The 72,089-nt window shown below is 47.3% G+C and overlaps 1 protein-coding gene across 1 annotated transcript; it reads left to right on the top strand.

The window, feature by feature from the left end:
* Nucleotides 1-11,709: 11,709 nt before the first annotated feature.
* LOC140735294 (interferon-induced protein 44-like) lies at nucleotides 11,710-38,518 on the top strand. Its single transcript, XM_073060217.1, has 7 exons — nucleotides 11,710-11,800; nucleotides 11,885-11,930; nucleotides 12,039-12,240; nucleotides 21,964-22,113; nucleotides 29,807-29,969; nucleotides 30,053-30,150; nucleotides 38,056-38,518. The coding sequence occupies exons 1-7, from the start codon at nucleotides 11,791-11,793 to the stop codon at nucleotides 38,215-38,217; spliced, it is 831 nt and encodes a 276-aa protein (XP_072916318.1). The 5' UTR covers nucleotides 11,710-11,790; the 3' UTR covers nucleotides 38,218-38,518.
* Nucleotides 38,519-72,089: the final 33,571 nt, after the last annotated feature.

The raw sequence follows: 72,089 nt of genomic DNA, 5'->3' as shown, positions 1-72,089 counted from the left end.
CCGCGCCCGGGGAGGGCGGGATCAGGGAGGCTTTAAAGCAAGGCTGTGAAGTTCGAATAAAATCTTCTTTAACTGCAGTTTACCGACTCCGTGTTGTTATTTTAGCGCTGCGTGTAGCACACCGCTACAAGTACATATTTATATCCACATGGATATCTGTCTATCTGTAAGTGTACAAAGGGCTATGTAAAAGCGAGGTCTGAGCCTCTGTTACTTGTACCAGTTCTCCTGGGTTCTGTAAGAGAATTGCCTGGAGATTTGTTCTGCCACTTGACTCACTCAAGGGGCATGGCAAATTTGGTTTGTTTGATCAGTCATTGCCCTCTTGTCTGCATGTGTGTAAAGCTTTCACACATTTAACAAACAAACAAGGAGGGGCAGAACTTGTGGTGAACTACATATACCAGTGTGGTTTGCTCCCAACAGACCCCTGCTGACTGCTCCTGTGGCTCCTCCCACAAACCCCTGTATAAAGGCGAAAGAGGCCTGAGGCCGGCCCTCATTCTCCAGGTTGACTGGAGTTCTTCATTCTTCCAGTCAATAAAAGCCGATATCTCACTTCTTACGTCTCAGAGTGAGTTATTGATGGTGCATCAGAACTGCTGCAAGGAGGCCCCGGCTGATTAACACATTTTAAAACTCAAAAGTGAATACCTCCAGAGTAAAGTTTTTCCCTTATCACCTTTTCATGTTCTGAACACAAGAACAATTCTCTCAATATCAGCAAAGTAAACACAACCTTTGCTCTCTTTCTCTCTCTCTCTCTTTCTCAAGTGAATTCATATGTGGCCACACTTCACAGAATTAAAACATGCAAACCATTCACACTTTACTGCAGCCTTCCTATCTGGTTTAAAAACTTGGTGTGATGTCCAGTGTTGCTTTTCTTTTCATGTGCTGAGGTCGGTATCACTTTCATAGCCATCTTTAAATTACTGCATTGTGTCTTCAATCAGCTTTTCACAATGAAACTGGAACAGCTGCATTCACTGTGTCTATAATCAGTACATTATACAGTACAGTCTATAATCAGTACGGTATAAACAGGTCGGTCTGCACCTGGGCTGGACTGGAACCAATGTCCTAGGCGGAGCGTTTGCTACTGCTGTTCAGGAGGCTTTAAACTAATGTGGCAGGGGGATGGGAACAAGTGCAGAGAGACAGAGGGGTGTAAAATGAGGGTAGAAGCAAAAAGTAGTAAGGTGAAAATTAAAAGTGGCAGGCAGGCAAATCCAGGGCAAAAAGCAAAAAGGGCTACTTTTCAACATAATTGTATAAGGGCTAAGAGTGTTGTAAAAACAAGCCTGAAGGCTTTGTGTGTCAATGCGAGGAGCATTCATAACAAGGTGGATGAATTGAATGTGCAGATAGTTATTAACGAATATGATATAGTTGGGATCACAGAGACATGGCTCCAGGGTGACCAAGGATGGGAGCTCAACATCCAGGGATATTCAATATTCAGGAGGGATAGACAGGAAAGAAAAGGAGGTGGGGTAGCATTGCTGGTTAGAGAGGAGATTAACGCAATAGAAAGGAAGGACATTAGCCTGGAGGATGTGGAATCGATATGGGTAGAGCTGCATAACACTAAGGGGTAGAAAATGCTGGTGTGTACAGGCCACCTAGCAGTAGTAGTGAGGTTGGGGATGGCATTAAACAGGAAATTAGAAATGTGTGCAATAAAGGAACAGTAGTTATAATGGGTGACTTCAATCTACATATAGATTGGGTGAACCAAATTGCTAAGGGTGCTGAGGAAGAGGATTTCTTGGAATGTATGCGGGATGGTTTTCTGAACCAACATGTCGAGGAACCAACTAGAGAGCAGGCCATTCTAGATTGGGTATTGAGCAATGAGGAAGGGTTAGTTAGCAATCTTGTCTTGGGTAAGAGTGACCATAATATGGTGGAATTCTTCATTAAGATAGAGAGTGACATAGTTAGTTCAGAAACAAAGGTTCTGAACTTAAAGAAGGGTAACTGAAGGTATGAGACATTAATTAGCTAAGATAGACTGGCAAATGATATTTAAAGGTTGACGGTGGATATGCAATGGCAAGCATTTAAAGATCGCATGGATGAACTACAACAATTGTTCATCCCAGTTTGGCAAAAGAATAAATCAGGGAAGGTAGTGCACCCGTGGCTGACAAGGGAAATTAGGGATAGTATCAAGTCCAAAGAAGAAACATATAAATTAGCAAAAAAAAAGTGGCACACCTGAGGACTGGGAGAAATTCAGAGACCAGCAGAGGGGACAAAGGGCTTAATTAGGAAAGGGAAAAAAGATTATGAGAGAAAGCTGGCAGGGAACATAAAAACTGACTGTAAAAGCTTTTATAGATATGTGAAAAGAAAAAGATTGGTTAAGACAAATGTAGGTCACTTACAGTCAGAAAAAGGTGAATTGATCATGGGCAACAAGGACATGACAGACCAATTGAATAACTACTTTGGTTCTATCTTCACTAAGGAAGACATAAATAATCTTCCAGAAATAATAAGGGACTGAGGGTCCAGTGAGATGGAGGAACTGAGAGAAATACATATTAGTAGGGAAGTGGTGTTAGGTAAATTGAAGGGATTAAAGGCAGATAAATCCCCAGGGCCAGATGGTCTGCATCCCAGAGTGCTTAAGGAAGTAGCCCAAGAAATAGTGGATGCATTAGTGATTATTTTTCAAAACTCCTTAGATTCTGGATTAGTTCCTGAGGATTGGAGGGTGGCTAGTGTAACCCCACTTTTTAAAAAATGAGGGAGAGGGAAACCGGGGAATTATAGACCGGTTAGTCCAACATTGGTGGTGGGGAAAATGCTAGAGTCGGTTATCAAAGATGTGATAACAGCACATTTGGAAAGAGGTGAAATCATCGGACAAAGTCAGCATGGATTTGTGAAAGGAAAATCATGTCTGATGAATCTTATAGAATTTTTGAAGATGTAACTAGTAGAGTGGATAGGGGAGGACCAGTGGATGTGGTATATTTAGATTTTCAAAAGGCTTTTGACAAGATCCCACACAGGAGATTAGTGTGCAATCTTAAAGCACACAGTTTTGGGGGGTATGGTATTGATGTGGATAGAGAATTGGTTGGCAGACAGGAAGCAAAGAGTGAGAGTAAACGGGACCTTTTCAGAATAGCAGGCAGTGACTAGTGGGGTACCGCAAGGCTCACTGCTGGGACCCCAGTTGTTTACAATATATATTAATGATTTAGACAAGGGAATTAAATGCAGCATCTCCAAGTTTGCGGATGACATGAAGCTCGGCGGCAGTGTTAGCTGTGAGGAGGATGCTAAGAGGATGCAGGGTGACTTGGATAGGTTAGGTGAGTGGGCAAATTCATGGCAGATGCAATTTAATGTGGATAAATGTGAGGTTATCCACTTTGGTTGTAAGAACAGGAAAACAGATTATTATCTGAACGGTGGCCGATTAGGAAAAGGGAAGATGCAACGAGATCTGGGTGTCATTGTACACCAGTCATTGAAGGTGGGCATGCAGGAACAGCAGGTGGTGAAAAAGGCAAATGGTATGTTGGCATTCATAGCAAAAGGATTTGAGTACAGGAGCAGGGAGGTTTTACTGCAGTTGTACAAGGCCTTGGTGAGACCGCACCTAGAATATTGTGTGCAGTTTTGGTCCCCTAATCTGAGGAAAGACATTCTTGCCATAGAGGGAGTACAGAGAAGGTTCACCAGATTGATTCCTGGGATGGCAGAACTTTCATATGAAGAAAGACTGGATCGACTAGGCTTATACTCACTGGAATTTAGAAGATTGAGGGGGGATCTTATTGAAACGTATAAAATTCTAATGGGATTGGACAGGCTAAATGCAGGAAGATTGTTCCCAATGTTGGGGAAGTCCAGAACAAGGGGTCACAGTTTAAGGAAAAAGGGGAAACCTTTTAGGACCGAGATGAGGAAAAACTTCTTCACACAGAGAGAGGTGAATCTGTGGAATTCTCTGCCACGGGAAACAGCTGAGGCCGGTTCATTGGCTATATTTAAGAGGAAGTTAGACATGGCCCTTGTGGCTAAAGGGATCAGGGGGTACGGAGAGAAGGCAGGTACAGGGTTCTGAGTTGGATGATCAGCCATGATCAGACTGAATGGCGGTGCAGGCTTGAAGGGCCGAATGGCCTACTCCTGCACCTATTTTCTATGTTTCTATGTTTCTATTTCTCTCTCTGGATAAGGGAAAGACAAACACTGTCTGATCTCTCACTTTCTCACTTATCCTTTAATTCACTTACATTGAGTCCTCTAATTTGCAGTCTATTGCTTCTGCACTATAGCGTTCTATAGGTTTCAAGCCTCATGTAATATTTCTCAGCCATTATTGTAACTTTGTGTGCAGTGCTGCTGATTTAGGGGCTATCAATTGCTGCCACTTTTCTTAGACTAACAATGACTTAGTGCATCCCAGACACTGGATCCATGTGCCCCTGACACTGTCCTTAAACTTTTACTGACTTGAGCTGTGCATCCCAGATCCCCCTAAATGTCCCTGACACACTGAACCATCCAATTCGTTCACTCACCTCTTTCACATGAACCTTTCGACTCTTGTTTTAGCATTTCGGTCACCGTGCCGAATCCATTGAGATGACAGGGAAAGAAACTGATCCTCCAAACCATCGCATAGACTGCATCATATAGGGCAGTCGTGAAATAGAAACCAGAGGCCTGACTCCGAGAGGGAAAATCACCGGAAGCAAAAAGCAACTTACTCTTTGGCAATCTCTACTCTCAGGGAACTTCACTCAGGCAACTCAGTCACTGGGATTCTCCCAGACAGCTACTATCACATTACAAGATCAACTACCTAAAAAACCTCAAAATTATGAATCTATTTCCACATCTCCCAGGTAACAGTTTGGTATATTTGCAGCGATAGCAATCAATTCGGCCACATCAAAAGGGGTCAAATACCATGACACATCTGGACCCTCTAGCACTGGTGTCTCCTGAACTTTCTCTGTGAGTGCAGGTCACATAGGGGCAGTGGGTGCTGAAGGTTCCTCTTCCTCCTGAGCAGATCCAGAGGGAGACAGGCCGTTTCCCCAATCATTCTCACTATTATAGTGCATTGTCTCATACACTGTCACCCCAGTCGATATCACCATCATCAGCAGTCCTCCCCTCAAATGCTCGTATCACTTCTCTCTGAGCTGAGAGTGACTCTGCGGCTTTTCGATCTGTTTTGTTGTGATCGGCGCTGCCTTTCTTCTCCGCTGCCAATTTCTGAATGACATTCACAGCAATCGTAAATCCTGACACTGACTTTTCCATTCCTCTGCTTCCATATTTCCTTTTACACTCTTCTTTTCTCTCATCACACATTCACTCAGTCTGAATCTGACTCGTGTATCAGATTCACCCGACCCTGATCGCTCAGCATTCCATTCTCTATCCTCTCTCTCTTTTTTCTCTCTCTTGCACAATTCCTCAGCCAGTTTCTGGTTTTCTATTTTCATTTCAACTATATCTTCCAGCATACATCCTAATGTAACATCTTTTAATCCATTGTAATTTATTTTCAATAACTTCAGATCACAGACACAGACTGCCCTCTTCATAAATGTTCTATCTTACCAGAGAACATCTCACAAACAGCTTCTTGTTTAGAAATAAGACCATAAGATTGAAAGACTGAAAGAACAATTATTATTGAAGTGTGTATGTATACAACTCTGAGATTCACCCTCTCCAGACGGCCATGAAACACAGAAAAACATGAATCCATTCAAAGAAAAACATCAAACCTTCAATGCACAGAAACCAGAATAAATCACACAAATGGCAAAGAGAAAATGTGTGATAAACAGAGAATGTAACACATGAAACCACATTCATCGAAGCAGTCTAGGAATGTTCACTTTCAGCTCATATCAGTAATCTAGCACTGTTCCTTCAAGAGCAGCAATCAAGAGTGAGATAGAGACGATCGAATGCAGGTACCCTCCTCTGGCAGCAGTTAAAGAGAATGGCCAAATGCAGGCAGACAGTGCTGAATACCCACTCACTTTCCCCTCTTACCCTCTTTGATTTCAATCTTCCTCGACACCTTAATCAGTGAGATCAGTGAGAAGTGGGGTCAATCATGGGCTCACATCCCATCTCCAGGGTTCTTGGCCTCCAGGCTTCACTCTTTGCTCAAAACATCTCTGAACTCCCCTGAAGACAGCAAAGCACCAGATTGCTCAATTGGCCTGAAAACACATCATGGGTCCAACAGCAGCAGAACCCTATTTAGGGCCATTAGACACAGGATTAGAATAAAACAATTCAGCCCATCGAGTCTGCTGTGCCATTTTTATCATGGCTGATCCATGTTTTATCTCAATCCCATTTTCCTGTCTTCTCCCTATAATCTTTAATGCCCCAACTAATCAAGAACCTATCAATCTCCACCTTAAATGCAGCTAATGACTTTGTCTCCACAGCCACCTGTGGTAGTCAGTTCTACTGATTCACCACACTCAAGTCAAAGAAATTCCTCCTCATCTCCGTACTAAATGGATGTCCCTCTATTCTGAGGCTGTGCCCTCTGGTCCTCCACTATATTCAATCCATATCCACTCTCTCTTGGCCTTTTAGCATTTGATAGGTTTCAATGAGAGATGGCTAGGATCTTTATGTCCTCGTTGTCCATGGGAATGGAACCGGAGGATTGGAGGGAGGCGAATGTTGTCCCCTCGTTCAAAAAAGGTAGTAGGGATAGTCCAGGTAATTATAGACCAGTGAGCCTTACGTCTGTGGTGGGAAAGCTGTTGGAAAAGATTCTTAGAGAAAGGATCTATGGGCATTTAGAGAATCATGGTCTGATCAGGGACAGTCAGCATGGCTTTGTGAAGGGCAGATCGTGTCTAACAAGCCTGATACAGTTCTTTGAGGAGGTGACCAGGCATATAGATGAGGGTAGTGCAGTGGATGTGATCTACATGGATTTTAGTAAGGCATTTGACAAGGTTCCACATGGTAGGCTTATTCAGAAAGTCAGAAGGCATGGGATCAGGGAAGTTTGGCCAGGTGGATTCAGAATTGGCTTGCCTGCAGAAGGCAGAGGGTTGTGGTGGAGGGAGTACTTTCAGATTGGAGGGTTGTGACTAGTGGTGTCCCACAGGATTGGTTCTGGGACCTCTACTTTTCGTGATTTTTATTAACGACCTGGATGTGAGGGTAGAAAGGTGGGTTGGCAAGTTTGCAGATGACACAAAGGTTGGTGGTGTTGTGGATAGTGTAGAGGATTGTCGAAGATTGCAGAGAGACATTGATAGGATGCAGAAGTGGGCTGAGAAGTGGCGGATGGAGTTCAACCTGGAGAAGTGTGAGGTGGTACACTTTGGAAGGACAAACTCCAAGGCAGAGTACAAAGTAAATAGCAGGATACTTGGTAGTGTGGAGGAGCAGAGGGATCTGGGGGTACATGTCCACAGATCCCTGAAAGTTGCCTCACAGGGAGATAGGGTAGTTAAGAAAGCTTATGGGGTGTTAGCTTTCATAAGTCGAGGTATAGAGTTTTAGAGTCGCGATGTAATGATGCAGCTCTATAAAACTCTGGTTAGGCCACACTTGGAGTACTGTGTCCAATTCTGGTTGCCTCACTATAGGAAGGATATGGAAGCACTGGAAAGGGTACAGAGGAGATTTACCAGGATGTTGCCTGGTTTAGAGAGTATGGATTATGACCAGAGATTAAGGGAGCTAGGGCTTTACTCTTTGGAGAGGAGGATAAGAGGAGACATGATAGAGGTATACAAGATATTAAGAGGAATAGATAGAGTGGACAGCCAGCATCTCTTCTCCAGGGCACCACTGCTCAGTACAAGAGGACATGGCTTTAAGGTAAGGGGAGGGAAGTTCAAGGGGGATATTAGAGGAAGGTTTTTCACTCAGAGCGTGGTTGGTGCGTGGAATGCACTGCCTGAGTCAGTGGTGGAGGCAGATACACAAGTGAAGTTTAAGAGACTACTAGACAGGTGTGTGGAGGAATTCAAGGTGCGGGGGGGGGGTTATATGGGAGGCAGAGTTTAAGGGTTGGCACAACATTGTGGGCCGAAGGGCCTGTACTGTGCTGTGCTATTCTATGTTCTATGTTCTATATCCCTTGATTCTTCTAAATTTCAGTGAGTACAAATGCAGAGCTATCAAACTCTCCTCATACAATAACTCTTTCACTCCTGGAATCACTCTTGTGAACCTCTTCTGAACCTTCTCTAACATCAGCACATCCTTTCCTAGATAAAAGGACCAAAACTCTCAAAATGAATCCTAACATCGCATTTGCCATCCTCACCACCAGCTCAACCTGCAGGATAACCTTCACAGAATCCTGCACCAGGACTCCCAGTCCCTTTGCACCTCAGATGTTTGAATTTGTTCCCTGGTTAGAAAACAGTCTATGCTTTTATTTTTCTGCCAAAGTGCATGATCATAGACTTCCCAACACTGTATTCCACCTGCCAGATCTTTGCCCATTCTCCTAATCTGTCTAACTCCATCTGTGGCTTCACTAATTCCTCAGCACTACCTGCCCCCACTGCACCCATCTTTGCAAGGCCTGCAAACTCGGCCACAAACACAGGAATTCCATCATCCAAATCAATGACATTCAGTAAAAGGAAGCGGTTCTAACACTAACCACTAGTCACCAGAACAGGCTCCCTTTATTCTCACCCTTTGCCTCCTGACAATGAGCCAATCCTGCATCTTTCCTGTATTACCATGGGCTCTGAGCTTGCTAAGCAGTCTCATGTGTGGCAACTTGTCAAAATCCTTCCGAAAATCCATGGGCACAACATCCACCGACATTGTCTATCCTGATTGTTATTTCTTCAAAGAATTCCAACAGACTTGTCAGGCACAATTTTCCCTTAAGGAGACCATGCTTATTTGGCTTATTTTAACCTGTGCCTCCAAGTACCCTGAGATCTCATTCTTAACAAGGGACTGTAATACCTTCCCAACCCCTTAGGTTGAGCTAACTGGCACACATTTTCCTTTCTTCTGCCTCCCTCCCTTCTTGAAGAGTGGATTGGCATTTATCAACCTTCGACCTTTCAGCTTCTGAAGCACCTTCTCCTGAGTAATAGCAACTGCACTCACTTCTGTCCACTCACACTCTCAAACTTCCACCATATTGTTAGTGAGTGTCTTCCACAGTGAAGACTGATGCAGTTCTGACCACCCAACTCTCAGAAGGATGTAGAGTCTTTGGAGAGGGTCCAGAAGAGGTTTACCAGGATGCTTCCTGGTTTACAGTCCATGTGCTACCACGAGAGGCTGGATAAACCTGTATTCTTTTCTCTGGAGCACCAAAGGGGACATCTGATGGAGGTTTACAAGATTATGAGAAGGACAGATAGAGTGGACAGAGAGTATCTGTTTGCCAGGGTAAAATGTCTAATTCCAGAAGGCATTCATTGAAGGTGAGAGGGGGTAGGTTCAAAGGGGACATGCAGGGTAAGTTTACAACTCAGAGTCATGGATGTCTGGAATGCACTGCCTGGTTTGGTGGCAGAGGCAGATACGCTAGAGGATTTTGAGATGCTTGGATAGGTACATGGATATGAGGAAGATGGAGAGTCATGGATACAGTGTTGGTTGTAGTGATCAGTGTTTGGGTGTTCTTGATTTGCTTTTAAGCTGGTTTGCCACAACATTGTGGGCTGAATGGCCCATTCCTGTGCTTTACTGTTCTATGTTCAAAAAAATTCTTCAGTTTGTCTGTCATTTCTTTGTCCGCAATTACTTCATCCCCAGCATAATTTTACAGAGGTCCAGTATCTACTCTCAGCTTCCTTTTAGTCTTTATATATCTGAAAAATATTTTGCTATCCTCTTTGATATTAATGGCTAGTTTACCTTCATATTTCATCTTTTTCCTCATGGCTTTTTTAGTTGCCTTCTTTTGGTTTTTAAAAACATCCTAATCCTCTATCTTCCCACTAATAATTTTACATTATATGTCCTCTTTATGCTTTTATGTTGTCTTTGACTTCCTTTGACAGCTACGGTTGTGTCATCCTGACTTTAGAAATCTTCATCTTTGGGATGTGTCTATCCTGTGCCTCCCGAAATGCTCTGAGAAACTCCAGCCATCACAGTTCTGCCACAATACCTGGAAGTGTCCCATTCCAATCAGCTTTGACCAGCCACTCTCTCATGCCTCTATAATTCCCTTTACTCCCCTGTGATACTAATATATCAGACTTTAGTTTCACCCTTGCATATTGCAGGATGAATTCTACCACCCTATGATCACTGCCTCCTAAGGGTTCCTTTACCTTGTGCTCCCCAATCAAATCTGGTTCATTACACAACACCCAATCCAGAATAACCTTTCCTCTAGAGGGTCCAACACAAGCTGCTTTGCAAAGCCATCTCGTAGGCATTCCACAGATTCTCTCTATTGGGATCCAGCACCAATTTGACTTTCCTAATCCACTTACAGATTGAAAACCCCCATGACTATATCATAACATTGCCCTTTTGACTTGCCCTTTCTACCGTCCATTGTAAGTTGTATCACACATCTTGGCTATGTTCAGAGGCCTTTATATAACCCCCATCAGGGTATTTTTACCCTTTCAGTTTCATAACTCTACCTAGAAAAATTCTACATCACAGAAACATAGAAAACCTACAGCACAATACAGGCCCTTCAGCTCACATCCTCTGATCCCATGTTACCTCTCTCTAAGGATTTGATTTCATTTTTTACCAACAGTACCACACTTCTCCCTCTGTCTGCCCTTTCAATATCAGTGTATCATTGAGTTATAAGCTCTCAACTATGAACTTTTATTAGTAACAAAATGCCCACAGTCATACCTGCCAATCTCTACCTGAACTGCAGGATCATCTCCCTTAAGGTCGATGATCTGATCTTGATCATCAATTTAGCACATTAACAGAAGGGGCCTCACTGTGTCCACTTTTCAGTGCTTTGATCCATGGATTCCTGTTCACAAGATGCTTCACAAAATGGAGATTGGAGAACAATCTCACTAATTAGCCGCCTCCATTCCTTCCACTACAAGACAAGAACAAATCAATTTGAGTTATTTATTTCCACAATCCTCTCCTACTTCTCATCTGAAGTGACTCCTACATCTCCTGATGCCTTTCCCAGGCTGAGTACACGACCCTGGAAAACCACTGCTCCCATGGGAAGGCCACTTCTCCATCTGGGATTGAGTGATATGGGGAACTGTGACAACGTTGGTTGATCAAGGAGCAAAGATGAAACTGATGTGTTGGGCAGGGGAGGAGGCAAAGAGACTGATCACAGTGTCCCCAGACTCACAGGGAAGGTGAAGGAATGGGAATTCACCCGGTGGTATGTAGGGTCTGGAGGTCAGCAATATTTACTGGTGGAACAACGGGACAGAATTTTCCCGGTGGAAAGTCCCATCAGGTTTCCTGGCCGGGGGTGGCGAGGACATAGTGTTATCTTCTTCTTCTGACTTTAATGGTAGATTTCAATTTAACGTAAAGGTAAGGTCATAGTCTTATAAACGCAAAGGGCTGTTCACGGATAAGGTGTTCGCCCTGGGAGGAGTCTCTGGATCCGGACGAACAGGAAGAGCGGAATGAACATCACGTGATGTCACTGTAAAATTATTTACTAGTTTCTGCCTTACATTGAGCATCCTGCCCAAGTTCGCACATTGACCAGTCGCAAAGTGAAACTGCAAGATAGAAACTTACTTGGATTTGCGCAGTCTAAATCGCAATCAACTCTCCGCAGATTACTGTGTACACACGGCGCCAAACATGGGAAGCGGTAAGTTTCTATGTTCTGTCTGTTACTGAGACCACCCTTGCGTGAGTAAAACAAAGAAATTAATGCTTTCATATTGCATTTCAGATTTTTCAAAGGAGGGCTGTTTTCACTCCCCAACCATGGACAAGCGGTAGGTTCCCTTAATCACGGTGTGTCATCCCAACCGACACAGGTAACTGTGATGTTTTCGTTAACCCGTTTCACCCAGACAGCTGATGCTTGCCTCTGTCTTTGTCAGGAATCTGGACACTCTGAGGGACTACGTGCGTAACTACAACCCTCCTGAGGGCTGTGGAGGCTGTATAAACATCCTACTCTTCGGCCTGGTTGGGGCTGGGAAATCATCGACCATCAACACATTCCTCTCGGCTCTGGATCCACGAGGAGAGACCATAAGCTGTGTCCCGATAGGAGACAATCCCCATTCTGTCACTCCAGAGGTACACTCACTGCCGTCACTTTAATATAAACACACGAACTGTATAAGATGATGTATTCACCATGAATTCATTGCCCATTTTCTATCTCCCTGATGTAGCCCAGTGTCCACATCAGAGGCAATGAATGGTCCAACAAGCCTCACTCCAAACTATTGGGTGGGAAGCACCCCTGAAGCTCTAGTGGCTGAGAAAGTTGCCATTTAAATACATGTCCCGATAACCAGTGAACAATTTGCTGGGAAATTAAGGGAGGTCGGGGGCAAAAGACAAGAAATTATAGGCTAATTAGCATGAGTTTAGTGGCTGGGAAAATGCTAGACTCCATATTATGGAAAAGGTTTTGATACACTTGCAGGCACAGGACAAAATAGGCCAAAGTCAGGGGATAGTTTACCTGACAATTCTGATGTAATTCTTTGAAGAAATAACAGGTAGGATACACAAAGGAGAGTCAGTGTATGCTGTTTAATTAGATTTTCAGAAGGCCTTTGACAAGGAATCACACATGAAACTGCTAAACAAGTTAATAGCCCATGGTGTTACAGGAGAGGTACTAGCATGGACAGAAGATGGGCTGACTGGCAGGAGGCAAAGTATTGGAATAGATGGGGCTTTTCCCGGTTGGCTGCCAGTGACTAGTCATGTTCCAGAAGGGTCGATATTGGGATTGCTTCTTCTCATGTAGTTTGCCAATGATTTGGATGACGGAATTAATGACTTAGTAGCCAGATCTGTGGACAATATGAACATAGTTGGAAGGTAGGCCATTTTGGGAAAACAGGGATCCTGCAGAAGAAATTAGACAGATTGATACAGTGGTGTCCAGGTCCCAGACCGTACTGAGGCAAATTGAACCTGATGCCTGGATGGAGATTTAAGTGGAGGGTGGAATTGCGAAGTTCAGGTACAGGCCAAATCAAGCCACTGGGGCCCTGCCCCAAGAGCATTTCTAGATGATTGAACTTGATGTTTGGACGTTGATTTAGGCACCAGGTCAGATTGAAAATGTTTGGGTGTCAGGGCCTGAGGTGAGGGATGGGCCAGTTCAGATCACTGTTCCACGACTCGGCTCTGTGCTGAACTATGGATCTCTCTTTGCAGGTTTTGGTTCGGAGTGCAATTTGCTTGTGGTTATCGTTTGCATGATGTGTTTTTTCTCTGCACATTGGGTGTCAATGGTCTTCTTTATATATGGGTTCTTTTTGGTGTCTTTGTGTTGTGGCTGCCTGTTAGAAGACAAATCTGAAGGTTGTATAAAGTATGTATACTTTGATAATAAATGTACTTTGAACTTTGAAGTTTAAGATTTGAAGAGTGGGTGTATGGAGTGACATTTGCAAATTTTCACTCCTCCAGAATCATGCTAGAATTGAGTGTTTCTTCAAATCACTACCAGTGACTGCCTCCACAATCTCTTCAGGTCCCCATTTCAGAACTCTGGGCTGCAATTCCTCTGGTCTACATTACGTCTACCTTCAGACCTTTCCACCTCCCGAGCACCTTCTTACTCTCACTCCTGTCCCTGACACTTTAGCATTTCTGGCATATTGCTGGTGTCTTCCACATGTCATGTACCCCGTGACTGGGTTACCGAACCAGCAGAAATGGAATACACTTTGGAGACTGGTATTACTGTAACTAATAGTGTTTATTAGTAAACTAAGTAATACAGTACTATAAAATGCAAATATATGAAACAGGTTAGCAATGTTATATACAGACGTGTGGAAATAGGAATCAAAATCAAGCTCTTTCACAGTCTAGGGGTAAATGAATAGTCTTATGATGGTTCAGTTCAGTTCAGTTTAGTTTAGATTAGGTCGAGGTAGTTGCTGGTGTACCATTGGGGGGGTGTGTGGGGGAGAGAGAGAGAGAGAGAGAGAGAGAGAGAGAGAGAGAGAGAGAGAGAGAGAGGTGATGCAGTTGCAGTCAAACTTTCTGTTGTCTTCTTTCCTGTTGTGGTCACTGACTGTGACCGCTCCGTACCTGGCACGACGATTCTTCAGTGGTAGGCTTGTCACCCAGGCGAGGATGGACACTCACACAAGCCCCCACCAGTCTGCCTTCACACACTGTGAGCCTCTGATCGATTCCCCCAAATCGATCCTGCAAACCCCCCACCTTCTCGTGGGTGCAGAACGCTCTTTCAGTGTCCCGTGGTGTGTCTGCTTGTGTCTTCGCAGACTTGCTTTTTATCTCCCCTAACGGGGTACCGGCCATCCATCAGCTGTCCATCACCTGGTCCCGCCTTGCCGTCTCAGCAGGAATCCACATGAGCAGGCAAAGTGAGTGTCCTTGGAGCAAAGTAAACAATTAGTGAAGAAGCCATAATACTACATCATCCCTCTCTCTCTCTCTCCAATGTTACACTAGAACTACCTCGATCTAAACTAAACTGAACTGAACTGAACCATCATAAGACTATTCATTTACCCCTAGACTTCGATAGAGCTTGGTTTTGATTCCTATTTCCACACTTCTGTATATATCATTGCTAACCTGTTTCATATATTTGCTGGAGCAATATTTGGCAAGCATATTTGCTGGAGCCCCCAGCTGGAACAATCATAATCATAATCATAATCTGGCACATCCTTGTAAGCGGAACAAGTGCTACACCTGCCCTTACACTTCCTCCCTCACCACCATTCAGGGCCCCAGACAGTCCTTCCAGGTGAGGCGACACTTCACCTGTGAGTCGGCTGGTGTGGTATACTGCGTCCGGTGCTCCCGGTGTGGCCTTTTATATATCGGTGAGACCCGACCCAGACTGGGAAACTGTTTCGCTGAACACCTACGCTCAGTCAGCCAGAACAAGCAGGATCTCCCAGTGGCCACACATTTTAATTCCACGTCCTATTCCCATTCTGATGTCTATCCATGGCCTCCTCTACTGTCAAAATGAATCCAAACTCAGGTTGGAGGAACAAGACCTTGAACATTGACTTCTCTCACTTCCGTTAATGCCCCTCCTCCCCCTCTTACCCCATCCCTGACATATTTAGTTGTTTGCCTGTTCTCCATCTCCCTCTGGTGCTCCCCCCCCCACCTTTCTTTCTCCTGAGGCCTCCCGTCCCATGATCCTTTCCCTTCTCCAGCTCTGTATCACTTTCACCAATCACCTTTCCAGCTCTTAGCTTCATCCCACTCCCTCCGGTCTTCTCCTATCATTTCGCATTTCTCCCGCTCCCCACTACTTTTAAATCTCTTACTATCTTTCCTTTCAGTTAGTCCTGATGAAGGGTCTCAGCCCGAAACGTCGACAGTGCTTCTCCCTATAGATGCTGCCTGGCCTGATGTGTTCCACCAGCATTTTCTGTGTGTTGTTGTTTGAATTTCCAGTATCTGCAGATTTCTTCGTGATTAACAGACGTTGTTATCTTCACCATTTTGTAAATGTCCATTGTAATTTCCATCCATGTATTTAAAGTTAGGCTCTCCTGTGATAACCATTTCCTAGTAAGAGTCTTTTTACCTGCCACCAACAGTATATTCATTAAATATTTATCTCTTTTCAACCATTCTTGAGGTATATATCCAAAATATATGGTCTTACTCTCTAAGGGTATTTCACATTTAAAAATGTCTTGTAGGGCATTGTGTATCCCCCTCCAATAGTCTTTGATAACAGGGCAGTCCCAAAAAATATGATAATGATTTGCATTTTGATTTCCACAATTTCTCCAGCAAACAGGGAGGTTACTATCATAATGGGATTTCTGAGAGGGTGTAATAAAATATCTTATTTTTCCATCCAAACTCCCTCCATTTCTGTGAACTGGTACACTTCTATTGATACCTCCATATTATTGTCCATTCTTCCTCAGATATAATTATCCCTCCTTCCTTCTCCCATTTTGTTTTAATGTATGAAGTCGAATGTGTTTTAAGATTTGACAACCCCTTATACATGCTTGAAATGATGCTACTACCATTATCCGAATTATATGCTTTTCTAAATAGCTCTATTGAGCATGTACTTGCATTGGTTACATTTTTAAGCATCTTATTAACATATTGTCGCATCTGTAAATACCGATAAAAATCTTGTTTTTCTAATTAGTCTTTCTCTTTAAGCATTTCAAAACTGAACAGTGTTCCTTCTTTCATTATGTTGCAAAGAACTGTTAGATTCTGTCAGCCTTTAGCTGTCCAGTCCTTAAATCTAGCATCCAATTTATTTGGTGTAAAATCCGAGTCATATGCACACCATTTAAGAATTGCAATATCTCCCTCTAGATTATATTCTGTTATAGTAGTTTTCCATATTTTAAGAGTCAATTTCACCCATGGGTTATCAATAGTATTTATGTACCTTTGCAGGTTGTTATCAGCCAAAATTGCTTGTATGGGGATGGGAAGTACCCGCTCCTCAATGTTATTCCATTGAGCGTCATATGTTGGGTTGCACCACCATATCACAGCTCTCAACTGTGCTGCAAAATAATCATCTCTAAGAGAAGGTAGGCCCCATCCCCTCTTTTCCTTTGCTATTTGCAAAGTTTTGAGATGAACTCGAGGCCTTTTACCCTGCCAAATATACCTTGATAACATCTTGTTCCATTCATTGAATTGATTTTGATTAATCTCTATTGGTAGGGTCTGAAAGAGATATAACAGTCTGGGCAGTATATTCATTTTAATAGACTCAATCCTTGAACTGAGATTGAAAAAAGGAATCAGGCTCCACCTTGCCATATCTTCCTTAATTTTTTTATATGGAGGCTGATAATTACATTTTGATAATTTTGCCAAATCTTTTGGCATAATAATGCCCAAATAATTGAAAGACTCTGTGTGCCATGCCCAGGGGTATCAACTTTCAAGTTCTCTTGGTGGGCTATAGTAATATGAAAGTAATTGGGTTTTATCTATGCTGATCTTGTATCCTGATAATTGACCATATTGTTCAAAGGATTGCATCAATTTAGGTAAAGAGTATGTTCGTTACCCTAGATAGATCAAAATGTCATCTGCATAACAAGCCACTTTATGCTCTGTCCCTTTAATAGTAATTCCCCTGATATCTTCATTTTGTCTCATATATTGAGCTAATGGTTCCAGATATAGTGCAGAGTAGTGGTGACATTGCACAACCCTGTCTTGTGCCCCTTTCTGGGGTAAGACTATTTGATAAATATCCATTGATTTTAATCCTAGCAATAGGATTGTCATATAGTGTCTGTACAGTTTTAATAATTGTGTCTTGGAAAGCAAGTCTATGTAAAACTCTGTAAAGAAAATTCCAATGAACTGAATCAAGTGCTTTTTCAGTGTCCACGCTTATCACTATTGCTTCGATTTTATTTTTTTGTATATGATCCATAATGTGAAGTGTCCTTCATATATTGTCTTGTGTTTGGGGTTGTTGTATAAAACCTGTCTGATCGTTACGCATCAGTTTGGGTAGAAACTCCTCTAATCGTTTGGCCACGATGGAGGTAAATAACCTATAATCTACATTAAGAATAATGTAACCTATAATCTACATATTGAACAATAACCTATAATCTACATATTGTTCTAAATAACCCACATTCCATTTTATCCTTGCCTTCTTTCGGTATAGCTGAGATTATCGCTTCCTTCCAACTGGGTGGCATTTGTGCTTTTTTTAGAGCCCAGTTCAGTGTGGGGAGTAAAACAGGAATTAACTCATTTTTAAATTCTTTGTGCCACTCTGCCGTATACCCATCTGATCCTGGTGACTTGCTTAATTTAAGCCTACTAATTGCAGTTTTTAATTCAACTTCAGTTATGTCAGCAGTCATCGTTCTGTTTTGTTCTTCGCTTAAAGTGGGTAACTCTAGAAAATTCAATAAGGTGTCAATTTGGGTTATGCTTCCCCCTGGAACTTTGGAATATAGAGTTTTGTAAAACACTTCAAAAGCTTCTTGAATTTCACTTTGCTTATTTTTTTTATCATTTTCATTCTTGGGCCCTTAATTCTATGAAATGTATTTTCTACTATCTTTTTTTTCAGTTTCTATGCCAGTATTTTCATACATTTTGATCCACTTTCATAATGGCTCTGTTTCAGAAACATTAAGTTTCTCCTGATTTCTTGCATAGCCAAACTATTTATTTCATTCCTAATTCCTTTAATTTCCCCTAATGTATCCTGTACCAAATTCAATGTGTTTTTTCTCTATTTCCTTCAGCCTATTTTGTAATTCCTCTAATGTTTTATTCCTTTTTTTTCTTATATGAAGATAATAATTGCTATAATTTTCCCTCTTAAGACCACATTCAGAGTATCCCATAAAATGGGAGGTGAAACCTCTCCATTATCATTAAGTTCTAAGTAGAGACAAATTTCTTTTTTAATTTGTTCCTTAAAGTACAGATCATTGAGTAGACTTGAATTTAGTTTCCAAATAGTATTCTTTGCTTGTAGGTCAAAATCAACATATAGTTGCATGGTCATTTATATCTATTGTCCCAATTCCACCGGTGTTTATTTTGTCTTTTCCAAATGTTATGAAATAGTCTATTCTTGTAGATACAGAATGGGGAGCAGAATAATGAGTGTAATCCCTTCTCTCAGGGAAAAGGTCCCTCCATATATCAATTAAACCAACATCCTCAAAAAGTGTATTAACTTTCTTATGTAAAGATTTTGTTTCATAGGTTTTTCTATTGGAAGAATCTAAATTTGGTTGTAATTGTAAATTTAAGTCTCCCCCACATATCAGGAGACCTTCTGTTTCCACTACCATAATATCAGTAATTTTCTGAAAGAAACCAATATCACTTCCTGGGGTGTGTATATATTCAATAGAGTAACTGAATTTCTGTCTTTATTTCCCCTTACCAGAATATATCTGCCCTCTTTATCTCCCATTTCAAATACTTTTTCAAAATTTAGCTTACTTGAGATAAGAATAGCAACTCCTCTCCTATGTCCTAATTTATATGAGGAGAAAAACAGATTAGTGAAGCCCATTCTCTTTAGTTTTTTTATGCTCATTATCACTTAAATGAGTTTCCTATAAATATACTGCATGGGCTTGTTCTTTTTTCATTTTGGATAAAATTCTCTTAAGTTTGATTGGATTTAATAGCGCATTGACATTAAATAAATGAATTTTACCTGGTCCTTAGCCATCTGTATCTATCTGTCAATGTATCATTGAAATTAGAATAAAACTTAATCGATCTACTCTCTGAACAAATAAGAACCAAGAAATGAAAATAATAACAAAAATGGCAACAAACGTGTGATTCCAAGGCTGAGGTCTCTGGTAGATGACCCTGCGTTGAGCTAGAGGAAATGTCTAGCTGTGGGGGATAACCCCTCCTACTTGTGAGTTGAGGGCCCCAATTGCAGTATTCATAAAAGTCAGTGAATAAATCCATTACACAGAAAAGATTTCCGTGTATATATATATATATATATATACACACACACAAATATATTACATACATACACATATATGCACACATATATACTCATTGTGGTGGGGGAAAAAGGAGTAAGTGAGCGAATAAAGAATAACTAAGTAATATAAAATCCACATTATAATAAGTATTTCTCGAGATAGGTATATCACCGTATACTTTTGCTTCCGTTTAGCTTCTCAACATTTTTAAAGTTAGCCAAACCTTATGGCTCTTCTGAAGGGGCTGAGGACTGTCTTTGGGAAACTCCCGGTCTCTTCCTGATATATTTCTCTTGGCCTCCTCCCGTCTCCTGCCTTCTCGATTCTCACACTATTTCCCAAGTGGAGTGGGATAATTCCTCAGCCAGGCTTTCTCTCGTTTTGGTCATGCTGACGGGGAACACTCTGGCCTTCATGTCTGTAATCGCCTCTTCCACTGTCTGGTACAACCGCGTCCCGTTGTCATAAAACACTCGAAGTTTAGCAGGGTATGGAGTTTGAAATCTAATTTTTTTTGCTTTAGTTCTTGCCTTACTTCAGAGTATTCTTTGCGTTTCTGCAGTACCACGGGGGGGGGTAATATTGGTCAAAATATATTAATGTATCATCTAAAAACTGTCTTCTTACCCCAGGCCCTTCGTAGGATCTCCGCCTTGGTGCTGTAACGAAGGAATTTAATTATTATTAAGCGTGGCTTTCTATCCCAGGTAGTTTTCGGGATGAGCGCGCGATGGGCTCTTTCGACTTCCAGCTCCATAGCTGAGGGAAGATCCAGCGCGTCCTGCAGTAACTTTCCGACAAACTCCGTCATAGACAAGCCCTCCGCTCCTTCGGGAACGTTGTAGATTCTGATATTATTCCGCCATGATCTTCCCTCCAGGTCAAGTAGTTTACCTTCTTGGTGATGTAATATTTTTATTGTCTTACTCAGTATCCGTTCCACATTTTGAACGCGATCTTCCACGTTCTCAATTCAAGTCCCTGCCACCGCTATTTTTTGATTGACGCTGGCGAGCTCTGACCTAATATCATGGACCTGCTGCTTTATTTCTTTCTGAAACTCCCTTATCTCTTTCAGGATTTCGATCATATTCGTCGCTTCGCCTGAACGAGGCCCAGTGTCCACCTCGCTAGCACACGGTCGGGTAGGAGAGCCGCTCGCTGCACTCCTCTCGGCCGCAGTCTCCCCAGTGTCGCTTTTTTTATTTCCATTCTTTTTCTCCATTCTTGCCCCTCTTTTCAGTTCAAATATTTTTTGAAAAATATTATATTTGAAGGGTTAACAGGGCTTAATACACGTTTTTCCAGAGGAGCTAGTGACTTAAGCTGCCATTCTCGACGATAACGTCACCGGAAACCTGCTTTATTTTCAATCATTATCGTGATTATTTTCATGAACAGAAACACTGCAGATTCAGATCTCTGCTGCTGGGTCCTAATTTCCACCGCACTGAGTCCCGTTAAATATAGTCTGGGGTTCCGCTGGGTCCTAAGATCCACGTCATTGAGACAGGTTGAATAAGGGACGAGCATCCGCGAATTTTGGTATCCACGAGGAGTCCCGGAACCAATCCCTCTCAGATAAGGAGGGCTGACTGTAATTCCCTTTGCTCCACTGTAATACTAATACATCTTATTTTAATTTCTCTCTCTCAAACATCAGGGTGAATTCAATCATCTTATGAACACTGCCTCTTAAGGGTTCTTTTACCATAAAGTTCTTAATAAAATCTGATTAATTTCAGAATACCTAATCCAGAACCACTTTTCTCAAGTGATGTCAACCACATTTCTCTAAAAAGCCGTCTTGCAGGCATTCTCCAATTTCATTCTCTTGAGAACATTCCCGGTTCCTTTCTCCGGGGATGCTACTGATCTGTCGAGTATCCTCCACATTCTCGGTTTCTTTCACCCCAGACTGTCCATATTAATCTGGTTTCCTCAGTGAACTGGAAGTTTGCAGATTGAAAGAGGAATCCAGAGATTTAAACACAGTAATCCTGGATATATCTGCAGCAGTCAGAGTGTCTCAGGGTCCATACACCAACGATTCATCTGCCCTCTGACAGGGATGTAAACAGTCCCATGGCAGTGAGGGAAATGGAATTCCTGTGTCCTGGGATATCCCATCATTGAGGGAAAAGAAGGCCGTGCTCCGTGTCCCGATCTGTATTTTGTGCTGTCATCCAACAAAGCAAAAGCAGATACTCTGTTGCTCACTATTCTGCTGTTTATGGGATCTTGCTGTGTGAACATTGGCTGCCGTGTGTCCTACAACACACAAAACTTCACTCACCATCAAAGAAGCCATAAACATGTACATCTTTTTGAAAATTCACAGCTCAGGTGCTACAGAGAAGGGAAGATAAAATTTTGGGATTCTACTGGATGGAATGTGATGAACTTTTATCAGACAAAGAGAGTGAATTGGGAAAAGAAAAACGGAGTGTTACAGATGATCCTGGAAGGAAGAGTTCCCAATGGAACAAACGTGAGTTTCCTCAGTTACTTCATATTTCTGATACACACGACTGGAGTTTCATAAAACACTGAGCAAACACGGAAAGGGAAAGGAGAAATGGGCCCAAAAAAGTTTCCCACAAAACTGAAGGACAGAAGACTGTGGCCTGATTCCAAAGGGATGCAGCGATAACCTGGGCTCAGAAAGTGTTGCACTCTGTAAATGAAGTTACACAGAAATACGTGGAGAAAAGCAATCAAAGAGTAACACACAGGGACACGGTGACAGAGATTAGTCCTGGAGTAACACACGGGAACACAGTGACAGAGATTAGTCCTGGAGTAACACACGGGGACACAGTGACAGAGATTAGTCCTGGAGTAACACACGGGGACACAGTGACAGAGATTAGTACTGGAGTAACACACGGGGACACAGTGACAGAGATTAGTCCTGGAATAACACACAGGGACAGTGACAGAGATTAGTCCTGGAGTAACACACAGGAACACAGTGACAGAGATTAGTCCTGGAGTAACACACAGGGACACGGTGACAGAGATTAGTCCTGGCGTAACACACAGGGACAGTGACAGAGATTAGTCCTGGAGTAACACACAGGGACACAGTGACAGAGATTAGTCCTGGAGTAACACACAGGGACACAATGACAGAGAATAGTCCTGGAGTAACACACAGGGACAGTGACAGAGATTAGTCCTGGAGTAACACACAGGGACACAGTGACAGAGATTAGTCCTGGAGTAACACACAGGGACACAATGACAGAGAATAGTCCTGGAGTAACACACAGGGACACAGTGACAGAGATTGGTCCTGGAGTAACACACGGGGACACAGTGACAGAGATTAGTCCTGGAGTAACACACGGGGACACAGTGACAGAGATTAGTCCTGGAGTAACACACGGGGACACAGTGACAGAGATTAGTCCTGGAGTAACACACGGGGACACAGTGACAGAGATTAGTCCTGGAGTAACACACGGGGACACAGTGACAGAGATTAGTCCTGGAGTAACACACGGGGACACAGTGACAGAGATTAGTCCTGGAGTAACACACGGGGACACAGTGACAGAGATTAGTCCTGGAGTAACACACGGGGACACAGTGACAGAGATTAGTCCTGGAGTAACACACGGGGACACAGTGACAGAGATTAGTCCTGGAGTAACACACAGGGACACAGTGACAGAGATTAGTCCTGGAGTAACACATGGGGACACGGTGACAGAGATTAGTCCTGGAGTAACACACATGGTGTTACAGGGATGTGGCAGGAATAACGAACCCAAATGCAGGACTCTGACACAGAGGCAAGATCAGGAGGCAGAATCTCCGTAGTGAGCGCAGAATCGAGACCAGGCTGAGTCAGGACTAGGGAGGCTTGATTCACGAAGAGATATGGGGTGGAAGACTTGGAACAAAGTTCCTCTCTCTCTGAGAGTCGACCAACAATCTGGCAAGGGCTGACCGGAGCTGGCGGGGTCTTATCCTCTGGTGGCTAACGGAAACCAGGTGCTGGTGATTGACAGGAATTGGGATAGATTGGGAATCAAGTGTGGGGATTAAGGACCAATTAGGGAGGAAAGGGAAAAGGTGGGAAATGCCAGCCAGGACCATGACACAGGGACACGGTGACGGAGGTTAGTCATGGATTAACACACAGGGACATGGTGGAAGTGAGCTGTAAGAAAGGCATGACCATGTGAAAGGGGTTATATTACAGACCATCCAACAGGCCGAGGGATTTGGAGGGACAAATTAGTGAAGGAATCACAGGCTGTTGTATGAAACATTAGTTTGTTAATATAGGTGATTTTAATTTCCACATTCTGACTGGGAATATCATACTGTATGAAGGCTTGATGGGATTAAACTTGTCCAATGTGTTCAGGGAAGTTTCCTTAATCAGTACATAGCAGTCCCAGTGAGACAGTGTGTGAAACTGTATCTGCTATTAGGGAATGAACCAGGGCAGGTGACAGAAGTTTGTGTAGGGGAACACTTTGCATTGTGACCAAATTGCCATGGTGTTGTGTATCTGTCATTTCCGACGATGTTTTAGAACTGTGTGGAAGAAGTTTTGTAGTGAAAAAACTGTTGCACTGGGGCTGTTCCACTCTCTCAGTCTCAAAAATCTTGGACAATGGTATGAAAAATTGCCACGAATGGAGACTTCCTCAGCTGCAGTGGATATCCGTGTGTCTTCTGTGTCTTGTCGTGTCCTTTGCTTTCCAGGAAGCATTGCAGCACCGCCTTCTTGGCTGATGGATCTCGTAGTGAATCTTATCCACCCAGTCCGCAGGAACTGGCTTTGCATGCGAGGGTAGGCATATCCCTACCTCCCCAGGATTGGAGATTCCCGGTTAATCTCAACTGGTTGAGCCCACCTGTCAAACGGTGTACCGGGGTGTGGCCACTGTCACGTGCAAACAGTTACTTGGAGACACCTGGGTGGCGGGTGGGGAATTAAGGTTGACGAGCAGGCCCTGGGTGGAGCTTGACAAGTCCACCACCAGAGGTGCTACCCACCCTGCACACCCCATACACCCCTACACAATACCATTAGAATTAAGGTAAATATACAAAAAGCTAGGTCTGGTCTGCGGGTTGAGATTTTAAATTGGGGAAAGGCCAATTTTGAACAGAAATTATAAGGAAAATGTCAATTGGAACAGTTTGTTTTCTGGGAAAGGTGTACTTAGTAATTGGCAGGCGTTTAGAAGAGACATTTTGAGAGAACTAAGCTTTTATATGCCTGTGAGAAAAAGGGCAGAGATAATTCATGTGGGGAACCTTGGTTTTCAAGAGATATTGAGAACTGGCTAAGAGAAAAAAGGTGGATGGCAAGTATAGGCAGGGATGAAGAAATGGGGTGCTTATGGAGTAAGAAATGCAAGAGAACATTTAGTAAATAAATGAGGCGAGCTAAAAGAAGGCATGAATTTGCTCTTGCAGACAACGTAAGGAGAATCCGAAGGGATTCTACAGATATATTAAGAACAAAAGGATTGCAAGGGGCAAAATTGGTCCTCTGGAAGATCAGAATGGTGATCCATGTGTGGATCCAAAACAAACGGAGGAATCTTAAACAGTTTTTGCATCTGTATTCACTCAGGAGACACACACAGAGTCTATAGAATTGAGGCAAAGCAGCATCGATCTCATAGACCTTGTACAGATTACAGAGGAGGAGATGTTTGCTATCTTTAGGCAAATCAGGGTGAATAAATTCCCAGCACCTAAAAAGGTGTTCCCGTGGACACTCGGGAGACCAGTGCAGAAACTGCCAGGACCATAACAGAGATATTTAAATCATCCTTAGCGACAGGAGAGGTACCGGAGGATGAGAGGGTATCCAATGCTATTCTGCTGCTTAGCAAAAGCTCCAAACATAAACCTGGAAATTGTAGGCGAGTCACTTTGATGCCAGTTGTGGGAAAGTTATTGGAAGATGTTCTAAGGACTGGATATATAAGTATTTGTATAGATATGGACATATTAAGGATAGTCAGTATGACTTCCTGTTTGTTAGATCAGGACTAACCAATCATATACAGTTTTTCGAGGAAGTTCTCAGGAAAGTTGATAAAGGAAAGGCAATGGAAGTTGTCTACATGAACTTTAGCAAGGCATTTGACAAGATTCGGCATGGAGGTTGGTCAAGAAGATTCAGTTGCTCAGTGTTCAATATGAGGTAGTAAATTGGATGAGACATTGGATTTTTGCACTTCAGTAGGGCCAGCCAGAGTAGTTCTTACACAGTATGTGGTAGGGCACTGAGGAGTGTAGTAGAACAAAGGGATCTTAGGATACAGGTCCGTAATTTGTTGAATGTGGCATCACAGGTAGATAGGGTTGTAAAGAAAGCTTTTGACACATTGGCCTTCATAAATCAATGTATTGAGTTCAGGATTTGGGATGTCATGTTGAAGTTGTATAAGACATTGGTGAGGCCTAATTTGGAGTATAGTGTGCAGTTTTGGTCAGCAACCTACAGGAAATATGTACCGTAAATGAGATCAGAGAAAATTTACAAGGATGTTGTCCAGTCTGGAGGATCTGAGTGATAAGGAAAGATTGAAAAGGTTAGGACTTTATTCCGTCGGACCTAGACTATTGAGAGGATATTTCATTGGGTTATACAAATTATGAGGGTATAGATAGGGTAAATACAAGCAGGCTTTGTCCACTGAGGTTGGGTGGGATGACAACCAGAGGTCATGAGTTAAGAGTGAAAGGTGAAAAGTGAAGGGGAACATCAGGGGACAATTCTTCACTCAGAGTGTCATGAGTGTGAGGAACAAGCTGCCAGCACAAGTGGTGCATGTGAGCTCAATGTCAATGTTTCAGAGAGGTTTGGATAGGCACATGGATGGTAGGGATATAGAGGGATTCCAGATTTTAGTATTTTAAAATGAGTGCTAACATCACATTTGTCCTCCTCACCACTGACTCAATCTGCAAGTTATCTTTCAGGGAATCCTGCACCAATGCTCCCAGTACTTTATCACCTCAGATCTTTAAATTTTGTCCCCTGTTAGAAAATAGTCTGCTCTTTTATTCCTTCTACCTGTGTGTATGACCATACACTTCACAACACTACATTCCATCTGCCACTTCTTTGTCCATTATCTTAATCTGTCGAAACCTTCATCAGTCTTTCTAATCCCTCCACACTACCTGCCCCTCCAACAAGTGTTGTATCACCAGCAGACTTGGCCACAAAGCCATGACTTCCATCATCCAAATCATTCCCATCCAATATAAAATGAAGTGATCTTAACTAGTAGTCACCCGCAGGCAACTACAAAAAGCTCCCTTTATTCTCACATTTTGCCTCCTGACAATCAGCCAATCCGATATCCATGTTAGTATCCTTCCTGTAAGAGCATAGGCTCGTATCTTACGAAGCAGTGTCATTGTGAGCCACCTTCCCAATATACATCAGAAAATCCAAGTACACAGCATCCACTGATGTGTCTATCCTGCTTGTTATTTCTTCAAAGAATTCCAACAATTTTGTCAGAAAGATTTTCCTCAAGGAAACTGAGCTGACTTCAGGCTATTTTAATATGTGCCTCTTGAGATCTGAGATCTCATCCTTAATAATGGATTCTTCCCAACCACTGAGATTGGGCTAACTGGCTTATAGTTCCCTTCTGGGAAGAGTGGGGTGACAGGTGTAGTTTACAGTCCTCCAGTTCCATGCTAGAATCTAGTGACCCTTGAGAGATAATTACTAATGCCTCCACAATCTCGTCACTGCCTCTTTCTGAACCCTGGGGTGTCGTCCATCTGGACCAGATGACTTATCTACCTTCAGAGCTTTCAGCATCCAAAGCACCTTCTCGCTAGTAAAAGCAACTGTACTCACTTCTGTCCCCCGGCACTGTTGAACTTCCAGCAGACTGCTAGTGTCTTCCACAGTGAAGACTGATGTGAAATACTTTATCAGATCATCTTCCACGTCCTTGTCCCCCATTACTCACTTCAGCATCATTTTTCCAAGGGTCCAATATCTACTCTCATTTACTCTATATATACCAAAAAAAATCATTTGGTATCCTCTTTGTTATTATTGGGAAACTTACCTACATATTTCATCTTTTCCCTAACCCACCTGGACTAAAAAGACACGTACGTTCGAATGCTGTTCATAGACTTCAGTTCAGCATTCAACACAATCATCCCTCAGAAACAGATTGGAAAGCTGATCCTACTGGGCCTGAACACCTCCCTCTGCAACTGGATCCTAGACTTCCTGACGGGGAGACCTGAGTCAGTCCAGATCGAAAGCAGCATCTCCAACACCATCACACTGAGCACGGGGGCTCCCCAGGGCTGCGTGCTCAGTCCACTGCTGTTCACTCTGCTGACCCACGACTGTGCTGCAACACACAGCTCAAACCACATCATCAAGTTCACCGATGATACGACCGTGGTGGGTCTCATCAGCAAGAACGACGAGTCAGCTTACAGAGAGGAGGTGCAGCGGCTAATGGACTGGTGCAAAGCCAACAACCCGTCTCTGAATGTGAGCAAAACAAAGAGATGGTTGTTGACTTCAGGAGGGCACGGGGCGACCACTCCCCGCTGAACATCGACGGCTCCTCGGTAGAGATCGTAAAGAGCACCAAATTTCTTGGTGTTCACCTGGCGGAGAATCTCACCTGGTCCCTCAACACCAGCTCCATAGCAAAGAAAGCCCAGCAGTGTCTCTAGTTTATGTGAAGGCTGAGGAAAGTCCATCTCCCACCCCCCATCCTCATCACATTCTACAGGGGTTGTATTGAGAGCATCCTGAGCAGCTGCATCACTGCCTGGTTTGGAAATTGCACCATCTCAGATCGCAAGACCCTGCAGCGAATAGTGAGATCAGCTGAGAAGATCATCTGGGTCTCTCTTCCCGCCATTACGGACATTTACATTACACGCTGCATCCGCAAAGCAAACAACATTATGAAGGACCCCACACACCCCTCGTACAAACTCTTCTCCCTCCTGCCGTCTGGGAATAGGCACTGAAGCATTCGGGCTCTCACGACCAGACTATGTAACAGTTTCTTCCCCCAAGCTATCAGACTGCTCAATACCCAGAGTCTGGACTGATACCAACTTACTGCCCTCTACTGAGTCTATTGTCTTGTTTATTATTTATTGTAATGCCTGCACTGTTTTGTGCACTTTATGCAGTCCTGGGTAGGTCTGTAGTCTAGTGTAATTTTTTACTGTGTTGTTTTTACGTAGTTCAGTGTAGTTTTTTGTATTGTTCATGTAGCACCATGGTCCTGAAAAGTGTTGTCTTGTTTTTACTGTGTCCTGTACCAGCAGTTATGGTCAAAATGACAAAAAGTGACTTGACATATGGCTTTTTTAGTTGCATTGAGGTGTTTTTCAAAAGTGTCCCAATCTTCCGTCTTCCGACAAATATGCCCTAACTTTTGCTTTTATGTTATCTTTGATTTCCTTTGTCAGCCACGGTCATGTTATCCTGCCTTTAGAATACTTCTTTGCTCTGTATCTATCCTGTGCCTTCGGAAATACTCCCAAAAAACTCCAGCCATTGCAGTTCTGCTGTCATCCCTGGTAGTGCCCCCCCCACCCCCCTCCAACCAGCTCCGCTCATCCCTCCAGAATTCCTTTACTCCACTGGACAACTGAATTTAGCTGTTCCCTTACAAATTTCAGGGTGAATTCAATCATTTTATGATCACTGCCTCTATGGATGACTATCATGTTTCAAACTGACTAACGATCCGTATTATACTGCATTCTGAAACTTTTGTCCACACAGAAGCTTCTGATTCACCTGTACACCTTGCTGTCATGTCCTGACGTTTAGAAAGACATGATTGACACATTAGACAGAACCAGCGTCTGAGTACTGAGAAACTGAGAGCAAATTCCGAAACAGCTCCTGGGGACAGAGTGGACTCACAGTGAAAAGATCTGCAGAGTAAGAGTGAACTGGAGAGAGCAACATTCCCAGCTGACAGGGACAAAGCAACCCCACCAATCCCTGAGCAGGAGTGAGGTTGGGGCCCAGTGGATCTCAATGGATCAGTGGCCCTGATCACTGGGCTTTGTCTGATAAGCCTGGTCTCTCCAGTCAGAGTTCAACTCAGTGCTGAGTGAGTGTGAACATCAGTGTTCTTGCTGCTTCTCTGTAACCATTTCTTCATTGTCTCACGCAGTTGCAAAGGTTCAACCCTGACTCAGATATTTCCAGCTATCCCGTTATTCCGGAAAATGTAATTCATGGAGTCGCATTTGTATTTGACATCAACACCATGGACTGCATCAGTGGTGATAAAATGAAAGAGTTTCAGGAGTTGGAGACAATAGTGGTTCAGAAGTGTAAGTGTTTTCTTTTGGTCTGAGTAACTATTGTCACAATGTTGCAGCTTCATATTGATATCTGGATCATCTCTCTTTTCCAGATGTTCACAGGGTTGTGATTGGGACCAAGTTTGATTTATTAGGGATACCAGAGAGACACAATGCATGGATTTATGAATACAATCCACTACAGCAGAAGGTAATAATCTGTAGAATCAGGAGCAGTGATATCAGTACAATGATTTTACAGTGTACCGGTCCCCCTTTGTGGGGTTGCACACACATCCACTGTTTATTGTCCATCCTTGATCAACCTCGGGCAGGTAACAGTGAACCACCATTTCCATGTCATTGTAATTATGATCTCAGGCGGTCATCGGACACTCAGTCAGTGATGTGCATTCATGTTCAACCTTTGAAGTCAATTTATTATCAAAGAATATTTTTGTCACCACGTACAACCCCAAGATTCATTTTCTTGCAGGCATACTCGATAAGTCCATAATAGAATGATAACTAAGAGAACATGGTGACCTGCCCAGTTGCACTGACACCCACAGTGATGAAGAGTTTTGAGAAACATAGAAACATAGAAAACCTACAGCACAATACGGCCCTTCGGCCCACAAAGTTGTGCCGAACATGTCCTTACGTTAGAAATTATTAGGGTTACCTATAGCCCTCTATTTTACTAAGCTTCATGTACCTACCTAAAAGCCTCTTAAAAGACCCTATCATATTCGACTCCACCACCGTTGCCGGCAGCCCATTCCACACACTCACCACTCTCTGAACAAAAATCTTACCCCTGACATCTCCTCTGTACCTGCTTCCAAGCACCTTAAAACTGTGCCCTCTTGTGCTAGCCATTTCAGCCCTGGGAAAAGCCTCTGACTATCCACATGCCTGTCATTATCTTGTACACCTCTATCAAGTCACCGCTCATCCTCCGTCGCTCCAAGAAGAAAAGGCCGAGATCACTTAACCTATTCTCACAAGGCATACTCCCCAATCCAGTCAACATCCCAGTAAGTCTCCTCTATACCCTTTCTATGGCTTCAACATCCTTCCTGTAGTGAGGTGACCAGACCAGAGCACAGCACTCCAAGTGGGGTCTGACCAGAGTCCTCTGTAGCTGCAACATTACCTCTCGGCTCCTAAATTCAACTCCACGATTGATGAATGACAATACACCATACGCCTTCTTAACCACAGAGTCAACCTGCACATCTGCTTTGAGCATCCTTTGGACTTAGACCCCAAGATCCCTCTGATCCTCCACACTGCCAAGAGTCTTACCATATTCTGCCATCATATTTGACCTACCAAAATGAACCACTTCACACTTATCTGGGTTGAACTCCATCTGCCACTTCTCAGCCCAGTTTTGCATCCTATCAATGTCCTGCTGTAACCTGACAGCCCTCCACACTATCCACAACACCTCCAACCTTTGTGTCATCAGCAAACTTACTAACCCATCCCTCCACTTCCTCATCCAGGTCATTTATAAAAATCACCAAGAGTAAGGGTCCCAGGACAGATCCCTGAGGCACACCACTGGTCACCGACTTCCATGCAGAATATTACCTGTCTACAACCACTCTTTGCCTTCTGTGGACCAGCCAGTTCTGGATCCACAAAGCAATTTCCCCCTGGATCCCATGCCTCCTTACTTTCTCAATAAGCCTTGCATGGGGTACCTTATCAAATGCCTTGCTGAAATCCATATACACTACATCTACTGCTCTTCCTTCATCAATGTGTTTAGTCACAACCTCAAAAAATTCAATGAGGCTCATAAGGCACGGCCTGCCCTTTACAAAGCCATGCTGACTACTCCTAATCATATTATACCTCTCCAAATGTTCATAAATCCTGCCTCTCAGGATCTTCTCCATCAACTTACCAACCACTGAGGTAAGACTCACTGGTCTATAATTTCCTGGGCTATCTCTACTCCATTTTTGAATAAACAAGCAACATCCACAACCCTCCAATCCTTGGGAACCTCTCCTGTCCCCATTTTACCTGCTGCGTCCTCTGAAATGATAACACCAAGGAATTTAAAGTTGCTAACCATCTCTATGTCTGATCCTCCGATAAGGACTGGCACACGGACCTCTGGTTTCCCTCTCCTGAGTCTACAATCAGTTCCTTGGCCTTGCTGACATTATGTGAGAGGTTGTTGTTATGACACCACGCAGCCAAATTTTCAATCTCTCTCCAGTATGCTAATTCATCACCATCATTGATACAGCCCACAACAGTGGTGTCAGAGTCTGGTGATAAAACATATCAGCTCCTGCCTGGGAGCTGACTTGGATCCACTCCAATTTGCTGACTGGAGCAACAGGTCTGCAGCCAATGACACCTCACTGGTTCTTCACACAACCCTGGTACATCCAAACAGGAAAGATACATACATCAGGATCCTCTTTATTGGCTACAGCTCAGCATTCAGTACCATCATCCCCTCAAAACTAATCAATAATCTCCAAGACTTTGGCCCAAAAACCCCCTTGTGCCATTGGATCCTGGATTTCCTCACTTGTATACTTGTCATTTCAGATTGGCAACAACATCTCCACGATCTCCATCAGCACTGGTACACCACAAGGCTGTATGCTTAGCCCCCTACTTTACACATATGACTGTGTGGCTAACACAGCTCCAACACCATATTCAAGTTTGCTGATGACACCACTGTTGTGGGCCGTATCAAAGTTGGTGATGAATTAGCATACAGGAGGGAGATTGAAAATTTGGCCGACTGGTATCACAACAACAACCTCTCACACAATGTCAGCAAGGCCAAGGAGCTGACTGTAGACTCAGGAGAGGGAAACCAGAGGTCCGTGAACCAGTCCTTATTGGAGAATCAGACGTAGAGATGGTTAGCAACTTTAAATTCCTTGTGTTACCATTTCAGAGGACCCAGCAGGTAAATGCAATTGTGTAAAAAGTATGGCAGTGCCTCTACTTCCATAGGAGCCTGTGGAGATTTGTCATGATGTCAAAGACTTTCAGAAACATCTATAGATGTGCAATGGAGAGTGTATTGACTGGCTACATCACAGCCTAGTATGGAAACACAAATTCCTCTTAATGGAATATCCCACAAAGGATGGATTCAGTCAAGTACATCACAGGTAAAGCCCTCCTAACCATTGAGCACATCGACAAGAAACACTGCTGTAGGAAAGCAGCATCCTTCATCAGCGGTCCTCACCAATATACATCCTAAAATGCTTTTTCTTCACAGCCATGCACAAAAACAGAGGAATGTCCCAAAGAATGAACAACAGATGTTAGAACCCGAAAGTCCCCCCAGCTCCCCCCTCCCACACGTAAGCAGCAGTGGACAACAAATTTCTCCCTCCCCCCACCGGCAAAAAAACCATCAGAACCGTCACCGAGCACTCAAGCGTGAGCAAAGCAACAGTAACGACGCAGATTGCAGTTACCCCAGAGACTACATTGTTCACCCAGCATTCGACATACCACAGGCTCTCTCCCTAATAAGGGAGAAAGTGATGTCTCCATTTCACAGCGAGCAGGGAGACATAACAAACAACTCTCTGGATTACGATGTTAAAAGTCCGCCACGTCGTTCTTTTTCCAACTCTGTGCCCAAAGATCACGAGTCTATGGGCACACAGCCACAGATATTCCGACTCCTCTGATGACACCGACCCTCGATCTGCCCATCTTCAGAGGCTCGAGATCCTAGGCTTCCAAAGCCGAGCCGAATCCTTAGGCCGAGCCCTTGACATGTCGAACAACGGCCGATCCTGAAACCGAGAGCAGGTCCCATTCCCGCAAAGAACCATAGTCAGCGTGTAACCCCAGGTCAGGGTCTTCAAAAGAACCCTGAAAGGGAAACTAAAGATATTAAAAATGGAAATAGTGTTGTTTCTGAAGATGAAAGCAAAGGAGTCGCCATTTAGCACCATCATCACTCCACTCTGCCTTCTATAAGCCTTTCATACCAGGCTGTGAGACAGACAGTCAATATACTCTCCACTACACATCCAGAGAAGTTTGTCAGAGTTTTAGATGTCATCCCAAATCTTTGTAAACTTCTAAGGAAGTGGAGGCACTTCTGCTTTGCTCATAATTGCATTTAATTTTTAGGCCCAGAACAGGTCCTCTGAAATAGTAACAGCAAGGAATTTAAAGCTGCTGACTTCCTCCACCTCTGAATCCCCACTGAGGACTGGCTCATGGACCTCTGGGTTCCTCCTCCTGAAGTTACTAATCAGTTCCCTGTTATTGCTGACATTGGGGTGGGAAACATAGCATCCAATCTGTGCATAGCATGATCCCACTGACAGAGAGGTAGGAGGATGTCACTCAGCTCCTCTATCATGCTGCCCCTCTCATTACAATTCAGCTGATCTGCCCTGGACCTCATCTACTTCTGTCCCAGTTCCCAGCACCATTGATCCCCAACCTTTCAAACACTTATTCAATCGGCTGGTGACCAAAACTGCAAACAATACTCCACATTAGGCTTCACCAACATCTTATACAACTTCAACACAGCATCCCAAATCTAGTACTCAGTACATTGATTTATGAAGGACAATGGGACAATGTGCCTAAAGCTCTCTTTACAACCCTATTTACCTTTGATGCCACTTTCAAGGAACAATGTGTTTTTATTCCTAGATCCCTCTGTTCTACTGCTCAATGCCTTACCACGCACCATGTAAGTCCTATCCTGCTTTGTCTTCCCAAAGTGCAAGACCTCACACTTGTCAGCATTAAATTCCATCTGCTAAGTTTTTGCCCATTTTTCCTGCTGATCCAGATCCTGCTGCAAGCTTTGATAGTTGTCTTCACTCTCCATTACACCACAATCCTGTTGTCATCTGTATATTTGCTGATCCAGTTAACCACATTATTATCCAGATCATTGATATAAATGGGAAGCAACAACAGACCCAGCCCTGATTCCTGTGGTTCACCGCTAGTCACGGGCCTCCAGTCAGAGAGGCAAACATCTACTACCACTCTCTAGCTTTTATTACCTTATCTTGAATGCCAAGCTCACACATGGGACCTTGTCAAATGCCTCGCTAAAGGCCATGAGACGACATCCACTGCCAAGCCTTCATCCACTTTCCTGTTAACTACCTTGTAAAGTTGGTTAGATATGACATATCATGTACAAAGTCATGTTGACTATCACTAACCAGTCACTGTCAATCCAAATATTTACTATATATCTGGCCCCTTAGAATACCTTCCAATAACTTACCGACTACTGACGTCAGGCTCACCTGACTGTAATTTCCCAGCTCATTTTCTGAGGCTTTCTTAAACAACCAAACAGCGTTAGCAATCGTCCAATACTCCAGCACTTCACCCGTGAAGGATGTTTTAAATATCTTGGCTCGGGAATCTGCAATTTCTGCACAGGCATCCCACAAGGTCACAGGGAACATGTGTCAGGCCCCGGGGATTTATCCACTATAATTTGTCACAAGGCAGCAAACACCTCGTCCTGTGTAACCTGTATAGGTGTTTGGAGTTGGTGCTGAGGAGGTTCACCAGGTTGATTCTAGAGATGAGGGGATTCAACATGAGGAGAGATCGAGTCCCCTGGGACTGTACCCTTTGGAATTCGGAAGAATGAGAGGAGATCTCATAAAAAACATATATCATTATAGAGGGTTGGATAAGATAGAGGCAGAAAAGTTGTTTCCACTGTTAGGTGAGACTAAAACTAGGGGACATAGCGTGAGATTCAGGGGGTAGATTTACAATGGAGATGAGGAGGTACTGCTTTTCCCAGAGATCTGTGCAATTCTCTGCCCAATGAAGCAGTGGATGATACTTCAGTAAATATATTTAAAGCAAGGTTGGATAGATTTTGTGCACAGTCGGGGAATTAAGGGTTATGGGGAAAAGGCAGGTAGGTGGAGATGAGTCCGTGGTCAGATCAGCCATGATCTTATTGAATGGCGGAGCAGGCTCGACGGGACAGATGACCGACTCCGGCCCCTATTTCTTATGTTCTTATCATTTGCAGGTTGAGTTTGTGGTAAGGAAGACAACTGCGATGCCAGTGTTCATTTCAAGGGGATGAGAACATAAAAGCAAAGATGTAATGTTGAGGCTTTATAAACCACTGGCACCTTCCACCCTCCCCCCACCTTCTTTATAGGGCCCCTGCCCCCTCCCTCTTCAGTCCTGATGAAGGGTTTTGGCCCGAAATGTTGACTGTTCGTTTCCACGGATGCTGCCCGACCAGCTGAGTTCCTCCAGCTGTTGTGCGTGTTAATTTGTTTTTACCTGCCTATACCTGCTATGCACCCCCTTCTTCTTAACCAATGCCTCAATAGCTCTAAAAAACCAAGGAACTGTGCCAATCTACACTTGCCAGGTTCTTCCAAAATTGGCCTTTCACCTATTTAGAATCTCAACCCAAGGAACAAACCTGCTCTTCACCGCAATTATCTTGAAACAAATGACATTGTAATCACTAGATAGAAAATGTTTGCCTACACATACTTCTGTCACTTCCCTGTCTCATTCCCTGGTAGGAGATCTAGTATCTCACACTCTCTAGTTGGATCTCTATGCACTGATTCAGGAAACTTTCCTGAACACACTCAAGGTATTCTATCCCATCCAGCCCATTAACAGCATGGGAGTCCCAGTCAATATGTGGAAAGTTAAAAGCACCTCATGTCCAGGGGTTCAGGTCTAGCCGGAGTGCACCCGGCACATCGTTAAGAAAAAAGACAAACTAAACAAGCTAATTAATTACTAAAGCCACCCAGGGTGATTTGAGTATCTCAGAAACTGCTGATCTCCTGGGATTTTTACACATAGCAGACTCTGGAGTTTACAAAGAATGGTGCCAAAAATGAAAAAACATCCAGTGAGTGGCTGTTCTGTGAGTGAAAACATCTCGTTAAACCCACTCGCTGGATGTTTTCTTTGTTTTTGGCACCATTGCCACCTGTGGCCCCAGGGTCGCTGTTCGGTTCAGCTTCTTTCTTAAGGATGTGCCGGGTGCCTCCGGCTAGACCTGAACCCCTGGACATATCTCAACCTTATGTTCCTTATAACAGTCTGTGATCTCTCTAATTTGATCATCTAAATCCTGCTGCCTATTATGTGATCTATGATGTAATCCCATTAACATGGTCATACATACCTGTCTTATTCCTCAGTTCCATCTATAAAGCCTCAGGAGCCGAACTGTTCATTTACCCTGTAAAAGCCCTGCTGTGATATTTTCCCTGACTAGAATTGCCACACCATCCCTTTTACTTCCTCCCGCTCTATCACATCTGAAGCAACAGAGTTCCAGAACAGTGAGCTACCAGTCCTGCTCCTCCTGCAACCCAGTCTCACTAATGTCTACAATGTCATAATTCCATGTCCTGATCCATGCCTTAAGCTCATCTGCCCCTCCTACAATACTCCCTGCACTGAAATATACAAAACTCAGAACATTAGTCCCACCATGGTCAAACTTTTGATTCCTGACTCCACTATCTGTTCAGACAGTCTGGCTCCCTTCCCCTGCAGCTCTAGTTTACACCTCCAACATCCTCACACCCCCACCCTCAGAGCACTAGAACCTTCCTGCTGGGATATTCACTTCCCCTCCAGTTCAGGTGCAAATCATCCTGTCTGTACAGGTCCCACCTTCCCTGGAAGAAAGCCCAATGATCCAATAATCTGAAGCCCTCCTCCTCCTGCACCATCTCCTTAGCCACGAGTTAAACTCTATTACTCAGGCTTTACTTTGTGCTGACTCATTTTACTGATATTTTCTGCCCTTCTTGCCACACTTTGTTTGTCAAATCCCCCTCACTCCTCTGTGCCACCGCTCTCTCACTTCCTCTTCAGTTATTAATCATTCTGCCCTTGGAACCCTCCCCTTTCTGTCCAGTCTGAAGCCTGGTCTACACAGTATTCACGTGATTCCCCAGGACACTGGCCACAACACAGTTCAGCTGAAGGCAATCCCAATGGAACTGCTCTCTCCGTCTCTGTTACTGATACCATTGCCTGTGAATATGAAGCCTGTGGAGTTTATAATTCCATTAATACCCTCTCTCTCCTTCCTTTCTTCCAGTTTGAGCGGTTGGCAGCATATACTGGGATAAAGAGGCGTTTCATGTTTGTGGTTTCGAATCTGTGGAGAGGTGGTCAGATCGAGATGATAAAATGCATCCTGGCCCTGTATGCTCTGGATAATATGGTCAGAAACATTGATCGATTTCTCAGAGCAGTGTAATGATCACAGCTGACCTTGTCCAGTGCTGTGAATCCGATCCAGTTTCAGGAGCACAGACACTGCTGTGGGATTGATGTTTTTATTGTTTTCCCTGTAGTTTTAGCATTCTTTATGCTTGTTTATATATTTGTACAATCACCTGTTTTTCTGTAAACTTTTAGTAACTTTGTACAATTGGTTCCATTCTTCCGTCGTTTCTTTCCCTGCAAAGCTGAAGGGGGAATCAGTTTGTATCTGCTGAAAGGGTTTCTCAAATAAACTGGCCAAGAGCACTTGGCAGAATAAACGCACACAATGTGCTCATGGTCCTTTGTTACAGTGGTCAGAGTTACAGATGGTCAGATTTACAGCCAGTCACCGTTACAACCAGACACTCACACAGATGGTCACAATTACAGTGGTCAGAGTTACAGCCATTCATTGTTACAGCAGGTCACTGGTACAGTTAGTCACTGTTAAAGTAGGTCACAGTTACAGCCATTCCCTGTTACAACAGGTCACACTTACAGTCAATCACAGTTACAGCTGGTCAGTATTACAGCCTGTCACAGTTACACCTGGTCACTGTTACAGATGATCACTATTACATCTTTTCATAGATACAGCCAACCTCAGTTACAGATGGTCACTTTTAGAGCCAGTGACAGTAACAGCCAGTCACAGCTACAGCCATTCATTGTTACAACTGGTGAAGTTGGTCACCGGTGCGGTTATTCATTATTGTTACTCACACAAAACATTCGTAGCAGGACTACATCATTGCAAACTCCACATTTTCAATACTGTCCGCATCAGAAACCGGAAAAGGACGTGATTGTGCACGATTGTGAAATGTAGGACGTGACAAAGTCAAAGAAACGGTAACTGCACGCATGGATCTGATGGAGGATGAAATAACGGACAGGTCCATGACAAACGGAGAAGGTAAGTGTCCCGTAGGCATGGAAGGGATTGTGATAGGGACGCCAGGTACCTCCTCATGGCGGAGAGTGTCACCCTCAGAGCTCGTCAGGAGAAACAACGGGAGGCAGAGTCAATTAAATGTGAGTAATCTCCTACCCAAGATCCACAAACCTGCCTGTCCAGGTAGACCCATTGTCTCAGCTGCTCCTGCCCCACTGAACTCATTTCTGCATACCTTGAGACTTTTTTATCCCCTCTTGTTCAACCCCTTCCCACCAATGTTGCTGACACTGCTGACGCTTTGAACTTTTTCAATGATATTAATTTCCCTGGCCCCCATCACCTAACTTTCACCATGGATGTCCAGTCCCTATATACCTCCATCCCCCACCAGGAAGGTCTCAAAGCTCTCCGCTTCTTTTTGGATTCCAGACCTAACCAATTCCCCTCTACCACCACTCTCCTCCGCCTAGCGGAATTAGTTCTTACTCTCAATAATTTCTCCTTTGGCTCCTCCCACTTCCTCCAAACCAAGGGTGTAGCCATGGGCACCCGTATGGGTCCCAGTTATGCCTGCCTTTTTGTTGGCTTTGTGGAACAGTCCATATTCCAACCTATATGGGTATCCGTCCCCCTCTTTTCCTTCGCTACATCGACGACTGCATTGGTGCAGCCTCTTGCACACATGCCGAGCTCGTCAACTTCATTAACTTTGCCTCCAACTTTCACCCTGCCCTCAAATTTACCTGGTCCATTTCCGACACCTCCCTTCCCTTCCTTGATCTTTCTGTCTCCATCTCTGGAGACGGCTTATCTACTGATATCTACTATAAGCCTACAGACTCTCACAGCTACCTGGACTATTCCTCTTCCCACCCTGTCTCTTGCAGAAATCCCATCCCCTTCTCGCAATTCCTCCATCTCCACCACATCTGCCCTCAGGATGAGGCTTTTTCATTCTAGGACAAAGGAGATGTCTTCCTTTTTTGAAGAAAGGGGCTTCCCTTCCTCCACCATTAACTCTGCTCTCAAACGCATTTCTCCCATTTCACACACATCTGCTCTCACCCCATCCGCCCACCACCCCACTTAGAATAGGGTTCCCCTTGTCTTCACCTACCACCCCAGCAGCCTACAGGTCCAACGTATAATTCTCCGTAACCTCAGCCACCTCCAACAGGATCCCACCACCAAACACATCTTCCCACCCCTTCTCTTTCTGCTTTCCGCAGGTATTGCTCCCTACGCAATTCCCTTGCCCATTCGTCCCCCCCCCCCCCCCATCCCTTCCTACCAATCTCCCTCCTGGCACTTATCCTTGTAAGCGGAACAAGTGCTACACCAGCCCTTACACTTCCTCCCTCGCCACCATTCAGGGCCCCAGACAGTCCTTCCAGGTGAGGCAACACTTCACCTGTGAGTCGGCTGGTGTGGTATACTGCGTCCAGTGCTCCCGGTGTGGCCTTTTATATATTGGTGAGACCCGCCGCAGACTGGGAGACCGTTTCGCTGAACAGCTACGCTCTGTCTGCCAGAGAAAGCAGGATCTCCCAGTGGCCACACATTTTAATTCCACATCCCATTCCCATTCTGATATGTCTATCCGTGGCCTCCTCTACTGTCAAGATAAAGCCACACTCAGGTTGGAGGAACAACACCTTATATACCGGCTGGGTAGCCTCCAACCTGATGGCATGAACATTGACTTCTCTAACTTCTGTTAATGCCCCTCCTCCCCCTCTTACCTCATCCCTTATTTATTTGTTTGTTTGTTTATTCATTCATTCTTTCCCCCCTCTTTTTTTCCTCTCTTTTTTTCTCTCTCTGCCCCTCTCACAATCACTCCCTGATATATCTAGTTTTTTTGTTCTCTCTCTCTGCCCATCACTCTGCCGATTCTCCATCTCCCTCTGGTGCTCCCCTCCCCCTTTCTTTCTCCCTAGGCCTCCCGTCCCATGATCCTTTCCCTTCTCCAGCTCTGTACCCCTTTTGCCAATCACCTTTCCAGCTCTTAGCTTCACCCCACCCCCTCCTATCTTCTCCTATCATTTCGGATTTCCCCCTCCCACTTTCAAATCTCTTACTATCTTTCCTTTCAGTTAGTCCTGACGAAGGGTCTCGGCCCGAAACGTCTACTGTACTTCTCCCTACAGATGCTGCCTGGCCTGCTGTGTTCCACCAGCATTTTGTGTGTGTTGTTGCTCCCACAAGACTGCTTAACCCTCCACCTACCTTTGTATCATAAACAAACCTGGCCACTATCCATCAATTCTGTCATTTCAAGCACTGAAACCTGAAAAGAGGTGGTCCCAACACAGACCACTGTGGAACACCACTAGTCACCAGCAGCCAACCAGAAAAGGTTCTCTTTATTCCCACTCATTGCCTCCTGCAAATCAAAGCAATGCTCTATCTATGCTAGAATCTTTACTGTAATATCATAGGTTCTTAATTTGTGTGGCAACTTGACAAAGACCTTCTGAAAATCTAAGTACACAACACCATTAATTCTCCTTTGTGTATTCTGTTTGATATTTCAAATAATTCCAACAAATTTGCCAGGAGAGATTTTCCCTTGACTATAGATTATTTTTATCATGTGCCTCCCTGTATCTGGAAACTGCATCCATAACAATCAAATCCAATATCTTACCAACAACTAAGTTCAGACGAACTGGCCTATAATATCCTTTCTTCTGTCTCTCTCCTTTCTTGAAGTGTGCAATGGCATTTGTAATTTTCCAATACTCTGTTACCATGCCAGAATCCACTGATTCTTCAAAAGATCATTACGAATGTCTCCACAATCTCTTCAGCCACCTCTTTCAGATCCCTGGGATGTGGACCATCTGGTCTATGTGACATCTACCTTCCGACCTTTCAGTTTCCCAAGCACATCTCCCAATTAATGGCAACTTCACACACTTCTGCCCCCTGACCTCTTAAACTTCTGGCATGCTGCTAGTCTCTTCCATTGTGAAGATTGATGCAAAATAGTTGTTCAGTTTGTGCTCCATTCCCTTGTCTCCCATTACTACCACTTCAGCATCATCTTTCAGCAACCCAATATCTACACTTGCCTCTCTTTTCACTTTATATATATCTGAAGAAAGTTTTGCTATATTCTTTTATATTATTGGTTTGCTTACCTTCGTTTTCTATCCTTTCCTTCTTTATGACTCTTCTAGCTTCCTTCTATTGGTTTTTAAAAACACCCTAATCATCTAACTTTCCACTAATTTTTGATCTTTTCTGTGCTCTCTCTTTGACTTTTATGTTCGCTTTGTCTTCCCTTGTCAGCCATGGTTGTGTTGTCCTGCCTTTAGAATACTTCTTCTTTGGGACGTATCATTCCTGCGCCTTCCAAATTGCTCTCAGAGGTTCCAGCCATTGCTGTTTTGCAATCATCCATGCCAGTGTTTCCTTCCAGTCAATTTTGGCCAGCTCCTCACTCGTACCTCTGTACTTCCATTTACTCACTGTAACACTGATACATCTGGTCTTAGCTTCCCGTTTTCAGATTGCAGGGTGAATTCTATAATATTATGATCACTGTTTCCAAAGGGTTCCTCTACCTTAAGCTCTCTAATCAATTCTGGTTCATTGTACACCGCGTAATCCAGAATCGCTGATCCACTAGAGGGCCCAATCATGAGCTGCTCTACAGAGCCATCTTGTAGGCATTCTACAAATTCCACCTCCTGGCAACAACACCAACCTGATTTTCCTAATCTACCTGCAAATGGAAATCTCCCTTTTCCTTTTTTTTGTAATTTATTTCTTTATTGAAGTTCATCATCAAACACACATTTCCATAAGATGTATTTCAGACATTGTACATATATAACATATAATCATATATATCACAAATCTCCACAAAGTATTTATCTGAAGTATACACTTATAGAAAAGAGTGGAAAGAAAAAACAAGCAAAAGGAAAGACTGCATTTTCTGTCTTTGTTGTGACTTGTAGAGCACACATTTACCACTGTTTTGGGGTCTGTATACAACTCTCACCAGGGCTTTTCACCCTTGCAGTTTCTTAGCTTTACCCCCACTGGTGCTGCTCCTTCAGATCCTCATTCCCCTTATTCTAATGATTTGATTCCACTTTGTGCCAACAGAGCCACCCCACGCCCAAGGCCTACTTGCCTGTTATTTTGATGCACTGTGTATCCTTGGACATTAAGCTCCCTGCTGGAATCTTCTTTCAGCCATGGATCGTTGATGCCCACAATGTTATACATGCCAATCTGTAACTGCGTTACAAGTTCACCGACCTTATTCCATCCAGTGCATGAATTCAAATATAACACCTTCAGTCTGTATTCATCACTCTTTTCAATTCTGTCTCCCTTTTACATTGCGACTCATCCCACTGACTGAAATTTTGCCCAACATCAGCCTCTCCTTGGTAACAGTCTCACTACTCACCACCTCTGTTTGTGAACAATCCTCAGCCCTATCACTCTGGTTCCCATCTCCGTGCCAAATTAGTTTAAATTCTCCTAAACACCTCTATCAGACCTGCCTACAAAGATATTGGTCCTCCTCCAGTTCAGGTGTCACCCCTTCCTTTTGTACAGGTCGTACCTTCCCCAGAAAAGATCCAAATGATACAGATATCTGAAGTACTTTCCCTTGTATTCATCGACCAAATCATCCTATTGTCATCCTCACTGGCGCACGGCATCAGCAATAATCCAGAGAGGGGTCCTGCTTTTCAGTGTTCTACCTAGCTCACTAAAATCCCCTCAGGACCTCCTCATCTTGCCTACCAATGTCATTGGCACCAATATATAGTCTTTGCTGCTTACCCTCCGTTTGGAATGCTGTGTACCCGATCCGAGACCAGCCTGCCCCTGACCCATGCACCTGTGAGGAAATATACCATCTGGATGTCTCAATTGTGTCCAGAGAATATCCCGTCTAACCCTCTGATGATGGAATCTCCCATCACCACTGCAGTCCTCTTCCCTCGGTTCTCTTCTGAGTCACAGTGTCAATTCCTTTCTGTTCAAATGCTGCCTGAGCCAGATCTGCCAGCACTAATCAAATCATTGAATGTGTTCAGCTGACTGAAGCTCCATTAGCCAGTGGACTTCACTCAAATGTCACAAGAACATCACTAACCAGTGGAGATGCATTGGGTCAGGGGTCACCGATTTGAACCCCAGTGTTGTTCCACTGTTGTTTAACATGATGTGTGACCACTCTCTGGGATGGAGGAGCAACCCTTCATACTCCATCTAGGTACCCACCAACCTGACAGCATGAACATTGATTTCTTCTTCCAGTATTTACCTTTCCCCCTTCTTCTATTCTCTACTCTGGCCTCTTATCTCTTCTCTTTACCTGCTCTGACCTTCCACTGGTGACCTTCATCCTTCCCTTTCTCTCATGGCCTACTCCCATCTCCTATCTGATTCCTTCTTCTCCAGTCCTTTCCTTTCCCGCCTACATGGCTTCACCTTTCACCTTCGAGCTATCCTCCTTCCCCTCCCTCCACCTTTATATTCTTGCATTCCTTTATATTCCGTTCCAGTCTTGAAGGAAGGTGTTAGCCTGGAACATTGACTGTTTATTCATTTCCAAAGACCTGTTGAGTTCCTCCTGCAATTTGTGGGTGTTGCTCTAGATTTCCTGTATCTGCAAAATCTTGTGTATATTAAAGTTAAGTAAGTTTCCATGAAAAGTATTAACATTCAGACTTTGCACAACAGATGAAATGTTGCCTAAAACAGTCATTTCCAGGGGCTGGATGGTCAGATGGTTTCTCAGCACTGAGAGTAACTCCACGTTTCCCCAGCCATTCCCATTAGAGTGAAATGCAGGATGCTGGTCAATAGCATCTGTGGAGGAAATAGGTGTAAGAGGCACTGGGTTGTAGAGCAATCTATCATAATGAGAGACATCATCCACGATCAACGCTGCCCTCAACTGTGTCTCTTCCATTTCACGCACTTCTGCCCATCTCCATCCACCACCACAGCAGGGATAGAGTTCCTCTTGTCCTCACCTACCACCCACAAGCCTCCACATCCAGCACCTAATTCTCCATAACTTCCATCAGCTCCAACATAATTCCACCACCAAGCATGTCTTTCCCTTCCCTCCACTTTCTGCTTTCTGCTGGAATCACTCCCTACGTGACTTCCTTGTCTATTTGTTCCTCCCCACAGATCTCCATCCCGGTACTTATCCTTGCAAATGGAACAAGTGCCACACCTCCTCCCTCACTACCATTCAGGGTCTTTCCAGGTGGTGACATTTCACCTGCAAATCTGTTGGGGTTACCTACTGTATCTGGTGCTCCTGGTGTGGCCTCCTGTACATCAGTGAGAACTGTTGTAGATCGGGAGACCGCTTCATCAAGAATCTTTGCTACATCGGCCACATAAAAAGCGGGATATCCCGGTGGCCACCCATTTCAGTTCTACTTCCCATTCCCTTGCCGACATGTCAGTCCATGGCCTCCTTGACTGCCCAGATGAGACCCCACTCAGGTTGGAGGAGTAACTCTTTATATTCTCTCTGGGTAAACTCCAACCTGATGGCATGAACATTGATTTCCTGAAATTTTGGTAAACACTCCACAGCCCCTCCCCTTCACCTTTCCCCATTCTTGTTTCTTTCTCAAAGCCATGTGTCCATCACCCCCCTCTAGTGCTCCTCCCCCTTCCCTTTCTCCCATGGTCTTCTGTCCTCTCCTATCAGACTCTCCAGCCCTTTATCACTTCCACCAATCAACTTCCCAGCTCTTTATTTCACCACTCCCCCTCTCCATTTTCACCTAGTACCTGCCACCTTGTACTTCTTCCTCCCCTCCCCCACCTGATTCTGACTTGATCCTTTCCTTTCCAGTCCTGATGAAGGGTCTCTGCCTGAAGCATCAACTGTTTATTCCCATGTCAGATGCTGCCTGACATGCTAAGCTCCTTCAGCATGTTGTATGTATTCCTCCAGTGCTCCTGATGACTCTACCAGCAAGACGTGAATGCAAACCGTGTTAAAGAGTTTGAGCTGGAAATGGATGAACTCCAGATCATCTGGGAGGCTGAGTGGTTGGTAGACAGGACATACAGGAGGCAGTTACACTCAAAGAGCAGGACACAGGTAACTGGGTGACCATCCGGACGGGGAAATGACCCTGTGGCCATTCCACTTAACGAGATATTGCTGGGGAGGGAGACCTAGCAGAGGAAAGCCACATCTGTCTCTGGCACTGAGTCCAGCTCTGTAGCTCTGAAGGGGTGAGAAGATGTGAGCTGTATTGATAGGGGATACATTGGTTAGGGAAACAGAAAATTTTGCTGCATGGTAGAGTTTAAACTAGAGTTGTGGGGTGGGGGGGGGGGGATGGGAACCAAAGTGTCAGAACAGTTAATGGAGTGGTTGTGGAGACAAATGTTTGTAAGATCTCAGACAAAGTCAGGAATCAAAAGGTTGAGCATGGTGTGACTGGTGTCCTGAGTTGTGTATACTGCAATGCAAGAAGTATTGTAAGAAAGGCCGATGAGTTCATGGGCATGGATCAGCACCTGGAACTATGATATTGTAGCTATTAATGAGACTTGGTTGTAGGAGGGGCAGGACTGGCAGCTCAATACTCCAGGATTCCGTTGCTTTAGACGTGACAGAACAAGAGGGGTTAAAGGAAGAGGGGTGGCGTTACTCGTTAGGGAAAGTGTCACGGTGGTGCTCCATCAGGGCAGATTGGAGACCTCGTCCAGTGAGTTACGGGTGGAACTGAGAAATAAGAAAGATATGACCACGTTCATGGGGCTATATTACAGAACACCCAACAGTCCTGGAGATTTAGAGAATAAATTTGTAAAGAGATCAGAAACTGTTGCAAGGAAAATAAGGTTATAGTAGGTAATTTTAACTTTCCACATCTTGACTGGGAATCCCTTACTGCAAAAGGACTAGATATGTTACAGTTTGTCAAATATGTTCAAGAAAGTTTCCTTAATCAGTACGTAGACATGTTGTGATACTGGATCTGCTATTTGGGAATTAGACAGACCAGGTAACAGAAGTCTGTGTTGGGGAACACTTTACATTCAGTGACCACAGTGCCATTAGATTCAACGTAAATATGCAAAAAGATAAGGCTGGTCTGTGGTTTGAGATTCTAAATTGGACTAAAGCCAATTTTGATAATATCAGAAATGATCTAGCAGCTGTGGACTGGGACAGGCTGCTTTCTGGCAAAGGTGTACAAGGTAAGTGGGAGGCTTTCAAAAGTGAAATTTTTAGACTACTAAGCTTGTTTGTGTCTGTCAGAATAAAAGGTAAAGATCACAAGTATAGGGAACCTTGGGCTTTGAGGTCTTGGTTAAGAGGGAAAAGGAGGTGCATAGCAGGTATAGGCAGGTAGGAACAAATGACGTTTTCTGGAGCATAAGAAATGCAAGAGAACACTCAAAATGGAAATCGGGAGGGCTAATGGAAGGCTTGAAGTTGCTCTTGTAGACAAGGTGAAGGAGAATCTGAAGGGATTCTACAGATATGCTAAGAGCAAAAGGATTGCAAAGGACAAATCTGGTCCTTTGGAAGACCAGAATGGTAATCCATGTGTGGAGTGAAAGCAGATGGGGGAGATTTTATATATTTTTTAGTGTCTGTATATACCCCGGAGACAGACACAGTCTATAGAGATGAGGCAAAGTGGCATCAACTTCAGGACCCTGTACAGATTACAGAGGAGGGTGTTTGCTATGCTGAGACAAATCAGGGTGGATAAACCCCACGGTCTGACAACATACTCCTCAGACCCTTTGGCAGGCAAATGCAGAAACTGGCAGGGCACTAGCAGAGATACTTAAATTTAAAGGGAGCAGTTAGATGGAGCAGGCGATGTTGTAGAGGGAGACAGAGCAGGAAGGCTTTGTCTCGAGAGGCTTTGGCGAGCAGAGGCTGAGGACGAGCTTCACTCCAAGTGAAGTAAGGTCGGGTAAGTTCCTTTCAAAGGAGAAAGTTTCAAAAGTTGAGGCAACGTATTGGGTAGGTCATGACAGCTGAGATCGGCCCTGTGGTTTGTTCATCCTGCAGCATGTGGGAAATCAGGGATACTTCCAGTGTTCCTGACGACTATGTGTGCAGGAAGTGTGTCCAGCTGCAGCTTCTGGCAGACCGCATTGAGCGTCTGGAGCTGCAATTGGATTCATACTGGAGCATCTGCGATGCTGAGAAAGTCGTGAATAGCACGTTCAGTGAGTTGGCCACACCGCAGGTAAAGGCTACACAGGCAGAAAGGGAAGAGGTGGCCACTAGACAGCGTAGCAGTAGGCAGGTAGTGCAGGAGTCCCCTGAGGTCATCTCCCTCCTAAACAGATATACTGTTTTGGATACTGTTGGGGGAGATGTCTCATCAGGGGAAGGCAGCAGCAGCCGAGTTCATGGCACCATGGGTGGCTCTGTGGCACAGGAGGGAAGAAAAAGGGGTGGGAGAGCTATAGTGATAGGGGATTAGATTGCAAGGGGAATAGATAGGCGTTTCTGCGGCCGCAAACGAGACTCCAGGATGGTATGTTGCCTCCCTGGTGCAAGGGTCAAGGATGTCTCTGAGCGGCTGCAGGACATTCTGGAATGGGAGAGTGAACAGCCAGTGGTCGTGGTGCACATAGGTACTAACGATATAGGTAAAAAAAATGGGATGAGGTCCTACAAGGTGAATTTAGGGAGTTAAGAGATAAACTAAAAAGTAGGACCACAAAGGTAATAATCTCTGGATTACTACCAGTGCCACGTGCTAGTCAGAGTAGAAATAGGAGGATACTTCAGATGAATACATGGCTTGAAAAATGGTGCAAGGGGGAGGGATTCAAATTTCTGGGGCATTGGAACCAGTTCTGGGGAAGGTGGGACCGGTACAAACAGGACAGTCTGCGCCTGGGCTGGACTGGAACCAATGTCCTAGGGGGAGCATTTGCTACTGCTGTTCAGTAGGATTTAAGCTAATGTGGCAGGGGGATGGGAACAAGTGCAGAGAGATAGAGGGGTGTAAAATGAGGGTAGAAGCAAAAAGTAGTAAGGTGAAAAGTAAAAGTGGCAGGCAGGCAAAGCCAGTGCTAAAATCAAAAAGGACCACTTTTCAACATAATTGTATAAAGGCTAAGGGTGTTGTAAAAACTAGCCTGAAGGCTTTGTGTGTCAATGCGAGGAGCATTCGTGACAAGGTGGATGAATTGAATGTGCAGATAGTTATTAATGAATATGATATAGTTGGGATCACAGAGACATGGCTCCAGGGTGACCAAGGATGGGAGCTCAACATCCAGGGATATTCAATATTCAGGAGGGATAGTGATGCACCATCAATAACTCACGCCGAGACTTAGGAAGTGAGATATCGGCTTTTATTGACTGAAGAACAACACTACATCCTGGGGAAAATGAGGGAGAGCAGCAGGCCACAGTCGCCTTTATACAGGGGTCTGTGGGAGGAGCCACAGGGGTAGTCAGCAGGGTCTTGGGAGGAGCCACAGGAGCAGTCAGACAGGTATATCTAGTTCACCACAGATAGACAGGAAAGAAAAGGAGGTGGGGTAGCATTGCTGGTTAGAGAGGAGATTAACACAATAGAAAGGAAGGACATTAGCCTGGAGGATGTGGAATCGATATGGGTAGAGCTGCATAACACTAAGGGGCAGAAAACGCTGGTGGGAGTTGTGTACAGGCCACCTAACAGTAGTAGTGAGGTTGGGGATGGCATTAAACAGGAAATTAGAAATGCGTGCAATAAAGGAACAGTAGTTACAATGGGTGACTTCAATCTACATATAGATTGGGTGAACCAAATTGCTAAGGGTGCTGAGGAAGAGGATTTCTTGGAATGTATACGGGATGGTTTTCTGAACCAACATGTCGAGGAACCAACTAGAGAGCAGGCCATTCTAGATTGGGTATTGAGCAATGAGGAAGGGTTAGTTTGCAATCTTGTCGTGCGAGGCCCCATGGGTAAGAGTGACCATAATATGGTGGAATTCTTCATTAAGATGGAGAGTGACATAGTTAATTCAGCAGCAAAGGTTCTGAACTTAAAGAAAGGTAACTTTGAAGGTATGAGACATAAATTAGCTAAGATAGACTGGCAAATTATACTTTAAGGGTTGACGGTGGATTTGCAATGGCAAGCATTTAACGATCGCATGGATGAACTGCAACAAGTGTTCATCCCAGTTTGGCAAAAGAATAAACCAGAATAAATCAGTGCACCCGTGGCTGACAAGGGATATTAGGGACAGTATCGAGTCCAAAGAAGAAACATACAAATTAGCCAGAAAAAGCGGCACACCTGAGGACTGGGAGAAATTCAGAGCCCAGCAGAGGAGGACAAAGGGCTTAATCAGGAAAGGGAAAAAAGATTATGAGAGAAAGCTGGCAGGGAACATAAAAATTGACTGTAGAAGCTTTTATAGATATGTGAAAAGAAAAGGATTAGTTAAGACAAATGTAGGTCCCTTACAGTCAGAAACAGGTGAATTGATCATAGGGAACAAGGACATGGCAGACCAATTGAATAACTACTTTGGTTCTGTCTTCACTAAGGAGGACATAAATAATCTTCCGGAAATAGTAGGGGACCGAGGGTCTAGTGAGATGGAGGAACTGAGGGAAATACGTGTTAGTAGGGAAGTGGTGTTAGGTAAATTGAAGGGATTAAAGGCAGATAAATCCCCAGGGCCAGATGGTCTGCATCCCAGAGTGCTTAAGGAAGTAGCCCAAGAAATAGTGGATGCATTAGTGATAATTTTTCAAAACTCCTTAGATTCTGGATTAGTTCCTGAGGATTGGAGAGTGGCTAATGTAACCCCACATTTTAAAAAAGGAGGGAGAGAGAAACCGGGGAATTATAGACTGGTTAGCCTGACATCGGTGGTGGTGAAAATGCTAGAGTCGGTTATCAAAGATGAGATAACAGCACATTTGGAAAGAGGTGAAATCATCGGACAAAGTCAGATTTGTGAAAGGAAAATCATGTCTGACGAATCTTATAGAATTTTTTGAGGATGTAACTAGTAGAGTGGATAGGGGAGAACCAGTGGATGTGGTATATTTGGATTTTCAAAAGGCTTTTGACAAGGTCCCACACAGGAGATTAGTGTGCAAACTTAAAGCACATGGTATCGGGGGTATGGTATTGACGTGGATAGAGAATTGGTTGGCAAACAGGAAGCAAAGAGTGGGAATAAGCGGGACCTTTTCAGATTGGCAGGCAGTGACTACTGGGGTACCGCAAGGCTCGGTGCTGCGACCCCAGTTGTTTACAATATATATTAATGATTTAGACGAGGGAATTAAATGCAGCATCTCCAAGTTTGTGGATGACACGAAGCTGGGCGACGGTGTTAGCTGTGAGGAGGATGCTAAGAAGATGCAGGGTAACTTGGAATGGTTAGTTGAGTGGGCAAATTCATGGCAGATGCAATTTAATGTAGATAAATGTGAGGTTATCCACTTTGGTTGCAAGAACAGGAAAACAGATTATTATCTGAACAGTGGCCAATTAGGAAAAGGGGAGGTGCAACGAGACCTGGGTGTCATTGTACACCAGTCATTGAAAGTGGGCATGCAGGTACAGCAGGCGGTGAAAAAGGCAAATGGTATGTTGGCATTCATAGCAAGAGGATCAAGTACAGGAGCAGGAAAGTTCTACTGCAGTTGTACAAGGCCTTGGTGAGACCACAGCTGGAGTATTGTGTACAATGTCCTGTGTATATTACTAAAAAGGGCTTCTTTGGTTTGTTACGAGTAGGAATGCTTCTTTGTCTGTTAAAAGTTTCTCTCGCCGTTGTTTCGCTTTAGAATGGCTGAAATGGTAATTGTATTCATTTGTTAATCAATGGGGAATGTTATTGTGTTTTGTGAGACTGGGAACTTGGGGGAGGGGTTGCGCGGGCTTGGGGTGTGAGGAGAGTCGGGAGGAGAGACGGACGAGGAAGGTGGATGGGCACTGGACGGCTCATAGGATCACCACAATGGGCGCTGGATGGCTTGTAAGACCACCGGGGTGGTCTCAGGGGTGACGACGTGGCTGTCGGATGACTCGTTGATTGAGCTCCTACGATGTGCACTACACTGACTGAACTTTGATAAGTTGGTGCCTTTTGTTTTTTTCTTTCCTTGTATATATATATTGTATTGCCTAATACTTTAGTTAATGTTAGTAAATTCTATAATGTGTATTTCATAACAGTATTTGGTGTGAAGTTGATACGGTGAGCGGCGCGAGGCATAAACTTGATTCTCACAGCACCTGCGTGTACGGGACGTGGGGTTGGTGTGTGGCTGGATCTCCTTTTCCCCTAGACATATACCAGCCTTTTGGGTAAGTGTTACATTTGTGGGGTGATCGTCCCGGATTGGATTGTCAGGGGGCTGTGAAATCGCGCAGGCAGCAGAGCGGAGATGGACAGAGATAAGATTGTTCGCTGGTGCGAATTTGAAGGTGTACCGGTACAGTACGCATGCGTAGTGAGCAGAGTGGATTTTCGAGTTTCGGGAGACGCAGTAGTGCGGGGGTTAAGTTTGGTGAAGGGTATGGGGCAGGTAGAATTGGTAGCTAGACGGTGTGGTAAAGAGATGGAGTCTAGCTGGGTGTTGGTTAGTACGAGTGCTGACGTCAGGACGTTGGAACTGCCGGCGACGGTCAGTGTTCCGGGGGAGGAGGGGCCGTGGGGGCTCCACACTCTCTCCGAGGATGAGGCTGAGGAGACACCGGAAGAGGAGCTAGAGCTAGAAGAAAACCCCAGAGAGGTGCCCAGCACTAGTAAAGGGAGGAGGGAGGAGGGAGTCATGACTAGGCTCCGCTCCCCAGGTAGGGTGGAAGCCTCCGAGCTGGCAGCCGCACTTAACTCCCTGGTGGGAGTGGCCGAGAGGCCACGGCTGAAGCTGGGGGTGTTCTCCGGAGCCAAGCCTTCTCCGGACGGGGAGGTGGACTATGAGACCTGGATCAAGCATACGTCCTTGATGTTGGAGGAGTGGCCAGGCTCGGAGGAGGAGAAGAGGCAGCGATTGGTGGGAAGTTTGAGGGGTTTAGCAGCCAAAACAGTCCGGGATTTGAAAGCTGAAAAGTCTGGGGCCTCAGTGGAGGAATGTATAGAAGTTTTGGAGGGAGCGTTTGGGTTGTCAGGGGAACCCTGGCTGCTTTTAGCAGAGTTCCAATGCCTGGAACAATGGAGAGGGGAAAAGCTCTCCGAGTACATATTTAGGATGGAGGGGATGCTCTCGGGGCTGCGGCGCCGGGGGGGGCTAGTGAAGGCGCCTGATGTGGCTAGCGTGAGGATGAGTCAGATATTCAGTGGCTCTCTGGAGGAGGACAAGGTGGCGTGGACTATTCGGCAGGCTTATAGGAAAGGCCCCCCTCCATCGTTCGGGCAACTGATTAGAGAGGTGCGGGAGGAAGAGAGAGCGTTGGGGCGGAAAAGGGGCGCGGGCCTACGGGAGCGATCCTCAGTGATACAGGAAGTGATGGCTGGGTGGAGGAATGACAACCCACTGAGGGGTAGAGAATCCCCTCTGGAGGGGAGGGACATGGGAGGTACCCACTGTCAGGGGCAACCATTGCCGTGGGTTGGGAGTGGGAGTCGTCCTGGGAGAGGAGGGGCGGCAGGCAGCGTGTGCTTTAACTGTGGAAAAGAGGGGCATTTCAGGCGGGACTGTGGGTGGCCGAGGGTGTGCTATAGCTGTGGAGAGGAGGGACACTTTAGGTGGGATTGTGAGAGACAAGGAGTTCCACGGAGGACAAGCCCCCCTGCGACTAAGAAGGGGGAGGTGTCGGGAAATTTAGGAGAGGCTCAGTGAGGGAATGGACGGGAGCCTCTGGAGGAACACGTTCCCAGAGATCAGCCCTCTATTCCAGATGGGCTGGTAGGACCCCGTGCCAGTGTGGATCTACGGATAGAGGGAGTTTACGCAAAAGCCATTCTGGATACAGGATCGCAGGTGACCTTATTGTACCGGTCTTTCTACAACCAATATCTAAAGCATTTGCCCGTAACCCCATTTGACGCCCTGCAGATTTGGGGTGTGAGCGAGGGTGACTACCCGTACGATGGGTACCTATCGGTGAGATTGGAGTTCTCGGAGGGCGATGTGGGAGTGTCCGAAGCTATTGAGACGTTGGTGTTGGTGTGTCCTGACCCGGTGGAAAACGGTGGTGCTGCCCTCCTGGTGGGGACTAATTCCCCTGTTGTGTGACGGCTCCTGGGAGCTTGTAAGGAGAAAGCGGGGGAAGACTTTCTGGAGACCCTCTCGGTGCATCCAGTGTTTCGAGCAGTGTTCGAAGAAGGGGTTGCCTCACTAGGACTGGACCCGGAGTGTAAACGTGGGACGGTGTGGTGTACGCAGGCGAGGCCCAAGGTGATCCGACCCGGGGAGGTAGCACTAGTGATGGGGACCCCCAGATTTCCAGGAGTGCCGACGGGCGAAGCCCTGTTAGTAGACGCCCCGGACAATCTTGAAGGGGAGACACGATTTCCGGCGGGGGCGCTGGTGAGGCCCGAAGTGCAGAGACCAGGGGTGGTACATGCGAGGCGTATAGCCGTAAGTGTCAGGAACACCACGGCAAGAGAAATCACCTTTAAGAGGGGAATGCCGCTGGCACATCTGTTCCCGGTGACGGTAATGTCTAGCGCACCAGTGAGGACCCCTAATGGGGAGGGATCGGAGCATCGAAGGGAGCTGACCGCTGAAGTCTTTAACTTCGGGGCTTCCCCTGTGTCGCCGGAGTGGAAACACAGGCTAGTGGAGAAGATGCTGAAGATGGAAGCTGTTTTTTCTCAGGGCGAGTTTGATGTTGGCTGCTCCAAAAGCACTCGCCACACCATCCGGGTGACGGAGGACACCCCGTTCCGAGAGAGATCCCGGCGGCTGGCTCCGGCAGATGTTGAGGATGTGCGGCAGCACTTGTGCAAGTTGAAGGAGGCCGGAATCATAGCTGAGTCCCGAAGTCCTTATGCGTCCCCAATAGTGGTGGCACGGAAGAAGAATGGGCGAGTGCGCATGTGTGTTGACTACAGGACGTTGAATCGGCGAACTGTCCCTGATCAGTATACTGTTCCAAGAGTCGAGGATGCGTTGGCCTGCCTGAGCGGTGCGAAGTGGTTCAGTGTGCTGGATTTAAGAAGTGGGTATTACCAGATCCCGATGGGTGCGGGCGATAAAGAGAAGACCGCTTTTATCTGCCCGCTGGGGTTCTTTCAGTTCGAACGAATGCCCCAAGGCATATCGGGAGCCCCAGCCACCTTCCAGAGGCTCATGGAGAGAACTGTGGGGGATATGAATCTGTTAGAGGTGCTGGTGTACCTGGACGATTTGATAGTGTTTGGATCGACTTTGGAGGAACATGAGGAGAGGCTGTTGAAGGTGTTGGGCCGGCTTAATGAAGAAGGTTTGAAGCTTTCCCTGGACAAATGCCAGTTCTGCAAGTCGTCGGTTAGCTACGTTGGCCATATCATTTCGCGAGAGGGAGTAGCTACTGATCCAACCAAGATAGAGGCCGTGACCACCTGGCCGAGACCCCAGAAAGTGGGTGCTCTGCGCTCATTTTTGGGGTTCTGTGGGTATTACCAGCGATTTGTGAAAGGATACACCAAAGTGTGTCACCCGTTGACTCAGCTGTTGTGTGGCTATCCGCCGGTGGGAAAGAAAAGGACGGGGGACCAGAGGCAGGACGCTGGAGGATACTGGAACCCGGCGGAACCTTTTGGCTCGAGATGGGATGATCAATGTGAAGAGGCGTTCCGATCTTTGAAAAGGGCACTGACCCAGGCCCTGGTGTTGGCTTTTGCCGATCCCCAGAAGCCATATGTGCTGCACACGGATGCCAGTCGAAAGGGTCTCGGGGCTGTTCTGTACCAGGAGCATGGCAAAGCATTGAGGCCGGTAGCCTTTGTCAGCCGAAGCTTGTCGCCATCGGAGAGAAACTATCCCACTCACAAGTTGGAGTTCCTGGCGCTGAAGTGGGCGGTGGTGGACAAGCTGGGCGATTACCTGTACGGAGCCAAGTTTGAGGTGCGAACGGATAACAATCCGCTCACTTATATTTTGACTTCGGCGAAGCTGGATGCCACAGGACATCGGTGGCTGGCGGCCTTGTCGGTCTATGATTTCAGCCTGAGGTACCGGCCCGGAAGCAAGAATGTCGATGCGGATGCTTTGTCTCGTTGGGAGCCGGGGGAACAGGAGAGGGACGAGGAGTGGGAGAGTGTCCCTGCCCCTGGAGTGAAGGCGATGTGTCAGTTTGCTATCACCGTGAAGGTCGAGGGAAGAGGGAGGCTGGAACGAGCTGTGGACCATTTCGGGGTTTTTGACGACGCCATACCCCTAGCTTACTGTGATCTGACCGCACTGAGGACTGAACAGTTGCCGGAACTGAGTCCGGGGGAAGTGGCAGCTGCTCAGCAAAATGACCCGGGCATTGGCACAGTGTGGAGAGCGGTCAAGAAGGGGGATGGGGCGTTGGCTGAGAAGGCAAAACACCCATTCGTGCCCCTGTTGTTGAAGGAGTGGTCTCGGTTGAAGTTAAAGAACCAAATCTTGTACCGGGTAACGGCGCCTCCGGACCAACCCCACTGTTGGCAACTGGTCCTGCCGGAGGAGTATCGGCAGGCTGTACTCCAGGCCCTACATGATGATTCTGGACACTTGGGGGTGGAAAAGACCTATGGATTACTCAAAGACCGGTTCTACTGGCCCCGGATGAGGGGGGAAGTCGAAGAATACTGTAGGGGCTGCAGTCGTTGCATCCGGAGGAAGACCCTGCCCACGTTGGCGGCTCCACTGTCGCACTTGCAGAGTGCGGGACCTGTGGACCTGGTATGTATGGATTTTCTGTCAATTGAACCTGACACCAGCAACACCGCGAATGTCTTAGTCATTACCGATCATTACACCCGCTATGCTCAGGCATTTCCCACTAAGGATCAGAAGGCGACGACAGTGGCGAAGGTGTTATGGGAGAAGTATTTTGTTCATTACGGCCTTCCCAGGCGAATCCATAGCGATCAGGGGCGGGACTTTGAGAGCCGCCTTATCCATGAATTACTGACTATGCTTGGGGTTGAGAAATCCAGGACTACCCCGTATCACCCACAGGGAGATCCGCAGCCAGAGAGGTTCAATCGGACCCTGTTGGATATGCTCGGGACGCTGGAGATTGGGCAGAAAAGCAGGTGGAGTCGTCATATTGGACAATTGGTTCACTGTTACAATTGTACTCGCAATGATGCTACAGGATATTTGCCCTATTATCTGATGTTCGGGCGGGAAGCGAGGTTGCCCATTGACTTGTGTTTTGGGGGTGAAGTGGGTGAATTACCCGGGAAGTCCCATCTAAAGTATGTGTCCAACATGAAGAGGGAGTTACAGTGGGCGTACGAGTTGGCCGAGGCGGCGGCTGCAAACAAAATCAGAGGAATAAGATGCGGTATGATCGAAAGGTGAAGTTTGTTCAATTATTGCCAGGCGACCGGGTCCTTTTACGGAATTTTGGACACCCTGGTAAGCACAAGTTGGCAGACCGATGGGCGGCCAGCCCCTATGTAATAGAGAGCCAGATGCCGAACCTGCCAGTTTACCGGGTGAAACCTGAGGATGGGAAAGGGCCTATCAAGGTACTCCATCGGAATCACCTGCTGCCGCTGGGTCAAGCGGTGCAGGTGGATACGGAGCCAGAGTGGGAGGTTACGCCCAGTACAAGGACTCTGCGAGGGCGCAGAGAAAGGGAAGAGCCCGCTGCTGAAGAGCGGGGACGTGTCCCTCGCCCGGAAATGGCTACTGATTCGGAAGAGGACGACTCAGATGAGTGGCCCCTGTTCCCATTCGCTGGTGCTCCAGTACCCGGAGAGGAGGCTCCTGGCCCTTCCCATACTGAATTGGGTGAGAGGAAGGAAGGTCTTGAGGGTCAGATGGAGAGGCAGCCAACATTGGTGGGAGAGAGGGTGGAGCCCGAGCGTGAGCCGGAGAGATCTCAGGTGAGGGAGGACCCCCGTGAAGAAGGGGGTGAGGGTCTGTCAGGTAGACCTGGGGTGTCCGAGACAGTGGGTTCGCAGGTGAAGAGAGAGCCCAGTGGGGCAGAAGGGGTATGGAGATCTCAGAGAAGTAGGCGCCCCCCAGAGCGGTTGACATATGTGGTACCAGGAGAACCGAGTGTGATTTCTACTGCTCTGGGTAGTTATGTCACTGCTTTCTGCACCTGGGTTGGGTTTTGTGTGTTGCAAGAAGCTTTGGGGAACTCTAGTAATGCCATGAGGGCATGACATTTGCTGGTGGGGAGAGAATGTACAATGTCCTGTGTATGTTACTAAAAAGGGCTTCTTTGGTTTGTTACGAGTAGGAATGCTTCTTTTTCTGTTAAAAGTTTCTCTCGCCGTTGTTTCGCTTTAGAATGGCTGATATGGTAATTGTATTCATTTGTTAATCAATGGGGAATGTTATTGTGTTTTGTGAGACTGGGAACTTGGGGGAGGGGTTGCACGGGCTTGGGGTGTGAGGAGAGTCGGGAGGAGAGACGGACGAGGAAGGTGGATGGGCGCTGGACGGCTCATAGGACCACCGCGACGGGCGCTGGACGGCTTGTAAGACCACCGGGGTGGTCCCAGGGGTGACGACGTGGCTGTCGGATGATTCGTTGATTGAGCTCCTACGATGTGCACTACACTGACTGAACTTTGATAAGTTGGCGCCTTTTGTTTTTTTCTTTCCTTGTATATATATATTGTATTGCCTAATACTTCTTTAGTTAATGTTAGTGAATTCTATAAAGTGTATTTCATAACGGTATTTGGTGTGAAGTTGATACGGTGAGCAGCGCGAGGCATAAACTCGATTCTCACAGCACCTGCGTGTACGGGAGATGGGTTGGTGTGTGGCTGGATCTCCTTTTCCCCTAGACATATACCAGCCTTTTGGGTAAGTGTTACATTTGTGTACAGTTTTGGTCCCCTAATCTGAGGAAAGACAGTCTTGCCATAGAGGGAGTACAAAGAAGGTTCACCAGATTGATTCCTGGGATGGCAGGACTTTCAAATGAAGAAAGACTGGATCGACTAGGCTTATACTCGCTGGAATTTAGAAGATTGAGGGGGGATATTATTGAATGGTATAAAATTCTAAAGGAATTGTACAGGCTAGATGCAGGAAGATTTTTTCTGATGTTGGGGGAGTCCAGAATGAGGGGTCACAGTTTAAGGATAAAGGGGAAGCCTTTTAGGACTGAGATGAGGAAAAACTTCTTCACACAGAGTGGTGAATCTATGGAATTCTCTGCCACAGGAAACAGTCAAGGCCAGTTCATTGGCTATATTTAAGTGGAAGTTAGATATGGTCTTTGTGGCTAAAGAGATCAGTGGGTATGGAGAGAAAACAGGTACAGGGTTCTGAGTTGGATGATCAGCCATGATCATACTGAATGGTAGTGCAGGCTCAAAGGGCCGAATGGCCTACTCCTGCACCTATTTTCTATGTTTCTATGTTTCTATCATCCTTAGTGACAGGAGAGGTACCAGAGGATTGGAGGATAGCTAATGTTTTTCCACCATTTAAAAAGGGCTTTAAACAAAAAGAAACAGGATATTATAGGTCAGTGAGTCTGACGTCAGTAGTGGAGAAGTTATTGGAAGGTATTCCAAAGAACTGGATATATAAGTATTTGGATAGACATAGACTGATTAAAGATAGTCAGCATGGTTTTGAGTGTGGTAGGTCATATCTAACCAATCCTAGAGGAAGTTACCAGGAAAGTGAATGAAGGCAAGGCAGTGAATGGTGTCTACATAGAATTTAGCAATCTGTTTGACAAGGTCCCGCATGGGAGTCTGACAAAAGGTTCAGTTGCTAGGCATTCAAGATGAGGTAGTAAATAGGATTAGACATTCGCTTTGTGGGAGAAGTCAGGGAGTTCTGGTAGATGGTTGCCTCTCTGACTGGAGGTCTGTGACTAGTGGTGTGCTGCAGGGATCGATGTTGAGTCCTTTGTAGTTTGCCATCTATGTCAATGGTCTGGATGATAATACCATCAACTGGATCAGTAAATTTGCAGATGACACCAGGATTGGGGTGTAGTGAACAGTGAGGATGGCGATCATGGCTTACAGAGGGATCTGCATCAGCTGGAAAAATAGGATGAAAAATGGCAGATGAAATTTAATGCATATAATTGTCGTAAGGCATTAAGGATTGTGGTAAAACAAATGGATCTGAGAATACCGGACCATAATTCATTGAAGGTAGTGTCACAGGTGGATAGGTTGTAAGGAAAGCTTTTGGCACATTGGCATCCATAAGATGGGTTGTTATGTTGTATAAGATGTCAATAATGCCTCATTTGGAATATTGTGTGGAGTTTTGTTCACATACCTCCAGGAAAGATGTAAACAAAGTTGAAAGAGTACAGAGAAAATTTACAAGGATGTTGCCAGGTCTGGAGGATCTGAGTTATAAGGAAACATTGAATAGGTTTGGACAGTTTCTTTGAATGCAGAGGATTGAGAGGAGATTTGATAGAGGCATACAAAATTATGAGGAGTATAAACAGGTTAATGCAAGTAGGCTGTTTCCACTGGGTGGGACAACAACCAGAGGTCATGGGTTAAGGGTGTAAGATGAAATGTTTAGGGGAACATGAGGGGAAACTTCTTAATTCAGAGGTTCATGAGAGTGGGGAATGAGCTGCCAGTGCAAGTGGTGCATGAGAGCTCGATTTCAATGTTTAAGTGGAGTTTGGGTAGGTACATGGATAGCAGGGATATGGAGGGCTATGGTCCTGGTGCAGGTTGATGGAGCAGGCAGTTTAAATGGTTTTGGCATGGACTAGATGGGCCAAATAGCCTTTTTCTGTGCAGTACTTCTCTGTGAGACTCTAAAGGATGTTCTGTGGAGGACAGTGAGTTTCCTCAATGGGATGTTGCCTCCTAGGTACCAGGGTGAGGGAAATCTCTGATCTAATCAATCACATAGATAAGTGGGAGGTTGAGCAGCCACAGGTCATGATCCATGGCTTGGTGAGGTGATGAGGTTGTGCAAAATGAGTTCAGGGAATTATGTGCTAACTTAAAAGGCAGGAGCTCCAGGGTTCTGATCTCAGAATTGCTATCTGTGCCTCGTGCTGGAGAGGTCAGAAGAAGGAAGGTTATACAGTTTAACACATAGCTATGGAGATGGTGCAGGAGGGAGGGCTTCAGAATTTTGGATCATTGGGCTCTATTCTAGATAAGTGGGATCTGTACAAGAGGTATGGTTTGCACCTGAACTAGAGTGGCACTAATCCTAGTGGGAAGGTTTGTCAGGGGTTACACAGTTGTGGGGGGGGGGGGGGGGCAGATTGTGTTTAAACTAGAGTCGGAAGGGATTGGAACCAGTGGTAGTGAGGTTGTGGAGAAAGATGTAAATAAGCCAACACAAAATCAGGAATCAAAAGGGGAGCCTGTGAGACTAATGTTCTGAGCTGCATATATTTCAATACAAGTATTGTAGGAAAGGTGACGAGCTTAGGGCATGGATCAGCACATGAAATTGACAACGTAGCCATTTGCAAGGCTTGGCTGCAGGCAGGACAGTACTGGCACTTCAATGTTCTGGGGTTCTGTTGTTTCAGATGTGATGGACCTGAGCTGTAAATTTTGAAAAAGAGGTACATTTGTATGGCATTTGTACCCCAAGTATAGGGTTCGTGGAGAGTGAAGATCTATGTAATGTAGAGCACACCACAGAGAATGTTTACACAACAAAATTGATTGTGTAGTCTGAGGCTTTTTCCCAGGGCTGAAATGGTTGCCACAAGAAGGCACAGGTTTAAGGTGCTGGGGAGTAGGTACAGAGGAGATGTCAGGGGTAAGTTTTTTACTTAGAGAGTGGTGAGTGCGTGGAATGGTCTGCCAGCAACAGTGGTGGAGACAGAAATGATGGGGTCTTTTGAGAGACTTTTGGATTGGTACATGGAGCTTAGAAAAATAGAGGGCTATAGGTAAGCCTAGTAATTTCTAAGGTAGGGAGATGTTCAGCACACTTTGTGGGCCGAAGGGCCTGTATTGTGCTTAGGTTTTCTATGTTTCTATGTTTCTACCCCATAGACAGCAGAATGGTGAACAGCAGAATATCTGCTTTTGTGTGTTTGGATGACAGCTCAAACTGTGCATCGGGACACAGGAGAAGTACCTGCTCTTCCTCTCCTCGCCTCGCCTCTGCCCAGAGACTTACCTCATCTCGCCTCACCTCTGCCCAGAGACTAGCCTCGCCTCATGCCCAGAGACTTACCTCATCTCGCCTCACCTCTGCCCAGAGACTAGCCTCGCCTCATGCCCAGAGACTTACCTCATCTCGCCTCACCTCTGCCCAGAGACTAGCCTCGCCTCGCCTCTGCCCAGAGACTTACCTCGCCTCGCCTCTGCCCAGAGTCTTGCCTCGTCTCGCCTCACCTCTGCCCAGAGACTCGCCTCACCTCGCCTCTGCCCAGAGCCTCACCTCGCCTTGTCCTGCCTCTGCCCGGAGACTTGCCTCGCCTCACCTCTGCCCGGAGCAAGGCCTCGCCTCGCCTCTTCCCGGAGCCTCACTTCGACTCGCCTCTTCCTGGAGCCTTGCCTCACCTCATCTCACCTCACCTCTGCCCGGAGCCTTGCCTCGTCTCACCTCACCTCGCCTCGCCTCACCTCTGCCCAGAGCCATGCCTTGTCTCGCCTCACCTCACCTCTGCCCAGAGACTTGCCTCACCTCGCCTCACCTCTGCCCAGAGCCTCACCTCGCCTTGCCTCTGCCCAGAGACTTGCCTCACCTCGCCTCTGCCCAGAGCCATGCCTCGTCTCGCCTCACCTCACCTCTGCCCAGAGACTTGCCTCACCTCACCTCTGCCCAGAGACTTGCCTCACTTCGCCTCGCCTCTGCCTGGAGCCTTGCCTCACCTCGCCTCACCTCTGCCCAGAGACTTGCCTCACCTCGCCTCACCTCTGCCCAGAGACTTGCCTCACCTCGCCTCACATCTGCCCAGAGACTTGCCTCGCCTCACCTCGCCTCTGCCCAAAGCCTCGCCTCACCCTGCCTCTGCCCAGAGTCTTGCCTCGCCTCACCTCACCTCTGCACGGAGCCTCGCCTCTGCCCGGAGATTCGCCTTGCCTCGCTTCACCCTGGCTCTGCCCAGAGCCTTGCCTCGCCTCGCCTCTGACAGGAGCCTTGCCTCGCATTGCCTCACCTCTGCCCAGAGCTTCACCTCACCTCGCCTCGATTCGCCTCTGCCCGGAGCATTGACTCGCCTCGCCTCGCCTCTGCTCGAAGCCTTGCCTCGCCCCGCCTTGCCTCACCTCTGCCCGGAGCCTCGCCTCACCTCGCCTCTTCCCGGAGCCTCGCCTCGACTCGCCTCTGCCCGGAGCCTTGACTTGCCTCACCTCGCCTCTGCCTGGAGCCTTGCCTCACCTCGCCTCTGCCTAGAGCCTTGCCTCGCCTTGTCCTGGCTCTGCCCGGAGCCCAGACTCACCTCACCTCATCTCTGCCCAGAGCCCAGACTCGCCTCACCTCATCTCTGCCCAGAGCCCAGACTCGCCTCACCTCATCTCTGCCCGGAGCCCAGACTCACCTCACCTCATCTCTGCCCAGAGCCTTGACTCGCCTCGCCTCATCTCTGCCCGGAGTCCAGACTCGCCTCACCTCATCTCTGCCCGGAGCCCAGACTCGCCTCACCTCGCCTCTGCCTAGAGCCCAGTCTTGCCTCACCTCATCTCTGCCCAGAGCCCAGACTCGCCTCACCTCATCTCTGCCCGGAGCCCAGACTCACCTCACCTCATCTCTGCCCAGAGCCCAGACTCGCCTCACCTCATCTCTGCCCAGAGCCCAGACTCGCCTCACCTCACCTCGCCTCTGCCCGGAGACTTCACTCACCTCGCCTTGCCTCTGCCTGGAGCCTTGCCTCGCCTCGCCTCACCTCTGCCCAGAGCCTCGCCTCGCCTCACCTCGCCTCTGACTAGAGACTTGCATCGCCTCACCCTGGCTCTGCCTGGAACCTTGCCTCAACTTTGCCCGAAGCCTCTCCTCACCTCTGCCCGGAGCCTTGCCTCACCTTGTCCTGGCTCTGCATGGAGCCTCGCCTCGCCTCTGCCCGAAGCCTCGCCTCGCCCTGCCTCTACACGGAGCCTCGCCTCTACCCGGAGATTCGCCTTGCCTCGCCTCACCTCTGCCCAGAGCCTCGCCTCGCCTCGCCTCTGACAGGAGCCTTGCCTCGCATCGCCTCGCCTCTTCCCAGAGCCTTACCATACCTCGCCTCTACCCGGAGACTTGCCTCGCCTCTGCCTGGAGCCTTGACTTGCCTCGCCTCGCCTCTGCCCGGAGGCTTGCCTCGTCTCACCTCGCCTCACCTCACATCTGCGCAGAGCCTCACCTCACCTTGTCCTGGCTCTGCCCAGAGCATTGCATCAACTCGCTTCACCTCTGCCCAGAGCCTCACCTCGCCTCACCTCGCCTCTGCCCGGAGACTTGACTCACCTCGCCTCACCTCTGCCCAGAGACTTCCCTTGCCTCACCTCTGCCCGGAGCCTCGCCTCACCTCACTTCGATTCGCCTCTGCCCAGAGCCTCACCTCGCCTTGTCCTGGCTCTGCCCAGAGACTTGCCTCGCCTCACCTCACCTCTGCCCGAAGCCTCGCCTCACCCTGCCTCTGCCCAGAGTCTTGCCTCACCTCACCTCGCCTCTGCAGAGCCTTGCCTCTGCCCGGAGATTCGCCTTGCCTCGCTTCTTCCTGGCTCTGCCCAGAGCCTCGTCTCGCCTCGCCTCTGACAGGAGCCTTGCCTCGGATTGCCTCACCTCTGCCCAGAGCTTCACCTCACCTCGCCTCGATTTGCCTCTGCCCGGAGCATTGACTCGCCTCGCCTCGCCTCTGTCCGAAGCCTTGCCTCACCTCTGCCTGGAGCCTCGCCTCACCTCGCCTTTTCCCGGAGCCTCGCCTCGACTCACCTCTGCCCAGAGACTTGCCTTGCCTCACCTCTGCCCGGAGCCTCGCCTCACCTCGCCTCTTCCCGGAGCCTCGCCTCGACTCGCCTCTGCCCGGAGCCTTGACTCGCCTCACCTCGCCTCTGCCCGGAGACTTCACTCGCCTCGCCTTGCCTCTGCCTGGAGCCTTGCCTGACCTCATCTCACCTCGCCTCTGCCTGGAGCCTCGCCTCGCCTCTGCCCGGAGCCTTGCCTCGCCTCGCCTCACCTCGCCTCTGCCTAGAGCCCAGTCTCGCCTCACCTCATCTCTGCCCAGAGCCCAGATTCGCCTCACCTCATCTCTGCCCAGAGCCCAGACTCGCCTCACCTCATCTCTGCCCAGAGCCCAGACTCGCCTCACCTCATCTCTGCCCAGAGCCTTGACTCGCCTCGCCTCACCTCGCCTCTGCCCGGAGACTTCACTCACCTCGCCTTGCCTCTGCCTGGAGCCTTGCCTCGCCTCGCCTCACCTCTGCCCAGAGCCTCGCCTCGCCTCACCTCGCCTCTGACTAGAGACTTGAATCGCCTCACCCTGGCTCTGCCTGGAACCTTGCCTCAATTTTGCCCGAAGCCTCTCCTCACCTCTGCCCGGAGCCTTGCCTCACCTTGTCCTGGCTCTGCCTGGAGCCTCACCTCGCCTCTGCCCGAAGCCTCGCCTCGCCCTGCCTCTGCCCGGAGTCTTGCCTCACCTCACCTCGCCTCTACACGGAGCCTTGCCTCTGCCCGGAGATTCGCCTTGCCTCGCCTCACCTCTGCCCAGAGCCTCGCCTCACCTCACCTCTGACAGGAGCCTTGCCTCGCATCGCCTCGCCTCTTCCCAGAGCCTTACCATACCTCGCCTCTACCCGGAGACTTGCCTCACCTCTGCCTGGAGCCTTGACTTGCCTCGCCTCGCCTCACCTCGCCTCTGCCCAGAGCCTCGCCTCGCCTCGCCCTGCCTCTGCGCGGAGTCTTTCCTCACCTCACCTCGCCTCTACACGGAGCCTCACCTCTGCTCGGAGATTCGCCTTGCCTCGCCTCACCCTGGCTCTGCCCAGAGCCTCGCCTCGCCTCGCCTCTGCCCGGAGATTTGCTTTTCCTCACCTCACCCTGGCTCTGCCCAGAGCCTCGCCTCGCCTCGCCTCGCCTCTGACAGGAGCCTTGCCTCGCATCGCCTCACCTCTGCCCGGAGCCTTGCCTCACCTCGCCTCTTCCCGGAGCCTCGCCTCGACTCGCCTCTGTCCAGAGCCTTGCCTCGCCTTGTCCTGGCTCTGCCTGGAGCCTTAACTCGCCTCACCTCGCCTCTGCCCGAAGCCTCGCCTCGCCCTGCCCCTGCCCGGAGTCTTGCCTCACCTCACCTCGCCTCTGCCCAAAGCCTCGCCTCGCCCTGCCTCTGCCCGGAGTCTTGCCTCGCCTCACCTCGCCTCTGCCCGAAGCCTCGCCTCTGCCTGGAGCCTTGCCTCGCCTCACCTCGCCTCTGCCCGAAGCCTCGCCTCACCTCGCCTCGGCCCGAAGCCTCGGCTCGCCCTGCCTCTGCCCGGAGTCTTGCCTCGCCTCACCTCGCCTCTGCCCGAAGCCTCGCCTCACCTCGCCTCTGCCCGAAGCCTCGCCTCACCTCGCCTCTGCCCGAAGCCTCGCCTCGCCCTGCCTCTGCCCGGAGTCTTGCCTCACCTCACCTCACCTCTGCCCGAAGCCTCGCCTCGCCCTGCCTCTGCCTGGAGCCTTGCCTCGCCTCACCTCGCCTCTGCCCGGAGTCTTGCCTCGCCTCACCTCGCCTCTGCCCGAAGCCTCGCCTCGCCCTGCTTCTGCCCGGAGTCTTGCCTCGCCTCACCTCGCCTCTGCCCGAAGCCTCGCCTCGCCCTGCCTCTGCCTGGAGCCTTGCCTCGCCTCACCTCGCCTCTGCCCGGAGCCTCGCCTCACCTCGCCTCTGCCCGAAGCCTCGCCTCACCTCGCCTCTGCCTGGAGCCTCGCCTCGCCCTGCGTCTGCCCGGAGTCTTGCCTCGCCTCACCTCGCCTCTACACGGAGCCTCGCCTCTGCCCAGAGACTTGCCTCACCTCACCTCTGCCCGAAGCCTCGCCTCACCTCGCCTCTGCCTGGAGCCTCGCCTCACCTCGCCTCTGCCTGGAGCCTCGCCTCGCCCTGTTCTGCCTGGAGTCTTGCCTCGCCTCACCTTGCCTCTGCCCGAAGCCTCGCCTCACCTCGCCTCTGCCTGGAGCCTCGCCTCGCCCTGCCTCTGCCCGGAGTCTTGCCTCGCCTCACCCTAGCTCTGCCCAGAGCCTCGCCTTGCCTCGCCTCGCCTCTGACAGGAGCCTTGCCTCGCATCGCCTCACCCTGGCTCTGCCCAGAGCCTCGCCCTGGCTTTGCCAGGAGCCTTTCCTCGTCTTGCCCTGCCTCCGCCTGTAGCCTTGGCTCGCTTCGCCCTGCCTCTTCCTCGCGCCTTCCCCTCCCTTTGCCTCACCTTGCCTCTGCCTGGTGCCTTGCCTCCCCTCTGCCCGGAGCCTTGCCTCGCCTCTCCCTGCATCTGCCCGGAGCCTTTCCTTGCCTCTGCACGGAGCCTTGCCTTTCCTTGCCCTGCCTCTGCCCGGAGCCTTGCCTCGCCTCTCCCTGGATCTGCCCGGAGCCTTGCCCTGTTTGGAATGGTCAGGCTGTGTCCATGTCTTTGCTAGGTAGGTCCGGCTGTTTGCTGCTACCTTGTGTTGGAAACTGTTTGTGTCTTGCATTTGGGTCCACTCGCAATGCCCCACATTATCACAAAATTTTGTCAAACACCGTACTAAAATCATGTAGATAACACCCACTGCCTTACTTTCATCAGTCTCTCTCAATATATCTGTGATCTGTGACCCTGACACTGACCCTGACTGTGATCTGTGACCCTGTCACTGACCCTGACTGTGATCTGTGACCCTGACAATGACCCTGACCATGATCTGTGACCCTGTCACTGACCCTGACTGTGATCTGTGACCCTGATACTGACCCTGACTGTGATCTGTGACACTCACACTGAACCTGACCATGATCTGTGACCCTGACACGGACCCGGACTGTGATCTGTGTCAATGACACTGACCCTGACTGTGATCTGTGACCCTGACACTGACACTGACTGTGATCCGTGACCTTGACACTCACCCTGACTGTGATCTGTGACCCTGAAACTGACTCTGACTGTGATCTGTGACCCTGACACTGACCCTGACTGTGATCTGTGACCCTGAAACTGACCCGGACTGTGATCTGTGACCCTGACACCGACCCTGACAGTGATCTGTGTCCCTGACATCGACCCTGACAGTGATCCGTGACCTTGACACTGACCCTGACTTTGTTCTGTGACCCTGACACTGACCCTGACTGTGATCTGTGTCACTGACACTGACCCTGACTGTGATCTGTGACCTGACACTGACCCTGACAGTGATCTGTGTCCCTGACACTGACCCTGACCGTGATCTGTGACCCTGACTGTGATTTGTGTCACTGACACTGACCCTGACTGTGAACTGTGAGACTGACACTGACCCTGACTGTGATCAGTGTCCCTGACACTGACCCTGACTGTGATCAGTGTCCCTGACACTGACCCTGACTGTGATCTGTGACCTTGACACTCACCCTGACTGTGATCTGTGACCCTGAAACTGACCCTGACTGTGATCTGTGACCCTGACACTGACCCTGACTTTGTTCTGTGACCCTGAAACTGACCCTGACTGTGATCAGTGTCCCTGACACTCACCCTGACTGTGATCTGTGACCCTGAAACTGACTCTGACTGTGATCTGTGACCCTGACACTGACACTGACTGTGATCTGTGACCCTGAAACTGACCCTGACTATGATCTGTGTCACTGACACCGACCCTGACTGTGATCTGTGTCCCTGACACCGACCCTGACTGTGATCTGTGACACTCACACTGACCCTGACAGTGATCTGTGACCCTGACCATGATCTGTGACCCTGACACGGACCCGGACTGTGATCTGTGTCAATGACACTGACCCTGACTGTGATCTGCGACCCTGACACTGACACTGACTGTGCTTTGTGACCCTGACACTGACCCTGACTGTGATCCGTGACCTTGAAACTCACCCTGACTGTGATCTGTGACCCTGACACTGACCATGACTGTGATCTGTGACCCTGAAACTGACCCGGACTGTGATCTGTGACCCTGACACCGACCCTGACAGTGATCTGTGTCCCTGACACTGACCCTGACAGTGATCCGTGACCTTCACACTGACCCTGACTTTGTTCTGTGACCCTGACACTGACCCTGACTGTGATCTGTGTCACTGACACTGACCCTGACTGTGATCAGTGTCCCTGACACTGACCCTGACTGTGATCTGTGACCTTGACACTCACCCTGACTGTGATCAGTGTCCCTGACACTGACCCTGACTGTGATCAGTGTCCCTGACACTGACCCTGACTGTGATCAGTGTCCCTGACACTGACCCTGACTGTGATCTGTGACCTTGACACTCACCCTGACTGTGATCTGTGACCCTGAAACTGACCCTGACTGTGATCTGTGACCCTGACACTGACCCTGACTTTGTTCTGTGACCCTGAAACTGACCCTGACTGTGATCGGTGTCCCTGACACTGACACTGACTGTGATCTGTGACCCTGAAACTGACCCTGACTATGATCTGTGTCACTGACACCGACCCTGACTGTGATCTGTGTCCCTGACACCGACCCTGACTGTGATCTGTGACACTCAAACTGACCCTGACCATGATCTGTGACCCTGACACGGACCCGGACTGTGATCTGTGTCAATGACACTGACCCTGACTGTGATCTGTGACCCTGAAACTGACTCTGACTGTGATCTGTGTCACTGACACTGACCCTGACTGTGATCTGTGACCCTGACACCGACCCTGACTGTGATCTGTGTCCCTGACAGCGATCCTGACTGTGATCTGTGACCCTGACACCAACCCTGACTGTGATCTGTGTCCCTGACACTGACCCTGACTGTGATCTGTGACCCTGACACCGACCCTGACTGGGAACTGTGAGACTGACACTGACCCTGACTGTGATCGGTGTCCTTGACACTGACCCTGACTGTGATCTGTGACCCTGACTGTGATCTGTGACCCTGAAACTGACCCTGACTGTGATCTGTGACCTTGACACTGACCCTGACTGTGATCTTTGACCCTGACACTGAGCCTGACTGTGATCTGTGTCCCTGACACTGACCCTGACTTTGATCTGTGTCGCTGACACTGACCCTGACTGTGATCTGTGACCCTGACACTGACCCTGACAGTGATCTGTGTCCCTGACACTGACCCTGACACTGACCCTGACTGTGATCTGTGACCTTGACACTCACCCTGACTTTGTTCTGTGACCCTGAAACAGACCCTGACTGTGATCTGTGACCCTGACACTGACCCTGACTTTGTTCTGAGACCCTGAAACTGACCCTGACTGTGATCTGTGACCCTGACACCGACCCTGACTGTGATCTGTGACCCTGACACCGACCCTGACAGTGATCTGTGTCCCTGACACTGACCCTGACAGTGATCCGTGACCTTGACACTGACCCTGACTTTGATCTGTGACCCTGACACTGACCCTGACTGTGATCTGTGTCACTGACACCGACCCTGACTGTGATCTGTGACCCTGACACCGACCCTGACTGAGATCTGTGTCCCTGACAGCGATCCTGACTGTGATCTGTGACCCTGACACAAACCCTGACTGTGATCTGTGTCCCTGACACTGACCCTGACTGTGATCTGTGACCCTGACACCGACCCGGACTGTGAACTGTGAGACTGACACTGACCCTGACTGTGATCGGTGTCCTTGACACTGACACTGACTGTGAATTGTGTCCCTGACACTGACCCTGACTGTGATCTGTGACCCTGACTGTGATCTGTGACCCTAAAACTGACCCTGACTGTGATCTGTGACCTTGACATTGACCCTGACTGTGATCTTTGACCCTGACACTGAGCATGACTGTGATCTGTGTCCCTGACACTGACCCTGACTTTGATCTGTGTCGCTGACACTGACCCTGACTGTGATCTGTGACCTGACACTGACCCTGACCGTGATCTGTGACCCTGACACTGACCCTGCCTGTGATCTGTGACCTGACACTGACCCTGCCTGTGATCTGTGACCTGACACTGACCCTGACAGTGATCTGTGTCCCTGACACTGACCCTGACTGTGATCCGTGACCCTGACACTGACCCTGACTGTGATCTGTGACCTTGACACTCACCCTGACTTTGTTCTGTGACCCTGAAACAGTCCCTGACTGTGATCTGTGTCCCTGACACTGACCCTGCCTGTGATCTGTGACCTGACACTGACCCTGACAGTGATCTGTGTCCCTGACACTGACCCTGACTGTGATCCGTGACCCTGACACTGACCCTGACTGTGATCTGTGACCTTGACACTCACCCTGACTTTGTTCTGTGACCCTGAAACAGTCCCTGACTGTGATCTGTGACCCTGACACTGACCCTGACTTTGTTCTGTGACCCTGAAACTGACCCTGACTGTGATCTGTGACCCTGACACCGACCCTGACTGTGATCTGTGTCCCTGACACCGACCCTGACTGTGATCTGTGACCCTGACACCGACCCTGACAGTGATCTGTGTCCCTGACACTGACCCTGACAGTGATCCGTGACCTTGACACTGACCCTGACTGTGATCTGTGACATGGACTGTGATCTGTGTCCCTGACACCGACCCTGACTGTGATCTGTGTCCCTGACACTGACCCTGACTGTGATCTGTGACCTGACACTGACCCTGACAGTGATCTGTGTCCCTGACACTGACCCTGACCGTGATCTGTGACCCTGACTGTGATCTGTGTCACTGACACTGACCCTGACTCTGATCTGTGATCTTGACACTGACCCTGACTGTGAACTGTGAGACTGACACTGACCCTGACTGTGATCAGTGTCCCTGACACTGACCCTGACTGTGATCTGTGACCTTGACA

Source organism: Hemitrygon akajei, chromosome 1 (genome assembly GCF_048418815.1).
Source record: "Hemitrygon akajei chromosome 1, sHemAka1.3, whole genome shotgun sequence".
Lineage (NCBI taxonomy): Eukaryota > Metazoa > Chordata > Chondrichthyes > Myliobatiformes > Dasyatidae > Hemitrygon > Hemitrygon akajei.
Note: the sequence above shows the minus strand (reverse complement) of the source record. Positions and strands in the feature narration are given on the sequence as shown.

What these genes read in the sequence shown, in the direction of transcription:
- LOC140735294 (XM_073060217.1), top strand. An exon ending in TCCCCAACCATGGACAAGCG is followed by an intron (nt 11,931 to 12,038) that starts GTAGGTTCCCTT and finishes TGTCTTTGTCAG; the next exon opens with GAATCTGGACACTCTGAGGG. An exon ending in GAGTTCCCAATGGAACAAAC is followed by an intron (nt 22,114 to 29,806) that starts GTGAGTTTCCTC and finishes TGTCTCACGCAG; the next exon opens with TTGCAAAGGTTCAACCCTGA.